This window comes from Neopelma chrysocephalum, unplaced genomic scaffold, assembly GCF_003984885.1.
Source record: "Neopelma chrysocephalum unplaced genomic scaffold, ASM398488v2 Primary Assembly neopelma1_65b, whole genome shotgun sequence".
In the NCBI taxonomy this organism is placed as follows: domain Eukaryota; kingdom Metazoa; phylum Chordata; class Aves; order Passeriformes; family Pipridae; genus Neopelma; species Neopelma chrysocephalum.
This window is the reverse complement of record NW_020897723.1, coordinates 226,437-298,525: the sequence shown is the minus strand read 5'-3', so window position 1 is coordinate 298,525 and position 72,089 is coordinate 226,437.

Sequence of the window (72,089 nt, the reverse complement as noted above, 5' to 3'; positions counted from 1 at the left end):
AACACACAAGATCTTTCTGAGCCAGCAGGTTCCCGTCTCTCAGCTTTGGGGCAGCAACACTGAGTGGTGGGGGAGAGGATAAAGCCTTGCTAGAGGTGCCAAGCAGCACTGGGAATTCTGATGTGTCTTCCTGTGGTGTTTAACAGAGCTGGGTGGTGGCTCCTGGGCTTGTGTGTGCCCTTGTTGTGGGCTTACATTGCTACTGAGAGGAGCCGGGATGTCCATGTGCCAGCTGTCACTGGGACAGCAATAAAAGTTGGGCCATGTGATCCTTGGGTTGTGGTTTCCCATATTTAGAGGCTTAATTTTGAAATTATTTAATTCTTTCCTAGTTTTCCAGATGTTTAATTGCTGTTAAAATTAGTCTTGTGGAAGGGTATGAGACAGCTCTGGGCTCAACACATCAGGACCAAAACACAAAAATACGTGACCGTTCTCTGACCCTCTAACCACCAGCTCTCTGGCCACTTGAGGAACAGCAGATGCTGAAAGAAATGCTACAGAAAATGCCATTTCTGAATTTTCAAGCAGTGGCAGGGACAACAAAAGAGGAGATCCAAATGGGTTACAGTCCCATAGGTATCTTGGCCAAAGAGGCACTACTTTCACAGATTTGTTCATAACCACCTTTGAGTTTATTTAATTTGCGCAGCTCAGAATTGAAGCTTCACCAAAACTTCTGAGCTTTCTTCACACATAAACCCTTGTGAAATCAGGGCTCATGTCACTTATGTCAGTCAATAGCAGGAAACTGAGCAATGGAGTATGGAATAAAAAACAACCGTTGTGTTTCAGCACTTTTTAAATGCTTGCAACTGGTACTTTTCTTTTTTGCATGGAAAATGTTTCTCTGAATTGCGACAGTAGAAGCAATCAACGGCTTCAGCACTAAAAATCAGGCAGCTAAAACAGCAAATTGGGTGCAATTTGTAATCTGCACAATGTGCTGAGTCTTCTGCCAGAATACATTTTCCAGAGAACATCTATTTGGGTCACATCCCCCAACTTGGGATTCCTCAGGAAGGCTCAGCAGCTTTTATCCAGCATGACAAAACTATTTCTGTATTTAGTCAGAGAGGTGCTGCAGAGAGGACCTCCCCAGCATCAGCGAGGCACTGTCAATCTTCACTTGTAATGAAGTGTTGAAAGACAAAAGATAGACTGTGGAGTGTTTCAGGAGAGAGACACCAAGACATCTGCACCCTCACAACACTGACAGAGCCCTCTGCAAGTCAAAAAGGGGTTGTTCATCCTGGGAGAAAAAGGCTTTTATCCAGTAATCCTGTTTCTAATCAGTCTTCTCTCCTTGCTGTCATGTTGTATTGACTCCTTGCCAGCAGCTGAAGCACCATGGACTCTGCCAGTAGCACCTCCCTGCACTGCTGCACCTTGGCCAGACTGTGACAAACTGTTTCCAGGGCAGGTTTATAGTGGCCACTTGCAGTAGGAGTTGTACAGCAGAGCTGAAAATAATGAGAAACAGAAACTCCTGGTTTTCCATTAGAATCCTCCCCCTCCAGAATCCTGGCAAATCTTTTTATTGACTGTGGTGCAGAAGACAAAGAACATAGGTTAGAGTCTGTAAAGAAATGGGGCAAGTACATTTCAGGGAAGAATGAAACCAGTCCAGTTTTTTTTTCCACTGCAAGGCAGGTGAGTGCTCAGTGGATTTCCACCAGGAGCCCTTGTGTGCTGTGCTGTTCAGGGTGAGCCAGGCACAGTACAGAGATGTAATCTAGCTCTGCTGAGCTGACAGAACACCTTGAAAAGCAACCCAAATACTTTTAGATTATTAAATTGGTGTTTAATCATGCATTTGTTAAATCATACCCCACATTTTTGTTAGAATTTGCAGCTGCATCTCCACAGTGAGCACATCTGCAGGGACCTCTCCTACAGCCAGACAGTCATGCTCATCCTACATTTCTAAAACACTCTCTGCTTTGGCCACCTCACTGAGCCTAACCTGGCACTGCTCTTAGTGACAGACCCCCTGGTTTATAGGGGGTTTATAGGTTTATATTTCCTTGCAGTTGCTGCTCTTTCCTCTGGAACACAAAGCTGAATTCCCAATTTCTGTTGTTAATATAGAGCAATTCCCGTGTGCACCTGCTCTGTGCTCAGGTGAAGCCACCTTCATAGAGAAATGAACGTTTCACAGTTATTTTAATGAGCACTGCAAGGTTAACTTGGCAGGTTTTAACAGGTAGTAATTGTCTGCTATTACATGGTGATAACAACGTGACCACAGTGCTATTATGGTAATAGCATCACAACATTATCTTAATTTGGTGGGGTCAAATAAGGTCTGTAGTACCTTACCTTATAGGTAATTTATTCATATGAATTGCTCTGGGAGGCAATGCTATGTGGATTTTGCAGCTAAGGCAATCCTGAGAGGAGTTTATGAGTGCTCACATGTGATTAACATTTGCAACAGCTGAAAGAAAACCTTAACTCCTTGGCATTAAGTGATTCCTAGGAAAAAATTGGTCTAATGTTGTATGTAATCCATGCACTTTTCTCTTGGTCCTATGAGGCCAAGGGGAGAATTGGACCTCAATGCAGATAAGACAGAAAAACTGCTTCAAAGTCATTAATAAAGTCGCAAGAAATTGGACCCTGATACTTTTTTTCAGTCCTGATCACATAATCCATCCTTAATTTGAGATGTCAGAACTGTCCTCTAAGTTTCCGTTGAAAATGCCCTCCCCTCCTTCCACCCTCAGTGGAGGCAGAAAGGACCATCTATCTCCTTGCAGCAGAAATGCCCCTGGTACAGCTCTCCAGGATCAAGGTCCAATTAGCTGCACATAAGCCAAAGAAAAAAAAGCTTTACAATATGTGCCAACATGGTGGTAACTAATTGTATGTGACAGTGAACTAATTGTGTTGTGCCTTTAAGCAAGTACAGCACTTGAATGGAAATGGTGACTCCGGTTTTGCTCTTCACACAGTCCGTGGAGTAGAGAATTTAGTTGGAGGAATATATCTGTGGTGGGGTGGCACCAGGATTTGGTGCCTTCAGAGCCTGGATCACTCCAGGAGCACAAGGCCAGCCCAGTTCAGCTGCAACAACCCTGTCTGTCAGGGGTAGGAGCAGATCAAATATATGTATTGCTATTTCTAGATTTTACTAGCATCAAAAGTAAGATTTTGTTTCCTTTGCCTAACATAAGGATTTTTTTGGTGCATTTATGCCATGAACGTTCTCCAAAAAAAGAACTTTCACAAGTAAACCTGTGAAAATGAGCTTTTCTGCTCACTCCCATGGGCAAAGCAGGATGTCGTGCTTCCCACCACAGGAGCTCTCTTTGATCTGGCTGATGTCCTACATGACAAATCCTGTTCCCCAATATATGACACTGTGGGTGTAAAAGTGTTCTGGGCCCATTAAGAATGAGCCCAGTGCACTCCAAGAGGGATGACCAATGGAGTGAAATAGGGGTTTGTGGGTGGCAGACTTTGTAACTTCTGGCAGCACTTCCGTAGCTGTTCTTGCCCTGAAGAAAGGGACCTCAGTGCAGGAGATTTTTCTGGTGAGTTAGGAAAAAAAATATTCATTAAAGTAAGTCAACAAAAGCCCATGGATCACACTGATTCACTCTACAGACACAAAGGATCTGGGAGCTTGGAAAGAACTTTGAAATTGTATACCATTGCTCATCAAGTCAGTGAACAGAGACAGCACCAAAATTCCAGGTTTGTGGTATTTCAGGGAAAGATTAAAAAAAAAGAGGCACGTGTAAGACCTAATAAGCTATATGCTACTGCAATGTCAAAGTAAGCATTCAGTATTAATGATATTTAAAAATGCACATATGCATTTATTTTTGTTACAAATGGTAAATCATGTAATGAAATAAAGCAGAATATTTTACCTGCAAGGTGTGAAATGTAATTGGAAAGGTATTTGCTATAGTGTAGCCTTTAGTAATAAATGGTAGAAGAAAGCACACCACTCATAAATATTCCTTTGTGAATAGAGTATTTTCCTATATGAAAAGATTGCTGTGGTCAAAATGATCTATTCTGCACAGCAAGACACAAACACTGCTCTGGAAAACATCAGTCTTTGTGGAGAAAAAAATATCATTTATTGTAAATGGGAAACTGTCCTCAGTCTGACAGAGATCTCACCTCTGTGGGTATTTCCTTACAAAAGACTGTAAAAAGTGATGTCTGCTTGTCATCATAGTTACTTGAGCGTCTCTTACTCTGCAAAATTCCCTAATCTGTAACAAAATCAACTATGTATTATATTATCATTTCCCCTTTCTTAAATTATATCCTAAGGATTTTCCCCAGCTTCATAAAGTTGATTCCAAACTACTAAAGACTCTTTCTTCTTTTTAATCCTTAAAGTTAGAGTTTATGCAAATGCACTTGGCAATTTTTACTTTCTGCTTCATTCCAACGCATTAATTCAGGAATTGTTGTAGCAATATTAAAATAAAGGTATAGAGAATTATGGTTTTCTCTATAAGAAGAGGATTCTTTAATAATTTTATTAAATAACGTTTGGTAGACAATAATCACATGTTCATGTGAGGCAAATAAATTATATGTTATCATTAGTTACAGAAAAATATAATGTAATGGAAATTCTTGTGATATGGCAGATGAAGGATAACTCTATTACAAGAACCGTATTTGTTAATTTGTAATCTAAAAAATCTTTTTCTCCTGAATCTGGGCAGAATTAGACTTCGCTTCTCTCCATATGAAAATACCATTTTATCAAGCATATTTTAGATAACAAGCCCAGGGTGCCCCCAGGCTGCTGCAGAGGCCAAGGGCTCCCCTGTCCTTCCCACAGTGCTCATCCTGCTCCACGGCCATGCAGGTGTGTGGGAAGCACCACTGCAAACACCTTTTTGCATAGAAATGAGAAGCTATTTTAAAATTAGATGAGTATCATAAAAAGCATTATTGCCGCTTCTCATCTGTTCTACCTTTCCACTTACATTCTTTTTATTGCTGCTAAGCTTCTTACCATGCCAACGTCTTTTAGGTTCGTGATTATAAGTATTTAAAAATATCCAAGCTGTGCTGACTGATATCAAGTCGAAAATAATAGACTCTAATTTGAAAAATGAAAAGCAGCTAATGCATTATTTAGAGAAATATGTTGTTTACTGAGAAAAAAAAAATGTTTTCCTTTATAGCAGAGTCTGGTCTTTTCCTGTTTTATTATCTAATATATTTTACCTCTGCATGGTACATTTTACCTCTATAAACACAGATTTTTTTTTCAACAATTTAAAGCATCAAAAGATGGGCCTTTCATTTAGAAAAACATGAAATTGAAATGAGGATAATACCTGCTGGTGCAGCTGGCTGGTACCAAATCACATCTCTCAGCCTGGCTGTTCTTGTACTCTGTGAAGACTCTGATTCTCTTTGCATTTGGGCAATTGCTTTTTTCTTAGAAAAAGCCTTGTAACATCCTGACAAGGCTTGGCACACTCTGGAGTGTGCAGGTACCCTACTGAGCTTGTTCTAGTGGGGAGGATAAGGCTGGATTTAAGGAGAGGTTTGGCACATCACTTACCAACCTCATTCTTGGGTGCTTATAAACCCTAAATAAACCCAGGGATGAAGCCAAGAGGAGCTGGTCAAAAGTCATAGTGGTGGTACAGGAACTTGTTGAAGTTGCAATAGTGTAAAATAAGTAGGAAGTGCAAGTTAAGGTAATGATTCTTTGTTTTTGTTTGGTTTAGTTTTAGTTTTTTTAAAGGATGTAGATATCAGGCTTTACATTCTTCTTTCACAGCTGTGCAAGGCAAAGCCAGAGCACCACTTTCCTTGTTTTCAGGCAGAACTGGGAGGAAAGATGTGGGAACTCTCCCCTCCACCAGTGTCAGCTTGACTTGCACATCAGGGCTGGCCCAGCACCAGTTTAGTCATCAGCATCAACAAAATGCCTGGTGCAGTTGTTATTCCCACAGCAAGGAGCAAGGGGGACAACGGGACTTCCCAGGAGTTTCGCTTCCAGTGCCTCTGTGATTGCTTTGCTCAGCATGTGTCAGATGCAAGCCTTGGGAAAAACAGAGGAATAACCCCCCTTCTGTAAATGCCACAGGCAGCTCAGACCCTGTGGTGTCCCTGTGTGCCCCCGAGCTGGACAGGGATCCAGTGCTCCCAGGAGCCTCTCCAGGGACTCGAGGGCTCCCCTGCAGACTCTGGGAGAAGCATCAGCCTCGGCTCTGAGCCCTCAGTTCTTTGGTGCATGTTCTCAGAGAAGATTAATGTAAAAAACAGGTGCAGCTGCCAATGATAAATAGTACAATATGTTCAGATACAAACCTCAATCTCAATTATACTATTTTTAAAAGGTCTATTAGCAGCGTAAGCACTCATGGAAATAGTCTTACATTTTCCATGTGTCCCTGAATAGATCCCAGTGACTTTGTGCTGACACATATCTTTGCACCCAATCGTGAAATTCAGTGCAGGATTTTTTTTTTTAAATCTTAAATTAAATTAAGCTCTTCTGTTTCAGAGCAGGTTTCTTTTATGACGTTAGTTCATTTAAATCCATATCACAAATCAAAAAGGGATTTTTTTAGTTTATTATTAGAAACCCAAAAGGAGACTCATAAGAAGATCCTCAGTGTTAAAATGTTGGAGCTTCAGAGTTCTGCAGAGAGGATCAATAGGCAGGCTACAGCATGACAAGTAACAAATAGTCACTGTATTTCATTTCAATTAAGTACTTGGACAAAATATATTTGATTTCTTTTCACACTGCAGACTAATTTTCCCCAAAGCATTGGCCTCGTTGAAATCATTGACTTCCATTTGGAAATTCTTTATTAATTAGCATGATCTGCTCAAACCTGAGGTGAAAAATACGATCTAATATAACAAATATTCCATAGCTGGGCTTGGGATTTGATCTTGCATCTGCTGTTGGATTTGTATTGAATTCGGAGGAAATGAAAGAAGACATTGTCCCTTAATGGGCACTTATGGGGAATGTGCACAATTAAACAGCAAGACATACTCACTCCTATGTGTGTAGATAATATTTAGCCTCTTCACATTACGCAAAAGCCTCGAAGGCTGCTGGGTGAAAGGTAAATGTGCAGCTCCAGCTCCTTCCCTGGAAATGCAGACTACTGCTGAGCAGGACAGGTATGCTAAAATATTTGATGCATTTATACTTCCTCAAGAATCCTATTATTTTCTGTAATTGAAACTGTATCTGAAATGGTTTGGGTGGCACAAAATAGTCAGAAAAGCAGTAATAGACGTAAAGAAGAGACTGTAATGCTAACACGAGATGAGGCTGGCCCTGGGTCGTGTAATAATACATCATTAGCTATCCTAACTGACATAAATGAGAGAATAAAAAATGCTATTTCTCTGTAACAGTTGAAAGAGAAGAAAATACCACATTTTTCAGGAGCTGCTGTACCTTAAGGCAAACCAGCTTTTTAATGTTCTTCCTTGGATTTGATATTTTTTTCCCCATTACATGGCTTAATAAAAACAAGGTGCATGTGCCACTGAGCAGCACTGTTCCAGAATGCCTTTGTGTCAAATAAATTAATAGCTTTTTAGGTTCCCATCGTGTGCCTTCATAAGCAGTGTCTTCCCTGCAAATTAAATGGAGGTGAACAAGCAAACTAGGAAATCCTGACTGAGTTGGGCAAGCACCTGAAAAATAGAAGTTCAGTTAAAGTTTATAAAAGGCCAAAGGCTCAGGGAAACTGGAAGGTGAAATGAATTCCCAAACTGCTGTGGCAGTTTAAAAACAATTAGTGAGAAGAGTCTCAAAAAGGCTTTTTGAAGTGCCTGTGTTAGCTGTGGCTCCACACGTGGGGCTGGGCAGGGCCAGCCAGAATTGTGTGGAAGTGACCTACACGACTGGGAAAATCAATGACCAGGAAAAAAATGGATGGCATTTCTCAGTAACACTAACAAAGATTGCAAGAGAGAGTTAGGTAATTTTCTGCATTTGGTTTTCAGTATTAGTCTCCAGATGACTCCCAGGAGAGAGTAAACTAATGTAATATACATATACAGGTAAGAATGGGTAGAGGAATTAATAGTAGAGGAACTGGTTTTGTCAGCGATTACAACAATTCAAAATGTTTTGATATAAAATATTTATTTTAATGCTGGGTTCCATCTAAACAAAGCAGATATTTCAATCTATTCCATTTCCTCTTATTTTGATATTTGGTTGGGTTTTTTTTTGCCAGATCATTTCCTATTCAGAACATCCCAAATCAGAGCAACTCAAACCATCTCACAGTACTATATCAAATCATTGAAACCTCTATGTTTGTGAAATACATTTCAGAAATAATGTATTTCAATAAGGTTCTTGATTCTGGATGTTAAGACTGAGAACAGTCAAAGTGATATAACTGAAACAAATGTTTTTCACCAAATATTCTGTAATGAGACCAGATTTTATAATCCTGCAGCTTTCATTAGAATGGATGTTCTCAGTTGTTCCCAGTTCTGCTGTTCCAATCATGTGCTTGCCGTTCAATATTTGCATTCAATTTAATGTTGCACTTCTGGCCCTATTAGTTTCAGATTTTAGTTTCTTCCAAACTTTTTCTGGTCCTTCAAAATACTCCTTTGGATATTTCATTCATCTCATGGCTCCTGAGTATCTGTGCTGTGGCGAGATGGCAATGCCACAAGATGAATAGGCAGTGAAATCCAGAACATCTTTATCCAGCAATTCAGCTCTTCCTATTTTCCTGCTTATGGCAGGGAAGATCCACTGAACAGAAAGTACCAAACCTAAGTCACTGGCAAGCTGTGGGCTGACCACAGTAAGTGGTGGTGGGTGCAAGTGAGGAATCACATCTTTAGAAGTCAATAAATGTCATTAAGTGTCTTTTGTTCTTATTTGTGTGACAGTTAAATGTATGATCCCCCTGAGTGTGTGGAAACAGGATCAATGATGAACTTCAATCCACACAATCACTTCTTATGTGAGACATAACCTTGGCTATTAGCTCCCAGATCAATCAATAACCTATTATCTCATGAGCTAAGAAATAAATACAGCCTCAGGCCACTATTAATTAGAGCAGCCAGGGAGGTATAGACCAGAAAATGTGTGTTGTTGTTGTTCCTGACCATTTGAAGCACAGAATGAAGCTGAACTGATAGGATTTGGTTTAGATTTTTTGGTAGTTTTTGTGGTTTTTTTCACTTGTTTGTTTGGGGTTTTTTTGAGGAGAAAAAAAATGGGTCTTTTTCTCATATGATCCATTACTACTTTTAAAAAGACCAAAATTTTGATAGTGTGGAACTTGTTACTTTCCTTGACTTGAAGCAGTTAGGTCTCTGATATGTTCTTTACAGAGAGGGTTATCAGGCATTGGAACAACCTACCCAGAGAGGTGGTGGATTCACCATCCCTGGAGGTTTTTAAAAAGAGATTGGACGTGGCCCTTAGTGCCATGATATAGTAATTGGAGTTGGATCAGGGGTTGGACTTGATGATCTTAGAGGTCTCTTCCAACCCTACCTATTCTATGATTCTATGATTCTATGATTACAAATGTAGAGGAAATACAGCTTTCTGATAATGATGTTTTAATGCATGGATTCGGGAGCTACATTATCAACAGAGAAAAGGACATTTTCATCCTTGAAAGATTAATGGGAATCATTGACAATTGAGGACAGGCCCTCATATAAGCACAAATATTAATGCTTATCAAGCCTTCTTCATATGGTCAGATCCTTGATTGTAACACGAAGACTTAGGAAAGGCTTGCTAAGAGCCAGGATTAAAAAGAAAGGTAATATGTTTGAAGGTAAGTTCATAATGAAATTTAACCCTTGTGCATATTTCCAAAAAGAAAATTACAACAGAACTGTGTAACTACAGAGAAAAACAAAGCAGAGCAAGATGTGTCACAGGTTATTTCAAAACCCTCTTGTCATGGTTTAACCCCAGCTGGGAACTAAAGACCACTCACTCACTCCCTCCCCACCAGTGGGACGGAGAGAATAGGTAAAAAAAACTCAAAACTCGTGGGTTGAGATAGGAACAGTTTAATAACTGAAACAAAATAAAATATAATACTAACAGTAATAATAATTGTAATAAAAATGAGAGGAAGAGAGATAAAACCCAAGAGAAATGATGCAAATACAGTTGCTCACCACCTGCTGACTGATGCCCAGCCCGTCCCTGAGCAGTGATCGGCCCCTTCTGGGTGACTCCTCCCAATTTGTGTGCTGGGCATGATGTTGCACAGCATGGAATATCCCTTTGGCCTGTTCAGGTCAGCTGTCCTGGCTGTGCTCCCTCCCAGCTTCTTGTGCCCCAGCTCACTGGCAGAGCATGAAACACTGAAGGCCCCTTGAGTGGGTGAGCACTGCTGAGCTGCCACCAAAGCATCAGTGTGCTATCAGTGTCATCCTCACACTGAATCCAAACACAACACTGCACCAGCTACTAAGGAGTAGATTAACTCCATCCCAGCCAAAACCAGGACACCACTCCAGACAAGCACAACGAAAACATGAACAGCAGTACAGTCAGCCCACTCTTCCAATAATAAAAAGATAGCTCAGTGGTAGCAAAAAGACATTCCTGGTAATTAATGGGAGTCAATATGTCCTATTGCTATTCCTGTTTTCATATCAATAAAATCAGAGCAGTCATGTTGTTCCAATATAAATATCCTTGTTTGTTGTCACTGATCCTCAAGCCATTCAGTTTCTCCAGAGCAAGAATTTGTTGACTCCTGCTCTGTGTTTTACTGCTTTCCTCTGTTACATTGACTGCTGTGAATTCATCATATATTTATTGACAAATGCATGAGCAGTTGCAGCAGGATGTGATCTGATGCAAACAAAGTCAAAAAATGTTGTCTAATTCACCTTTGCCTGCAGTGTTTACCAAAACTGGTGACCACCCCCAGACAATTAATAAATTGAAGATACAGCATTTCTATATGTGCTGCACATTTACAGATCTTTGTCAATGGTTAGGAAAAGGCTGAAGTGGCACAGCTTTTGGTTGCTTTTCTAAACATTTTCTCTTGAACATGATTTATGGGGCAGCTCTTGCAAGATGAAGCCTGGAGAAAACGCATTACTCACAGAAATCAGGAGCAATTCCTTGAGCAAACCCTCCCCATCCATGACAAAACCGAGAGCTGACTGCCCTGCCACTAATCATAGAGGCCTGGGCTGACAACGTGACTGGTGCTGGGATAAGGTATTTACATCCCTCTTTTACAGGCTTCCCTCCCAGCAGTGTGCACAGTGGGGCTTCCTGCAAATTTTCTACAAATTTACAATTTGCCAATTTCAAAGATGGGTCATGAAAACCAGTGGTTTTGAGCTGCTCTTGTGATAGATGTTGAGTTTATATATTTAAGTCCTTTTTGGCATCAGCTACAGACCTAAGAACATCTGAGAACACATCTGGATGTTCCTGACCTTTGCACACCTTTCCCTGAAGTCGGATTTTAGGTTTCATAAACAGTACTAAATTCTTTATATGTAGATTCTTCCTATTTCTTTATGCCCTGCATCAAGGGCAAATGTAAAGTGATTTTATTCTTTTTTTAATCTATAGAGTCAAGGTACAATTACTGCAAACTTTGCTCGATGTGCACCAGCTAATAAAGATTAAGTTTATTACAGCACTGCCCATTTTCTGAATCAAAGCCTTCCCTCTTGCTCTTGAAGGTCAATTTTTTTCAGGATCAGGCTGGGAAGGGAACAGCATTGATGAGGATGATCCACACCAAGAGTCACCAGGACATCTGTTCCTGGCCTGTCTGGGTACACAATTCCCACAGTGCCAAAAAAGGTAGGAGGCTCTGGCTGATACTGTTGGTACACGAGTGTTTGCAGAGTTGTTGTGAAATAGGTATCAATTTATCTAAATATTGACAGTCCTGCTAATGACAATATTTGGACTTAGGGTTGAAATAAATTCCACCAAGGCCCCAGAGCTTAAACTGTCTGTGCTTTACAGATTTAGAGCTGGGCAATGAGCAGCTCTGGACATGGTGACTTGGTGCATTTTAGGCTGCCTGAATATGAGTCCCTTTATTATTCTTTTGTTGCTTTAAATCTCTGACTCTTATCCTTTTGAAAAAATCCAGCTTGGATTTTCCAGTGCATGTGTTCTGGGGAATTAAATTCTTCTGAGACCAAACATAGAATTAATTTAAAGGAGGAAGAGCTGGCCTGACAACTGGCACCGGTGAATTCAAGAGAGCCAGAGCTGCTGCACTGTCATCCTTGATGTTTTCTCTTTCTTCTGAATCCTTTCATTCTGTTTACCAGGCTTGTGGCAAATGAAGTCTGTTGTTTTGCTGTCAAAAAGTTTTCTTAAAAAAGCTGGTAGCATGAAAGCAATACAAATAGTAACTGCAGCCTTTTGAATCACCTATTAATTCAGTATTGGTTGGAGCTATGAAACATTTTCTTTGACATATGTGGTTTTTTACTGTGTAATCATGTGTGGGGCTTGCTCTCCAAGACAGAAAAGTCAAATTTATGAAATTTATCCACAAAGCATAAGGGAAATGTGTTTATTTATTTACAGTTACACAATTACAACAATAAACCGATCGTGCCAACCAGCAAGGAAATCAAATTCAATTTGATATGTGTAATCTGCATGATGTGGAAATCCTTTGTGAGTATCCCTGGCTTTGAACTCAGGCTCAGCCTTCAATATTTCTTCCATTAGCCTCAGCATTCCCAGAGGCAGGGCTGGCCTAGGCAGGAGTCCAGAGAAATCAGAAGAGGGTTAATTTAGTTTTTCAAGCCTGTTTCTGTGAAAGGCACAAGGCTGCTCTACAGAAGCCCTGCTTTTATCTCCTGAGGCTGCATCCATCCATGCTGTGTCTAAGAGCACCACAGGCAGAGGCTCAGGAGGAAGCAGGACCAGCTCCATGAAGCTCAGCACAAAGCATGGAACAGGGGCATCCCCTGTCCATGGAACAGGGATATCCCCTGTAGATCAGTGCAGCATTTCCACTAGTGAGGGGCTGACATTTGGGCAAAAATAGGAAAGGATTTGATTTGGCAGGCAGTGGGACGGGGCTGTGTCTCCTGAGCCACCACGTTCTCCTCTGAAAAGAGGCTATTGGTGCTGATGACAAAAGGTTTGTCACAGCTCTGTGTTTTCTGTTCCTTTTCATTATGTATTATGAAGTTGCTGCGCTTATACCTCCATATTTTGCATATCACACTTCTTAGATCCCCAAAGATCTATTGCCCAAAGCAATACTATCAATATGAGTAGCAAACAATCACATTCTTGTCTGTTGAGGGCAGGAAGTTCCTCCATGATTTTTTAGGGATTGCTGAGCACTAATTAGCTTTTATGTAATACCAGTTAAATGTTTCTGATTCCATTGTAAAGGGTGGCTGTTGCACAGGGAATAGCACTGCAAACTTCTGGCCAGAGATAAGCAAGGTGAACTCCCACTCAATGAAAAGTGCTACACGATGTACAGTAACATTTCAGTTGGAAGCCCTCAAACAGTAAATTACATAGCACACATATCTCTTCAACAAAATGCACTTTTCAGTACTCAGGAATTTCACAGTGGATACATAAATTTAAGCAACCTTTAAATTCCTTCTTCCTGTACTCATGTGGGTGTGAAAAGTCAGAATGGGAATTTCTTTTGCAATCATGTCAAGTGAGGAAGGGAAGTTGATACATATTTATATGCACACACATGCATAAACACCGTTTAGCTGTTTCAATTTGCACTTCAGTAAAAATTCTCTGACTATGAAAATTTTTTTTGCGCTGCCTCAGGATGAAATCCTTCCAAGGAAATCAGCAATCTATAGGAAATCACCTATCTGCCATTTATCTTTGAAGGCTCCTCAGTGCCATTACAGACCTGATCTCTTAGTGATCCTTTTTCTCTAAGCACCCAAACCCACCACTCAGAACTATTGCTACTTGTAAAGTAGTTGATGCTTTTCTTGCCACCTTCAGCACCCATCCTTCCCACTTAACACCTCATTTCTTTTATCATCCTAATAAAAGGGTGCAGATTTTCTACTGAGGACTCTACAAAGTCCTCAGTGCTTCTCTTCTACCTATTCCTGTATCTGTATCTGTAGTTTACGCAAAGGCACTGGGTGACCTGCCATTGATCATGACACTGTAATTGGCTTTTCTGGTCTGCTTGGCATCATTTGCCTTCCTGCTTAGCAATGACAGAAAACCCCCAGGGCCTGCAGCTCCTCACCCAGGCATAAAGCACATCAGGTGCATGGACTCTGAAGACTGGGCCACCTGGGGATGCTCCACTTGAGAGCCATAATTCTGAATGCAAAATGTCCTCAGGCAAGTCTGAAACACCTTCTGTCCCTGAGGTTGGGAAGATTATAGAGATGGCTTGAATTAAAAGTTTGAATTGACTCCACTTGAGGTCAAGCAACCAAGGGAGTGAAAGAGAAGAATTGTTTTTATCATGAGTCACAGGTGCTACACATCTGATGATTAGACATAAGGAACTGGAGCTGGTAGTTTATGAATATATATTTGACCTTTCTGCTGAAATCCAAAAGGTTCATGTGGCTCAAACACACAGAGTGGTTCTGATGACCTGGGGAGCACCAGCTGGGTAAAAACAAGAGAGCAGCACATGCTTGGGCAAATGTTGCATTACCCAGATGTGAGTCAGACAACACTGAAGCACAAGGCTCATGGGCCTAAGGAATAACACACAAGATCAGGTGTTACCTGGTGCCTGCTAAGGACAGGCAAATCTCACAAGAAACTGAGAACAGCAGCTCCTTCTCCACCTGTCTGTAGCAGGGAGTTCTCAGGCAGGCTGCCAAGTGAGTGACAGCTCCTGGAGGACTTACATCATCATACATAAATGTCAGAACTTTTTGAAATTATAAATGACATTTTGTAGCTCCAAAGGTGTTGCTCCCATTGTTCTGGGAGTGCTACATTGGCAGCTAAAGGATTGACCACAGGGTTGGATGTTAAAAAACACTTAGGTTCAAGACAGCATGGCTGCATTACATCTATTTTATACCATGAAAAAAAAATCCCAGCCAGCCTCTGAAGCCCAGTTTCTGTGCCTCTGAAACACCAGTGTCACCAGCCTGAAAGCTGTTATGAATCAAATCATCTGGGAGAAGGAACCGAAATCGAGGGAAATGTGATTGAGAACTGAAAACTGTTTAGAGACATTTTATTTGATATCCAAAAAGCTAAAAATTCACAGTAAGGATGAAAAAGTGTGTAACTTCAACAAAAGCAAGCTGAGATCATAGAGGAAGTTAGAAAAAAAGCAGCAGTGAAGCTGTAACAGATGGAAAGCAGGCGACTGTGAAAATTGTTAGTATATATTAGCAGCTAGGAGCTATCTATGAGACGAGAGGGGCTAAATGACACTAGCAGGAAGTTTTGAGCATCTGAGCTATAGGAACTGATAAAAATGACAGATATCCTGGCAATGGTACGTTGTTGCATGAAGTGGGGAGAGGTGTCAGTGGTGATGCAGTGAAGATGAAGCTGAGCTGGCAAGGGAGGCTTCAGGTCCTGCCTCTCATCCCAGGTTGGTTTCTGGGTTTTACCTGTCAGCTCATTAATGTGAAGTGTGTGAACAGGTTGTGAACAGGGTGCAATAAGTGTGTCCAGCCCCGAGTGCACTTTTCCCTGAGTAATGCACTGACTGCTAAGCCACCCAGCTGTGCCTCCTCAAAAATCTCCCCTGGGAATCTCTTCTCCCTTTGGGTCTGTGACTTTCTCTTCATGTCCTAAGGACGTTCATTTCCTTTGGCCCATGGCAGCAAAGTGTTGCCTGCTTCCAGAGAGCTTTCTGTCTGGTTTGGGAGGTTGGGTTTGGGTTGAAGCTGGGGGAGGAGGAGCTGTGAACAAGCTGTGCCACTTCCCCTGCCATCTGAGTCACAAAGGATGGATGCTGATGCCATCTCCTCCTCTTGCAGCTATGCTTTAAAATAAAGCAAATGCTGTTGTTGCACCTCGGGCATGATTTGAGCTGGGGTTAGGTTGCAGCCAGGGGTTCTGTTGTATCCAGCTACTGGGATATAAGTCCTGAGCAGTCAGCTCGGTCTTGGCTGGAGTCACTCATATTTACTGTCAAGGCTGCAGTACTTTAAGTCCTGTCAGTGGTTCTAACAAGTGAGATAAATCTCATTTTGGTGCACACAGATATATGTATGCATTTACATATATATGTACGTGCATGTGGGTGTAGCTGTAGAAAAGCATGAACATATGAAGAGAACAAGCATGTGTGTATATATATATATATATACACACACACTCTTTTCTGATCAGTAAAGAAAGCACGCACATACAAAGACCGAGAATTTAAGCAAATTAAGTCTTTAGGCAGTATGCAATAAAAGCAAGAAGAGGAGAAACCAGAATCTGGAAGGAAAAACACGAAATAATTAAACACCCATTATAAAGTCATGGAAGCTGGCTCTATTCATTAAATACATATGGCTGGCACTAATTCAGCAGCACTGGCATAGGCAGAGGAGATGCACAGTTGGTTTAAGTAGAGACAGTAAACACAGAAAACCACTGTCCAAGAGGCACCCAAGTCCTATCAGCAGTCCCAGGATTAGTGACATTTTCTGTTTTAAACACTGAGGGAATCTCACAGGACAGGCCATTATCAGATGAAAGTGTAAACCCTCCAGACAATAAACAAGGTAAATATATAAATCTGGCCCTGCTGTCCTGCTGGGGCAGAGCTCTCTTTGGAAATCTTTTTCTTCCAGTTTACGTTGGTCTAAGTGGAGAAGCATTGATAAAGAATTACCACGGAGAAAAAATTATGGCCAATCTGAAAGAATACATCATTTGTTCAACAGAGAGAGCTACCTCAATTTCTGCTTGGCTTCAAAATCCTCCTTGTAGGTCTGGCTGCCCGAGAGTGCAACACCTCACTCTGCTGCAGCCGTGTCTGAGGGCACAGCTGGTGATTCTCAGTCATCCTTTCCTTACAGAACAGCTGCATTCAGACTCCTAAGAGAGGTTTAGCTCATTAATTAAGTGTTTATTTTCTGAATATTTAACAGTGGTCTCCACTATAGCCACCCTAAGGACATCCTTAGGATTCCAAGTGATCTGGAAGTCTCTGTCTCTCTTCCCTTGCTGGATACCTGTAGCAGCACCAGAGGTTGCTATTTACCATTCAGAAGACCTGTCCATGCAAATAGTGCATAAAATGATAAAAGATTCAGTAAGCTTTCAGAAACAGAACATTATTCATCTGCTCAGAAACATCTGGACATTTCAGGAGTCCTCCTAAATTTATGGAGTCTACTCAACAAACCTAAGTTTTTACTCAGGGGTAAATAAGCCATTCTGGGGGCTTTGCCAGGCATCTTCTCTCCCTCTCTTGTCTCTGTACACTATGAATAATGCATCCCCACAGAGCACAAGTCAGCAGCATTAGCCCCTTGTTTGCTTTCGGGTATTTTTAGGAGCTCCCGCTCTCTGCTCCCGGTTACAGAGGGGGCCCGTGGCAATGCAGCACTTCCAGCCCAGTGTGCCCAGCAGCCCAGCTCTGCTCTGCACTGGTGAAGGGACCCCAGTCCTGCGGGCAAGAACCCTGGGCTGCCAAAAATAGCATTTCTGTGCTGCTTGCTGAGGAGCTGCTGCTGGCTACACGAGGTTAGCCATGGAGAGACAGTGCTGGAGTCTGAAATGTAGGACACTGGCCAGGAAGGAAGTTTTTCTTATTTAAAACTAGTGTTGTCAAGAGAGAAACTGAAATCACAGTCCATCTGAGAGGAGGTCAAGAGCTGAGTCAAACCTCCTGTAACAGGAGGAGGTTGGAAATATAGGCCAGGATCTCATGCAGCTCCATAAACACTTCACCACAGGAAAGGGAGAGGGAGAAAGAAAAAGAAAAGGGAAAGGATTGTTTGAATCCCTTTTCCTACATAGTCTCTCCAAGAAAGAATCCACAAAAACTTCAGGCAGTCGACACCTCTCAGGGCTCAGAGCTCAGCCCACACAAGCCTTGCCCTTCTGGCTTTCACACTGTCTCCATCCACCTCAGATCCCTTTCTGGATTTAACACTAATGGACCAGGGATACTTTGGGTTTGTCTTTCCTCTTGAGCAATGTTTTATGAAGCTATTTCTCAGACTATCTTCACTTTATGGCATTTTTTCCTTCAGCTATGTTCTTCATCATCTTTTCATGGGGGAAAACAAATAGTAAAACCCTTTGGGGTTTTAAGAAGTGCTCAGAATTGGCTTCATTTTGTTACTATTGGTAGGATTAGATTTGCTTTAAAGCCCACTGCTTCTGAAAAATCTCCCTCTGCTTTGTGCATCATACAAGTGACCCAAGCCTTACTCTGCACTCTTAGAAAAGCAGAGCCTGGGAAGAGTAAAGCAGGTGGGATTTGACAGAGGAGAAATTTTCTTATCATTTGTGTTGCAATGATGGGACACAGGATACAGACAGGTTAATATACTTCTTCCTAAATTGTTATTTGCAATGGGGGACAAAACCACAATCTTCTTCTGTCATATTACCTTTGCTTTGCTGTGAATACCATCTAAACCCACACAGTGATTAACAGACTATGAATGCATGGGTTTAACTGGTAATTATACATGTTATTTGCATAGCATTCTTCAGCCCATGTTTATCATTCTTGCCTTTAATATTTACTTCCAGTAGAGACAGTAGGTAATTAGTCTCATAAAACTTGTGTCTGAGCAGATTCAATTATAATGGATCAAGAAATACTGAATTCAGATTTGAGTTTAAGTATTTTTAAAGCAAAATGCTAACATGTCTTTCAAGAGACATTGAGTTTTCATTGAGGACTAACACATCCTCCTGAGCTCTGCTCGCTCAGAGTTTCAGGTCCGATTCCTGCCCATCACAAGTGATGCGTGAGGCTGTGAGAGCCTGGCACAGGAAGCAGCACTGAAGCATCAGCCCTCATGCCATTCCTGATAGCCTGTGCCTTGCTCTGTGCAGTTACAGAGAGGATTTATTTTCCAAGAACATGGTTTTTCTGAAATGCCGTGAGGGTTCGGTCAGTCCCATCTTCGAGCGAGAGCACACAGACCCCCGTGGGGCTGGGAAGGGTGTCTGCTTCCATTTAGGGGCGTTGGCAGTGAGCCATCAGTGGGTTTAACAAACCCTTTTGCTGCAGCACAAGTGATCTCATTGTGTTAGAGCAGCAAGATTTGAGAGGTGTCAGGGGTTCAGAGGCTCAGGACCCCTTTCAGTGCTCTGGGCTGCTCAGAGCCAGACACAGCCGGCTCAGGTTGGCATGGGCCACTTTACTGCTGCCATTAGTGCTGCCTTGTGGTGTCTTTCCATGCTGGATCCCTCAGTTTAATAGGTTTTACCTTTCTGATGATCTGAGAGTTGTGCTGGATGACAACACACCCTCCCTTTGAATGAAAATCTGTCATTTTTACAAGTAAGGAATGTGGATTTCAGTGCTTCCATAAAAAAATGGCCATGCCCGCTCCCTTACCTGTCCTTGACAGGTAGAAAAAAAAGACAGATAGATAGATGATATTCAGCAGTTCTTTGCCATTTGGGACCATAAGTATTTCCCTCTGGGAAGCTAGAAGATGTTGCAGCAGCTGTGAAGAAGGATAGAAATTCTCTGGGGAGAGCAACTTTCAGGTGTTCACTGGCTGTTACTAAACATCTAAACTAAACTAAAATCTCTCCCACAGCTGCCACTGATGCTCAGGCAGCTCTTGCTGTGGGTTCAGGTTAAATCACTTTTGAGGGGCTGTATTCTCGCTGGCATACATGGAAATGCTGCAGCATCTCAGTGTCACCGGCACTTTTGAATCATATGCCTCACATCAATCACAGCATTTTGCTGGTCTTCCCCCAGCAAACAGTCTTATGAGAAGAATTTTTCATCATATAGATTCAAACCAGCACAACTTCTTCCATTGCAGTGCAAGTATCTTATTTAGAAACACTGTGGGTTTATTTTCAGGCTACATGGCCGGGGGGTGGAGGAACAAACTAATGTTCCACTGCCCATACAGGACTCCTCTGTTTTCCTGCCTGATTGGGTTTGGTTTTGCTTCATTGGTATTTTGTTTTTTTGAGGTGTGATTTTCGGGGTAGCAGAGATGTAGGTGCACTGATGCATCAGTGTTTCACTAGTACAAGCCAGCAGATGCTTTTGAATCCCAGAAGAAGGAAGGCACTGTGGCAAATTCAGCTGTAAAACATCCTTACTAAGCAACAGTTAGAAAAAAAAAAAGTGGTGTTCAGACTGGAAGCTAAAGAAAGTTTTCTAATCGCCTTGTCCTTTTAGGCAGGTTTATATAATATCAGTCCAGGCTACAGGAAAGTTATAATAAGTTTAAAAAAGAAAAAAATAGAGAGAGAAGGAATTAAGTGGATTCTCAGAGATGCCATGCCTGAGTAGGTAATAAACTTTCTGAAGTTGTGTTTCTCCATTAAGACCAGTGGAAAGATGTCATCAAAAGCAAAGGCAGTAAATTCCTGTAACTAGCAAGCCTGTTTCAGAAGATAAGGATAAGCTTATTTCACAAACATTTGCCCTAGGAAGAAGGTGCTGCAGAGTGAAATCCTGAAATGATAAGGGGCCACTGATTTTATACATGCCTGTCATCAAAATTGAAAATAGTTTATAGGTCTTGCTGTTCAAAAAAGAATTCGATGCTCACAAATACGAGGGTTATCAGGCTTTATTGAAAAATCTTTCTGTACCCAAGAGGGGATTTATTTTCCTGCTCATTATATCACCAATGCAAAAGATACTGTGAAAGTAAAAGTCCTGAGAAATTGCTTTCAGGGGTAAGTAAATAACTGGGCCCTTCTAGAGTTTGCTGTGAGCAGGACAAAGTTGCTGTTCAGAGGAGGAGTGGGAAGTGAACTTAAGTGTCCAGGTGAGAGGCTTCCTTCTGAGAGAGGAGAAGGCAAGTAGGACAAAGATAAAAATCCACATATGACCTGCTAAGGCAGGCATTGCTCTCGTCTCATTTAGGAAACATGATGGAAACCCTCTTCATCCAAAGGGGCAGAAATCCCTTCCTCTCATATTTCAGAGACACTGAAATCTGCCTGGAAGTCCATGACCCCAGAGAGAGGCCTGTGTCTGGGGGAGGGAGAGCAGTGGCAGAGCCGCTGCCCCCTTCTCCTGCCCTCAGTGGGTTGGTTCTGTCCTGCCTTTGTCCCAGGCACAGTGTCCCCCTCAGGGTCACAAGAGACAGTTCTGCCCTGAGAGCAGCACTGGGAAAACCTCTATGCCAAATGCAATTAAAAGCAATTACTCTTCCCCAAAGCTCTGAATCAGTAACTGCCAACCCTAACTGGCCATCGCCGGGTGTCACAGCAGCAGTGCCTTCATCCTCCTTGGTGTGGGGTTTTGCTCTCTGGTCCAGCAGTGCTGTTACCAGCTTGATACTGGGCAAGATCTAAACCAAGAAAGTATCTCTGACCAAACAGGGCTTCTACCCAACCCACTGCCTGTCTGACATCTGACAGGCTGACGTGACCTGCCCGTGGTGTCCCTGACCCAGCACTGCTCTGCTGCAGAGCTGCTGCTGGATGCAGCACACAGGCACTTGCAGAATGCTTTAGGTGCAGGCAGGTGAGCTGTACAGGTCCATCTTCATATTTTTCAGCCTCATATAAATTCAGGTCTTTGTGCTTTTCATAGAACAGAATACAGCGAGGGACTGGTGCCTTTTTCTTTGTTTAAAATTTTTCTTCTGAAAAGTCCAAGACTCCTTTTTTCTTCTCTTAAGGGACTTTTGAATGTTTTCAAACCTTGAAAGTAATATGATTAAGTGTTGAGACAAGAGTACATGCACAGTGATGGTTTTTCCTTTTTTTTTTTATTTAAAAAGCCCCACGTCTGGTAAGTTGTAGACTTACAGAGTTCTGTGTGGACTGTCCTCACTGCTCCAGCATTTCTAACCTTCTTTGCACTCTGCTGGCCTCTTGCATCCATTGTTACTTGGTCACAGGCAATATCAGAGCTAAAAGATTATGGTGAAAGGGAGTATTCCTGAATACCTGGTTTTAATATGGTATTTCTGTGATTCCTTAATAAATAAAAATTTTCAATTTATCTTCCCTACAGTAGTCCCTTCTGTCATTCCCCATCTTTCTCCAGTAAGCACTGTATCTGAAGGTATTTCCTGAGAAGCTCAGATTTCTGTTGTGCCTCTTGGCAGGAGGAAGGTGGAGAGGACCAGTGTTCCATGTTTGGGTGGGTCATTATCTGACATTTATTTAAGCTATTTACCACCTAACATTTTACATGACTTTTTTGGCATGCCAGAGCAAAGCTTTTCAGTGATCAAGAAAAAACCATGCTGGGGGAGAATGTTAATACTACTCTGCCCTTGATAGGATGGTGACTGGCAGCATATAAATACCCCTGACAGGATGACAGAAATCGCTCTTCTATATTTACCAGGAGCCTTGGGCCAACATGCACAGTGGTGGGAACCCATCTGCTCTGTTCAGTCATTTTATCAACACGCTACTACTTAACAGCTGAGGCTTTTGTAATGTTTTTTTTTTTTGAGCCTGGTGTGTGCAGGGAACAGGAGTGACTTTAATAGCAGCGTGACAAAACCAAAATAAATCAGGAAGGTCAATTGTAAATTGAAAGGTCTAGTGATTCGTCTGATGAATCATATAAAGGAACAAATTAATTTTGGTATTGCTCGATCACTCAGATTTCCTGCTACCAGCCCGTCGTCATTAGCTGTGTGTTAATGAGGCCCCCTCCCAGTGCCTGCAGTGAACACCAGCGAGGAGAGGGGCAGGGGGCCTGGGCAGCTCGTGGTTTGGGGGCCTCAGGCCTCTCAATGGGGCATGGAGAGGGTTTTGACCAGCAAGACACCACGCAGATCCAGCCCCTCTGGATCCAGTTGCTCTGGATGCACGCTGGCCCCGGGGGGTGGCAGCGGTCAGAGGGATCTGCCCTGGTGACACTTCGACTCACTGCCTTTCAGTCTGGTTTTAAAAGTTTAATTCCTACTTACCAGAAGTTATTGCACACTGTAGTGCTGAGCAGCTGCCTCTCCCAGCCTTTTGGCTTTGCTTCCCATGACACAGTTTCGTTTTTCTTTTGGATATTCGCTCACATAAACATTTCTCTCCCACTTCTAGAAGCATGACTTCTTAATGCTCAGAATCAGCCACCAGAGCACTGGAGCCAATGGATGAGTCCATATTTCCCTGGATTCCGGGACAGCCTGAATTCACATAATTCACCTGGCACCTGAGTTTGAAACACAGGTCAAATGTCAAAGTTTATTTCTGTCAAAAACTTTACCCAAGGGCAGTGCCAGCGTGTGTCTGAGAAAATACAGACTTTCCTTTCATTTTCAAACCAAGCTTCTCACACATCCCAGTGCTCCAGACACTTCTGCCTGCCAACACCTCAATGCAAAAAGGCCCTAAATAATTACTTAACTTCAAATATATGTTTACATTCAATGGTGTCTATTGAAGAATTTAAGGTTTGTTCTATTAACAGATGAGGGAGTTATTAAAAAAATGTGAGTTGCACTCAAGGCACCAATGTTTTACACTTTCTGTAGCTGTGTGAGAGCCTGGAAGTGTTTTTCTGCAGAGAATCAGAATGGACCAACAGCAGAAATGAAAGCTCTTTTGTCCTTGCCATAAGGGCAGTAGTATCTCCCCCTTCCAAATGTTTTGTATTAAATCCAAATACAGGAGGCATAAACACATTGTAAAAAGGCAGCTGCTTTAAAAGCCTGTTTCCCCGAAGACACTCTGTGAAATATATTGGTGTGAATTCATAATGTCTGAGCAGTCTCAGCTGAATTAAAGACTGAAAAGAGGACTATAGAAGCAAAATATAATTTCAGAATTCAAGTTAGGCAAACAAGGCAATTCAAAGTTTAAGTGGTGCTTTCTGTTCTTAACATTTTCCTCAACAACTTTCAAAAACACTAAGGTAAAATAATCACTGTTGCAGAACTATGGATTTCTCCCAGGGAAACTGTTTCATTCAGTGCAAACTTCAAGTCTATCCAGGTATTTGTGTGCAGCTGAGGCTTTTTCTCCCCCTTTGCAAGACTACTGCAAAATAAAGTACTGCTGGATGAGTCTGTAAAAAATAGCAATTTTATTATTTTTATATTACCAATAGCAATCTATTTTAAAAATGAAAAATGTGATAAGCATGTGATTATCTTAAATTAATAGTCACTTTTAAAATTCAAAAAAATCCAAACAACAAGCACTATTAGTGAGGTGTTATCACCAGTCCATATTTGTGTGCTTCCTGGAAATTAAGTTACTGGAATTAGCTGGGTTTGAGTTTGACAGATAAGCTGGAAAATACTTTGATTTCTATCAACATGTCTACAGAAATTATGCAAAAATAATTAATTTGTGGTTCAATTGTCTAACATGTGTGAAGTTTTTGATGGTAAAAATGGGTAGAGGTAGAAAGAGAGTCTAATTAACTAGTTTTCCAAGCTGGCCCTGCTAAATTCATGCACCAAAACCAGAGAGTCAGTGTATAAACTGTGATATGGTTTTAAGTCAACTGCCAACCCAGCACAGCAGTCCTGTTCCAGGGTATGTGTCTGATTTTAATTAGCTGACACAAACTGTTCCCCCAATTCATCACACTCAGGTTCCACATGCCCTCAGCTTTCAGTGGATTTCTTAAAGATGAGTCTGATTATCCCTGAAGAGAGGTTTCATTTGTCTCTCAGGCTGGTCCCTTTGAAGGAGCCTGCAGCAGGGCACTGCTCACCCTGGGCTTGTGCAAACACCGGCCCAGGGGGCGAGGGCAGCGATGGAGTCTAGTTAAAGGCACTCCTTGGTAGTTTTGTCCTTGATAAAACTTCTCCTTCTAAGAGTAAAAAAAAAGTCCATTAAACACAAGGTAAGAGACACCTTGGGAAGAAACCCATGAGCGTGAAGGTCATTTTCTGTGTGTTAGGTGAGACCCAGGTGAGTGGAGCAGCAGGGGGAGGGTCCTCTGGAGCTGCAGTGGAGGTGACACTGGGTTGCCAGGATGGGGGTGCTGGGGCACCTGATCCCCAGTCCACCTGCCTTCCCAAGGAAAGCAACAGCACTCTCCTGGTGACCGACAGGGCCAGAGCACTTCAGAGAAGATTCTTAACCTTGTAATTTTTTATTCTTCTCTTTTTCAGAAGAGTCAGCATTATTTCCTTCATGGTCACTGCTGAGCACTACATAAATCCATATCCACACTGTGATTAATGGCTCCTTAGTACCAAAGGAAGAGGTTAGATAAAACTTTTAATCACTGTCAAATTTCATAATTTTCCCACTTTCTTTTCCTGTCTCCTGTGAAGCTTCTTCATGGCAAAACCTAATGAAAGCTGCCACTACATGTTGGATGGACTTGCAATGAACTTCAGATGATACATATCACACCTTCAGCCCACCCTTCCCATGTAGCTGCTGAAAACCAAGTGTCATAGGTCTGTGATTCTTTTTAAAAGCATGAGGAATCAGGTTCTGCCTGTTTCTGTTCCTTGGCTGTGTGAAAAATAGCACAGAAATAGAAAGTCAATAGTGGCCTAATGGCACGGGCAATGAAGGTCATATTCTTCCACCACTGACTGCACTAACTTGGTTTCTGGCTCACACAGCACTTGATGTCTCCTGCAGCTTGGATCTTCACTCGCTCATATGTGGCAATTGCCTCAGGATGGAGTTTAGGTTTCATAAAGCATGAAAATGCAAGAAAGTGTAGCGAGTCCCAGGGCTGAGTTTTCACAGACTGGCTGATCCCCCATCTCCTGAGGTCAATGAGAAGCAGCCCCAGACACAGCCGTGGGCACAGTCCTGCCATGCCAGGCTGGAGAGAGCCCCATGTGCCCCGGGGCACCCTGACAGGGCCACCCAGCTCAGAGGGCAGAGCCACCCCAGGGCCGGCACAGCCTCGCGTGAGATGCCGCTGCAGATCAGGCACTGGACCCGCACCCTCAAACACGGCCAGGCATGGATTTATCCTGCCTGACTTTAGTCTTCCTTTTGGCTGGAGTGCCAAAATTGCTTTCTAGCCCCGCAGCAGGGAGAGCTGTGTCTGCAGTGAGCAGCTCAGAGCAATTTATTTTGCTGTTTTGTCCAATGATGTGCACGGGGCCAGGATGCCAAAGGAAGGCGGGTCTCAGGACAGCTCCCTGAGCACTCACAGGGGTATGTGCCTTTGAACCTCAGTCCCTCTGGCTTTCAGCTCTCCACTCAGATGCTCAGAGGTACAGGATGGGGCTGTTATTCCCTTAGCCTTTCCCTTGGCATCCGATGCTCTGCTCATGGAAGCCAAGGATGCTGCAGAGCAATTATTTAATTTGGAGCTTGGCCAGGCCGAGCCAGGTGATGGGAAGACTGTCACCATAACTCTGTTATATGACACATATTGAACTTACTCCTTCCTAAATAATTCCCTTTTGATGAAATGGCAATGGCAGAATATTTGCAGAGTCTTATGAAGCTTCTTGTTTTTTTTTAAAATATAGATAAAGACATGATTCCTATCACTGAGAAAATATTTGCTGAAACGCAAATTTCAACTCAAGTTTCCCACCCTCACCCAATTCTTCATTTTCCAAAGCATATCTGATTGACTGGAAGTGGAAAGCCATTCTTCTAAAAATTTTTAACGACCCTAATTGCATTTTAATATTTGATATGCTTTCTAATTGCAGAGAAAGTATTGACACCAATGCTGAGCCTCATATAACTCTGCCATCCTTCACAATGCACGAACTGCCCTACAAGAGCATTTGTATGGCGACAATGATAGCTGTAATTACCCGTGATCTGAGATGGACAGTAGTGACATGTTTTATTCAAAAGACATGAATCATTAGTGCCTTTGCAACAGCCCGTAGAGAATGAGGATATTTATTAACTGTAAAAGACTAATGTCTGCTCACATTGGTGAGCAGGCTTTCATTGGTGCCGGTTCAGGTCAAACCTGTGTATGGACTGTAAGGAGACACAACCAGTCAGGGGAAAATGCAGAGAAAGCTACAATAAAGCCTGGAACAGTGTATCAATAAACCATGCACACTTTAAATTTAGCCTCGTTGTCTTGGAGCTCTTAACGATGTTCGCTGAGCGCTCTCGGGCTGTGTGTACGTATAGACGCTGAATACAAATGTTCTGAGCGCTTTCTGCAGTCAGTTTTTAACCTTCACATGTCCCCATCTAGTTAACGAAGATATTTGATATTCTGTCGTTAAACAGCACTGAGAGTTGATGTTTTCTGGCTAGGGTAGTGTGAGGAGGGTTGCTTCCATTCCGTGAGGGATGCAGAGGCTGCTGCCCAGGTTGGTACCAGGGTAAGTTCGCAGTGAAGGGGCTGCAGGTAGGTGGCTAAATGCAGTTCTGCTCTGAAAACCCAAGGAGTGAAATAAATACCTTCTGAGGCAGAGTCTATGAGGCTCCCTGGTGCAGACATCCATTCCAGCTGGCTGGGTGCCAGGCTGGCTCCTGGCACAGCCCGGCAGGACGCGGCAGTCGCCCTCGCCCATGGCCCACCGCGGGAGCATCAGACCCCTGCACGGTGAACACGAGCACATCAGCTCCCTCAGGACTGCTGATCATGCAAAGGCAGACAGTTCAGCACGTTCCCTACAGCTCCCCTTGGAGGTTTCTGCATTTATGTTTGTGTTGAGAAGGCAGCAGTGGTGAAGGGCCGTGAGTGCCCCCATCCCGCGCTGCAGAGCCGCTGGCTGGCGAATGGGCCTCGCAGAAACCATCAGTGCTTTTTACAGTGTGATAGTTTTGTCTGTAACGCCCTGAGATCTCTTATTGGAGACTATTTTGTGAGGCTGAGAGACAACATTTTTCCAGCATGACTGAGGTGGAGGAAGTGCACTCACATCCATACTATTAGCTCCTGTAACTGTGAGCTCCTCGTGCTGCCGGTGACAGAAACACCGTGGTACTGAATCCCAGAGCTATTCAAGCACTGTAACCTTTTTTTCTTGAAAACTTCATTGCATTAAGGTGGTACCTCTAAAAATTGTAACATTTCAAAATGCCTTGAAAAGAAGTTAAGGGAATATATTTAGGCTGTCCTCTGTCATTTCTGGTGGAGCTCTTAGAACCAGGCAATGCTGAAGTACCTGCAGCAGTTAAATACCATGCAGCTGCTCCCTAAAAAGAAAATTAACCCTATCCCAGCCAAAACCACACAGTGTGTCTAGGAGGAGCATGTTCCCAGGACATCTGGGAACACAGCACTGCTGTGGGACTGGTCCAGGGATGACACAAGGGAATGTCCCCCAGGTGCTGCTGACCCCAGCTGCTGCAAGTTGGGTCAGCTTGGCATTGACTTCTACCACCTTGACCTGAATCACTGACAAGGGTGGCATGTGGAAATTGGGGCAGCCCCAATAATCTCCTTCCAGACCTTCTGTGCAATTCCGTGGGCTTAGGACCAAATTCATCACCTGTATGGCTTTGGATATGTGTTTTTAGCAAAAAAAAAATAATTTAAAAAAATCAACCTTGATCTTGAAAGTGGGCTGGGGGCTGCAAGGGACTCCTAAATGGGAAGTTGGACCCCTTCCTCTGCCCGTCCCACATCTTCTCTTCCTCATCCCAGAGCCCCAGAAATGCCCACACATGCTGGGCAATGCTCTGCATGGCCTTGCAGAAGAGAAGGAGGCTCATGGGGTGTCTTTGAAGGCAGAATCAAAGAAACCAGGAGCTGTACACTCTTTTGATTGCTTAATGGGCATTTTTTTGTGCTGGCTCCCCTCTTGCCTGGCTGTCACACCATGGAGCACTCACGCTGCAAAAGCATTCCCAGCTTCAAAGCTCAGTCCTTGGCAGTCACTTGCTTTTTCTCCCACTGAGCTGTTCCTCCTGCTAATGGAGGGACCATTACAGCTGCTCCCCAGAGCCAATCCCAGGCAGCACCACACCTCACTCTGGGTGACCCAAGGTACAACAGGCAGGGCTGGGATGGGGAGGACAGAGGGGACCCTTCCCATCCCAATGGTCTAGAGAGCACGAATGGTCTTTTTGAGGTTAGAAACCTCTTCTTGTAACATGTAGAGGAACCACTCCTGCCTCTGTGACAGCTCTTGAATGTGGGAAGGAAAAACACAAGAGAGTTGATATCCAGTGGTCAGCACCTCTTTTCTTTTGGGTGCCTTGGGGGTAGGGGGCTACCTGCTGTTTAAGGTCTTTTTTACAGGGATCATTTCCTTGGCTTACCAGTGAGTGGGGAATTTCTCTAGGGAAAAAATGGCTTTAAAGGCAAACAAACAAATAAACCATCTGATATTATATACTGAAAATTCAGATCAGCTGAGTATTTTCATTGAAAGAATTTTCTACTGGCAGTTGCTGTTTTAATTATATTTTTCTTTTATTTGTTTTGGAATGTGCAGTGGAAAAAGTCCTACAAAGCCAAAGGCATTGAGATGAAAGTTTCTGCACGTAGTATACTCAGAATATTCAGATTTTTAATGCACGAGTTGCCTGTTTAAAGTATTGTAATTTTATTTTCAAATTTATTTAATTTCTTATGTCTGATAATCTCATATTGTTTATCTACTTGTCAGTAAGGATATACTACAAACTCATACTGGATATTAATAAAGAAATACATAAAAAAAACCCAGTGATGTTTGAAAGTTAGGGAAAAAATCTGGTTTAAAGCATACTTTTGAAACAAATTTTGAAATGCAAAGTCAGTTTGAATGACTAACTCCATCCAACATTTTCACAGCACAGCTTTCTTCCTTTCAGCAGGGGGAACAGGCACCACAGCTGACATGAGAGGGAAGTAGAAAATTCTCCAAAGAATAACATTGTAATTCTTGAAATAAATATTGAGGATCTGTGACTGATTCCTGTAATGGTATTTCAAAAAATAACATATAGAAGATGAACAGAAGCATTTGAAGCAACCTATTGGAATGTATCATGATGTTGTTATATTGATATCTGCCAACCAGCAAGTAAAAATTCCTGCTATGCCAAATTGCAAATGCCACAAATATCACTGTATTTTCTGCTTTGTGTGGAGAGGAAAAAAATCATAAACTTTGAAATGACAAAAAAAGGATAAACTTTGAAATGGTAAAAGAAAATTCTTATAAACTGAGGATTTGTATAAAATTCTGGTTAGCTGCAAATGTGAAATGAAGCTGATGATACCCAGTGGACATGAGATGTGCCCAGGATCAGCTCCTTGCTGGGAATCCCTCTTGGAGAGGACATGGAAGAGCTGCTCAGCTCAAGCAAAAAGAAACCTGTGATACCTGGAGAAAGCATCACCTCTTACTGTCCTCTGTGCAATAATGTCCGTGGAGACACCTGGAACTGTTCTCCTCAGGTGTGTTTTGTACAGTGAACACTCTCTGTGTGGTAAGAGAGGGCTCCTCTCCCCTGTAAAAACACTTTGAGTGCTTCTTCCAGAGAGGGCAACCAGAGCAGAGCCCACTGAGATTTTCTGGCTCTGCTCTGTGGTTGGGACACCTTCCCTGCAGGATGGGAGGGGAGCAGAGGTGCCCCATTTCTCTGGGGTCAGCCATAAGGGTTGCCTGGCTGATCAGTGTTGGTTTTGACAGAACAAGTGATTCTGATGTACTGATAACTCATCTCTTGGGTCTAATGCTTTATGATGGCCTGGAACACCGTGGGTGCATTATTTTGCTAAAAAATACACTTCTAATCAGTCCAATTTATTAAGAGGATTTACATATCCTGATGGGAGAACTACACATCAGCTTTGGAAAAATTGTACGGAAACTCAGCCTTTCCTGTCTCACTTATCACCTACTCCTCTAGCTATGGTAGGTGGAAGGTGCTGAAATACAGTGATAGAGCTCGTGGCTCTAACTTGCTTAGTGACTGCTTTTGAAACTCTGTGTCAAAGCCTTAATGTAGTTTGAACACGATTTTCTGAATTTAATTGACACAAACACAATATAGGAGAGTTCAAACATGCACGAGGAGACAGGAGGGATGGTGGGTAGCCCCTGATGGGCCACAAGTGCATCAAGGCTTTGTGCTGAGTGGCAAGAATATCAGTCAGGAGCAGGTCATTGCCAGATGCCCCCTTCAGAGGTGCTTTCCCTTGGCATCCTGCTTTGCGTGGAGGTGGAGAATAGTGACAACAACAGTGATATAAAATAAATAGCTTTGTAAGTGCAGTGGAGATGGAGGATGACATGATAGGGATGTGCAGTCCTAAAATGATTTCTTTCTCAGGAAAGACAATGTCTTGGGGTTCAGCTGCTTGCTGAGCTTATGGTTAATCACATGCTCAAGAACATGAATAAGGCTGCCTTTTTTTTCCAGGAGACTGGATACACGTGCCCTCAAAACCAATCCATTCCAGGTGTGCATCACCCAGTGTAGGTACATCAGTTTGATGAAACCATTCTCACAGAAGAAACAGATCCAGGGATGCACAGCCAACACCTTTCTCGAAATTAAAGTCAGAAAAGCTTAAAACGTTCTTTAAAAAATGCAAGTCTCCATCTTCCCTGGTTTGTGTGGAAACCTTGTTACAGACAGAGGAACAGGGAGCAGGGGAAACCAGGATCCTGTTCTGACTCAGCCATTCTCACTCACTGCCTTCTCTGCTGTTCCCATCTGCCTGCTGCTGGGAGCACCCTCCACCCAGACGTCTTCTCATTGCATAACACTTTCCCCCAGAAAGTTTGACAACATCCCTCAGCTTCTAAAAACAGCACCATCTCACAGTCCTCACAAAAAAGTGGATGGTACATGGATGTGGCAGGAGCTCCACCTGTGCTCTCTGCCCTGTGCTGCTGCACTGCAGCTCCTGTCACTGCATCAAACCCACCCCTTGGGCCATCCCAGCTCCTGCAGCCTGCAAACAGTTAGTGGGGGCAGAGCTGAGGCTCCCCAGGGAGGGCTAAAAACCTATTGAAATATGTATGCTAAAGCCATCAGCAGGAAAGGGATGTAAGTGTAATCTTTAAGAGAGACCCTTGACCTAATAATTTAAATACTCTGTAGAAAAGTAAAAAAAAAAAAAAAAACAACAAAACCACAAAACAAATCAAATTGGTAGATGTGATATTAATTTTACTAGATGGCATCTTCCACTGAAATGGTGTAAATAATGGATTTTGTTCCAGTCAACCACACATGTTTCCAAACCAGTTTTGGGCTTACCTAATATTTGCCTTCAACCTGAACAGAACATTTTAGTCCACTAGTAGTCATAGTATTTGCAGATTCACAGAACGCAGATTGTCTAGTCCAACCAGCAACACAGCACCACCATAATCACCCCTAAACCACGGCCCCAAGTGCTACATGAAGATGCCTCCTGAACACTTACAGAGACAGTGACCCCATCACCTCCTGGGCAACTTATTCCAATGCCTGACCACTCTTTCAGTGAAAGTTTTTTTCTAATATCTATTCTTAACCTCTCCTGGTGCAACTTAAGGCCATTTCTGCTCATCCTTTCACTTGAGACATGGCAGAAGAGACCAGCCCCCATCTCACTACAGCCTCCTTTCAGGCACTTGTAGAGATCTATGAGGTCCCCCCTGAGCCTCCTCTTCTCCAGACTAAACAACCCCAGTTCTTTTTAGTTCTTTTTAACCGTTATTTTTTAACATTTAGATAAATGATATTTTATGCTCTATAACTTCAAGAATTGAAATTACTCACTTTGAAAATACAGAAATGAAGCCCTTAGACAGTTCCAAAAGTATGAATTACTATTATTCCGCTGAACCTATTCACTGAATACTTCCTCACCTGGAAAGCTAGTTCAGTTCCCTTTCCTCATCTACCTTTTTTTTTTTTTTTAAGGAAAGAAATTGGAGTCCTCAAATCCATCGAAATACATTCACTTCCCAGCTTCTGTATGTATAATTCATTTTGTCCGGAGATAACTTTTTTTTTTTCTCTCTTCGCTTTACCTAAAAACCCAAATACAGAGCAGAGAGCATTCAGAGGATCTTTTGATAATCCTGTCTGCGAGTGCTGCTGTCTGATGGACCTCTAAGCCCCTGCCCTGGCAAAGCTCCTCTGAATGCGCTTTCCCGGGGCCAGCCCGATTGTCGATACGCTTATCACCGAGCGCGTGCTTAAGTGCCTCTCTGAGCTGCTGCCAAACGTCTGCCGCGCTCTTATCGCTGAGCATCGTCCAAGTTCGGGATGTAAAAGAACAGTTTAATGGTCGGCGCATCCCCGGGCTGTGAGGGCTGCACAGATCGCTGTCAGCCCGCGGTGGTTCCCAGCCAGCCAGGCCATTTCCAGCCCTGCTGTGAGATCAGGCTCTGCCAGGAGAGGTGCGTGTGAGGGAGCTCTGCCGGGGCAGGCACCGGGCACCCCACTGCCGTGGGCAGCAGCTGATGCTCTTGTCCCTCTCCAGAACGGGGCCGAGGGCAGGGCACTGCGATGCCCCCATGGCCCGGCCTCCCTCCTCACTCCCCATCCTTTCCAGCTCGGTGGGATCTGCCACGCATGTCAGAAAAATAAATTACTTCCTTATAAGTTAGCAGAAGGCCCTCTTTCTGCAGCCCAAAAGAGCAGAACACAGCTGTGGTCGTGCCCACCCCGTGTGTCACTCCTGCTGCTGTGTCACAAACTGGGGAGGGAGCTGCCCAGGGAGCAGCCAGCTCAACCAGTGCCTTCTCCAGACTTACCCACCACTGTTTCATGGCAGGTCATTCCATATCAGGCTCCTTCCTGAAAAAGTCTTTATTTCAACTTTTGACTTGTTTTTAAAAGAATTGCTAGCTTGACAGAAAAGGGGGGGGGGGAAGCAATTAAAACCCAGGATCTGTCTTATTCATATCCTCTTGCAAATAACAAGCACTGTGGAAACACTACCCAAGCAGAACAGAGATTTATTTTCGAGCGTGTGAGCAGTTTAAGGTCATTTACTTAAAATTACATTCAAGAAACAACAGTGGTGCTTCTGCATTACTCTCTCCCTTTAATGCCATTCTGCATTTAATCCGTCTTACTGTTCAATAGAAATAGCTTACTCCTACATCTGAGTAAGGGGTTGGGCTGGAGCCTGCATCTCAAACACCCTCCTGTCACCGGCAGGGAATGCCATTTTTAGATCTCCCATTCCAAAGAAAGGTCACTCACTATTATAAACAATAGAAGGAGAAAATAATCAGTCCAATGTTCACTTTATCCTTTCTCCAGCTTTTAAAGGAAAAAAAACCAAACAACCAGTCATGAGCGTGCCAGGATAATTTCCAATATTTTAATATAGTTACACAGAATCAAAAGACTCTGGCAATCAGTTTTCCTCAAAGTGTCATCACGCATTTCTGACAACAGCACAGCAGTGTTGTGAAAGGACATCAGATAAGAAATACAGCTGGTTGAAATCTGCATTTCAAGTTCCTTACAGCACTTTTCGGAAGAAAAAACCCAACTTTCTCCAGAAAATAAGAATGATAAAATACCCAAAAACTGAGCATTAACACAAAGCATTTGCTCAGCTTTGACTTTATGTGCATTCATCTGGGTTGTGGGGAAGTGCCCTTCGGGGTCTGCCGGTTGGAAAAGACAAGCTCCTCAGAAGCTGCATTCCCAAGATCAGGACCAGTATTTTTGGTTCCTCACCTCTCCCCTCTGGCTCTGTAGAAAGCCTATGGACGCCAGTCCTTCAGCCCAGCCAGTGAAGGTTGGGCCAGAGGGGTTCAGTGGGTATTGGTGGGAATTCCTGGTGAAGATTCACAGGCAATTTTTACTTTAAGGTGCCCAAGGTTTCCAGGCAGCTGCAGCTGAGGTCATGACTTGGCCAATGGGAGATCTCCAGCACCTCCAAAACCACTTGTCATCCCCCTGCAGTCAACCTTCCCAGTCAGGCTTTCAAACTAACTTACTTTTCATTTGAGGTCTTCTACATTTACTTTCTTTTTTTTTTTCTAAAGAACCCCAACTTTCTACCAGCATCCTCTAAGGTTTTGGTGCAGATGATCATGATATTACCCAGCACTTATGTCCTTACAGAAGAGGCACAATGTGGTTCCACAGCCACTGGCAATGAAAAGTCAGTCTGAATTACCATCAGAAGAGATTTTTGAGTGGAAGGGTGGGAGAAGGATGTGGTGGAAATGCTCTGTCATTATGGTTTGGGCTGAGAGCATATGGACACAAGCCTTGCCAGACACAGAACTGAGCTCATTATTCAACATATAAAATATTCCATATGAGAAATAAGAACAGAAGAAATAAATCCTTCATAGGTGTGTTTATGGTGGTATTCAACACTTTTTGTATACTCAAAAAGGAACTTAATAAACCTGAAGACAAAGAAAGAAAAGTTCCATTTTGGGTAACTTAGAAATAATCTGTCAGGTTTAGAGCCAAAGAAAGAGGAAAAATAAAAAGTAAAGACTGCTCTGCCTGAAGTTTTGTATAAGATGATTTTGGTTTTGCGCGATGAAATCAAATAAACACGTCACATCATTATCACTTGGGGCTTGAAATGCAGCAAATGTCCCTGGAGCTTCTTTGGTGCCACCTGGCAGCGAAGAAACATCTCTCTCATGTATCCAGGCCAGGTGAGGTAAACTAGCAGTAAAAGATTCCTTTCTGATGGTATGAATATATAAATAAATGAACCAGCCTGAATGCTGTTGAACACAGTGGCTGAGGACACCTCTATGGGAAACATCAGCTTTGCTGGACAGTGAGTGACCTTCCCTGGGAAAACAGCTCACCTCATCACTTCAGTGACTTCTTAATTAGATGCTTTTCCCCCTTTAGTTCTTATACAGAGCTCAGCCAGTGCAGATGCAGCTTCCTTCATGTGCCTATTAAAATAAACTACTCCTCAGAATGAAAGCAGGGCTGTCGCAGGGAAATTTTGTATTTGGAAGGATATTTAAATTCTGGTCAGATCTGGTTCTTCTTAAGTATTTATCCTGTTTTCTCTACATCATGTTCAGACTATTGTCTTTATCCTTTCCCTTACATTCTTTTCAAATATCTGTTTGGGGTTTTCCCCGCTTATTTAGGCATAAATAACCACTCAAGATATTAGACACGTTAATGTGCAGTGAGTTGTGGTTCTGGCTTTATATGCAATATTGGTATATTCAGTATGAAAAATTTATAGTTTCAGTTGTTGTTTTGTAAATAATGAGTATTAAGCAGGAAAGAAATAAACAGGATCCATTTCTACTTAAAATTGCCTTTAGTCTGGAGTCCAGGCCAGCAAGTCACCCTGGGTGCAGTGTGTAGGGGTGACACCTCCCACTCTGCCCCAGGAAAATCTCACCTGCTAATGCTGAGCAGTCTGGGCAGTGCCTCGGTGGTAAATTACAGCAGAATTTAGCTCTTGGAAGACTCCACAAAGCAAATTTATTCAAACCATTTCATACTGAAAAGCCTGATTACCATTTACCATATGATGCCTTTCTATCACTTCAGCAGTATCAAAAGGCTTTATTGTAGATGAGATCAAATAAATATAGCAAAACCATGAAAAAAGAACAGAGTCATATCCTGACTGATAGCGTGCTCCTACAGACTATTGCCACCAGTTGAGAGTACGTGCCAATATTTTTATGAGCCATCATTCCCAAACATAACTGAAGCAGGCTGGAAGAAAACAGCAACCTAGAAGTGGCGTTTAAGAAAGCCCTGGGAAAGGAAAAGAACAGAAGAGGAGAACTGCTGAGCTGAATCAGCATGTGGGCTGTAGCTGGAACAAAAGGATTCTTCAGTTCATGCCAAAAATACTCATCAGTGCTGCTGCTTTTTTAAGCTTAACGTTCATAGGTGACTTTTCTTGTTTCTGAACAGTCTTGTGGGAACTGCATGGGCTCAGGTATGGGTGACTGTCAGAGCCCTCACCCTCTGCTCACTTCAAGGGTTTCCCTGGGAGGGGAGCTGGCTCCTCAGTGAGCAGGGCAAGTGGTGCCCTGTGAGTCTGTGACCCTCAGCACCACCTCAGGGCTCTTCTCCAAGGGACTCCTTGCTTCTAAATATGGTCCAGCCCTTTTTCTTCCTCTCCCTTCCTGATGTTGGCAAGTCCTCAAAGGCAGCTCAGCAAAGATCAGCATCTGCTGAAGATCCCAGTTGCAGAGGTATCTTTCATTTCGGTCTTATGTCCACAGTCTTGTGTTTCTGGGGACTCATTACACAACATTAAATATGATTAAAATGACCAAAAAAGCCAAAAGTGACCAAAAGAATATTTGCCTTGTTGCACAGTTAGGCTGAAGGATTCATTATAGAATCATAGAATATCCTGAGCTGGAAGGGACCCACAAGGGTCATTGAGTCCTCCTGGCCCTGCACTGGACACCCCCAAGAATCCCAACAGGGGACTGAAAGCATTGTCCAAATGCTTCTTGAACTCTGTCAGGCTTGGTGCTGTGACCACTGCCCTGGGTAACCTGTTTCTGTGCTCAAATACCCTCTGGGTGAAAAACCTTTACCTAATATTCAACCTAAACCTCCCCTGACCTGTAGGGAGTCACTGAGTCCTGAAATATAAAAAGCTTCAGAAAAGACTGGGTATATGTATCAGTAAAAAAGGGAAAAATAAGTCTTCAAACTGAAGAAATGGAAGGAGTCTTCTGTATCAGGTTCAAATGAACATTTAAGAATCAGGGACCTTCAAAAAGGGGTTAGCCAGGGAGACACTTACCTGCCTCAGCAGGATGGGGGACTGCAGAGCTGAAGAAATGGGTCTGACACCCAAACTGTGCTGCTGCCCTCTGTAAGCTCTGTGTGGCATCCAGTAGATAAGCTGATAAACCAAGGACAAAATGAACATGAATATTCACCCAACTCCCATGAAAAACTGGCTGTGAACAACAGTCAGCTTCCTGGAGAACATCACTGGGGAGAAACCATCCTCCTCTCAGATAATACACCACATGTGTTTGTGTTTAGCTTAGCTGTGGTAAGCAGGCCTTAGTTATAAAGCTGGGGCTAAGTTTGCCTTTTTCAGCACTTCAAAGAGCATCACCAAAACAATCTCTTAGAACCTGAACATGTTTGTTATCTTGATAATCCTAAAGCAAAGAGATCTAAGGAACAAGCAAGCTGAACCATGCAAAAAACCACAGTGTATGCGCTTGAAAAAAATCAAGGTGTCCTTTTATTCTTCAGCTAGAAAACCAGTGTTTGCATCTGAGCAAAGTAATAACTATAAAATGAAAATTTTGACCTCAAAATGTATTTGCTTTTAAGAAATGAAACCAGCTTTTTAGTTAGATAACACTGTTCCCTGGGAACAGGCAAAATCTTTGGTGTTAAAATGACATTTACATAAAGCATTTCCTCATTTAAGGGCATTTAATTACCTCAGGAGTATGAAACATAAAAATTAATATATCCATACAGAAAAGTTGTGAGAAAATAATGCCCTTTACTTCATGGCTTTGCTGATTACGGGTCAGTAGCGAATTAGATTGGGCTTTAATTCTTCCCCAAAGTGAAAGGGATTCAGTCAGTTACACCATGAACTGATATTATTAATGCAATCATGGCTTAAAAGAAACCAGCCCTAAAGGGAGATGCCAAAATGAATTCTTCACGTAGTAACAAAGGAAGCCAGAAGACTCCTTCACAGAAACTCACGTCTGCACTGAATACAAGCCTGACGTTTCATAAGCTCCCAAATCAGTATTCTGTGAATATTGCCATTTCCATTTGTATATCCAACACTTGCTGACGGCTCCAGAGGCATTCAGAGCATCACAAAAGGAAGGTATTAGATCCTGTATGACACCAAGTTGCAAACTTCAATGGGGAAAATATAAAATACAAATTATTCATAATATAGACACCACTCAGACGTTTAGGTACTTTTCCATCTTAATTAAAAGGCAAGAAACTGTAAAAGGCTTCAAGGAAACATCTAAGTTTTCCTAATCAAGGCATTAAATTAATCTGTGGAACACATTACTGCATAGTGAAGGAGTGATCTTTTCAGAAGAAAACACTGAAAGGCTCTGAAAAAAACCACAAGTTGGGTTTTCTGTCCCTCCCTCTCCCCTCAAAAATGTTGTTTTTTTTTTAAACCCAGTCCCACATGTGATGTACAAACGGGCAGCACATCCCCAGCAGCACCAGCTCTCAGGCTGGCACACATCCTGCCAGAGTCCCCTTTTCCCACTGCAGCACTTTCCAAATCTAATCAATTCACAGAGGTTGTAATGAAGCGATTACAGCAATAATGGGCAGCTGTGGAAAAGAGGCCTGTGAGGGTTGTGGAGAGGAGGACTGTCCATCCTCCTGTTCCCCAGGCAGATTGGGGCCAGGCAGCCTTGGGAATGGCAGGGACTTGTGCTTGCATAGCCCATGTGTACAGTCCCAAACCAGGTTTTGAAACTGCAAGATGGTGATTTATGGGCAAGGTGGTTTAGGTCAGAGCACAGGTTTCTAAAGTGTATTTGTAGTCATTTATTTTCCTCCTCCCGCCTCAGTTCTGTTGAGCTGGACTCAGAGCATTAATGAAGCAGGACTTTCACCATCGAAAGATATGAAAATTCATATCAATAGAACTGTCTGACCAGCATTTGCTCTTCAAATATGAGTAATAATGCATTATTGCATAATAATAGAGCAGTAGCAATTGCCCAGGTGCATAAGCATTTTCCAGGCATTCCTTTAGGATTCCATGCACGACTTGTCAGCAGCTGCTCAATAATGATCTCATGAGCCCAGGAGTGCAGGGCCTCCTGCTCCCAGTCAGTATTTCAGAATAAGGAAGGTATTTGCTGCTTATCCGTATTTATATTATGGACTCGCTTATGACTAGATTACAAAATTAATGAATTGGTTATAATCTGAGTCCTGGAGCCTTTGAAAGCAATGGCCAGGCTTCTGCTGACCTTAACTGGAAAAACTTCGTGTTTTGAGGCACCACTGCATGACCTGCAGAGTGCAGGATAAAAATATGTATGAAAGGATTACAAAGTATTTGTGTGCAATTTTAAAATGTGTGGAAAATCAGGTTAATGCAGAGTCAGCTAAATGTATGTGTGCCACCTGACTGTTCAAAAATCAAGGTTAACTCACAATTAGGAGATTTTTACAAGCTCCATACAGGCACACATTTCTCCACTGTGCAAAGGTTAGGGCTCCTCAGTTGATTCCTTCTTTTGTTGATTCAGGATTTGAAACAGATATCCAAGAATATTTTTTCCCACTTGTGACTCTAGTCTTGTTCATACATAAGACATAAAGACATGGTTTTTAAAATTTATTTATTAGCTATATTTAACAAACATCAGCTAATCTACATATTTTGAACAGAGTCTGATCTGTTGCCTCTGAAATACATGGGAAGCTTCCTCTTTGGCTTCCATCCATTCCAGACACCCATCATTTTGTATCCATTACTAATTCTTCTGTAATAGGATGGGCTCTCATTTGGGGTAGCTAAATGTAATAGATATTTGTTAAGTACTTCTTTGAAATAAAACATGATTTATTTTCCCTCTTTAATTTATAAAATGTAAAATGGCAAAGCTCCTAACTTGCCTTGCCTGCTGAGCCACTGAAAGAGATGAGAGCATAAATATCTGTGACATCCACATTATTACCAAATACATTCATTAACAGCAATGCTATCACAGCGAATACCGAATGAATTAACAGTGACAGGGCAATAAATTAAAGTGTTTATACCTTTTTCACAGCTTACAAATTCCAGACTTATTCCTGACCTTTGATGTAAACCCTGGTGATCACTGGTAAATCAAATAGGATACTCTCAGTATTCAGTGCCACAACTGAGACCTTTCCGCCCTGGAGATGTAACAGATAATTTTCTAAGAATTTCTTTGTGGATTAACATCCATACTTCATGAAGGATTAATATCAGCAGGGAATAAGCTTGTTTCATTCAAAACCTTCCAGTTTATTCTGGCAGTCTCTGTGATGATGAGTTTACCTGATGTAAGTTGTCTGTTTAGAAACTCCCCACTGTCCCCTCGTTCTTGGGCAGTCCTAGCAGGGGTCTGCCATCAAACATCTCTGGGCTGTTGGGTTCTCAGGTGGGTTCCAATGGGCTGAAAACCCCTGAAGGAGGGGTTTAGAAGCAAAACAGGGACCAGTTTCCAGGTTTTATACATTTTGTGCATTTAACCTTGCAGAGGAAAACAAATTGTGTATACCAGTCAGGTTGCAGGCTTCATCCTTTCCATTTTGTTTGTTGAATTTACTGTCTTGCTCTGGGTCAGTAAGGAATTACTTTTCCAAAGGAGCAGATCTCAGCCTTTCTCTGATAGAAAATCTTGAAACAGAGGTGCTAACCCCTATTGAAGAGTTTTGATATTCTGAAAACAGGCTTTCTTCCCTTCATTAGCTGCTGTGCACCTTAAAAGATGCCCATAGGCAGAGCAAAAAGCAGAGCTTGGACTGATGAAGGTTTCCTGTTTTCGGACAAAAACAAGCAACCAACCTTGGCTAACAATAACCATGAGACCAACAGTGAAATGTGTAGGTGTGGGAGTCATTTCAGGTCAATGAGAGGGGAGAAAATTGGCTATTTCTTCCATGGTGGGCCAAGGTGATGGTTCTATACCAAAGAATTGCTGCAAAACCATCACAATACTGTGGAATTTATCCTGTATAAGAACAAAAAGCATCTTCAGAATAAAATCCAGCTGCTTAACTGGGAATGAGAAACTGATCCCAAATTGTGCATACAGGCCTGGCAATCCTATTTACACATAAGCCCTACATGCAAAGCACCAGCAACACCTCCAGCAGCTGCAGCTGCTTGAGTGCAGGAATGCTCTGGGAGAGGGATGACCCAGCTCACCTACCTCAGTCACTCAGTTCTTCTGTCTCTAGTATAAGGTGACTATTCAGAGAAACCATTATTTTTCCCATCTTCTGAATTTTGAGTTTGTTATGATCAGACCAAATCATAAATCCTTCTCTCTAATCCCAAACTGCCTGCAACTAGTACTGACCATGGAAGGAAAGCCTGATGGTGGTCAAGGACGTTCCTGGTGACATTGATTCTTGTCTCTATATTTATATTTAGTGTTGTTGAGCAGTCACACCTCAATGTGTGTCCAGGAGAGGGGCACAGGGGAGGGAACTGCAGTACAACCCAGCCGTTACAACTGGCCTGCAGGGGTGAACTCTGCTGCTTGACAAGTGACCAGCAGGATGACAGGAGCTTTCAGTGCTGCCCTCGAGGTCTGAGCTAAGCAGCAGAACAAGGTCACCCCAAAGCTTGTCTCAAGCTGCTTCAGTTGGCAGCAGGTGGAGGGGCTGTGGGAGACCCTCCTCTGCTCTGCTCTCCCATGCTCTTGCTCTCGTGCCATCCCAGTGTGCTGCAGGGGAATCAGACACCCCCTGTGTGGGGAGTGCATGGGACAGGTAATTTGCCTCCTTTTGTTGGGTCCCTTGCCTCCCCTTGGCTATTTGGGCACTTGGACTGTCTCTGTAATAGCAGGATTACAGAATGATCTGTGATCTGTGTGCCAACACTGCAGTGCTCAATGAACAGCATGAGGAAAACACGCTGCCACTGCACTGCCTAAAAGCAGCAGCAGCCCCTGAGTGCTGTGCTCCAAGCCTTTGTCACAAATAACTCCTACAAACCAGTGTGCATGAGGAGCACTGGGATTGAATGGCAGTGAGGTTTTATAGCTGCATCATACCCAAGACACTGGAGCCCTGGATTCTCCATAGGCATGAGCTAGGAAAAACCCATCTATTAAATATGTAGAAAATATGAACTTTGCCATGATTAACTTATTTTTATGTTTCTTTACATACATGTTTTTAACTGCATAAATCCTTCAGACTGTGTGTGCTGAGCTGAGTCTCTGTGCTGCTACAGGTACATTTCTTGGTCAGCCCAACATCTTAACTAAGCTTCTGGGCAGGACAGCTTTGTCTCTTCAACACGTTTTTGGGGTGGAAGGGAAGTACGGACAACAGGACTTTTAAGTGAGGGCACCTCTCTCCTCAGAGGAGAGAACTTTTTAAGCTCTAAAGGATTGCTGCAGGTTCAGTTCATGCTTTGTGAACAGTTTTGGTTCAGCTTTATCTCTTTCCCTAGGTAGCTTGCTTGGCCCAGGAAATAAAATGATATGTGTTCAGTGACCTTGATTATCCAACCTGTGTTTTAATTCCTGCACTGGGAGGACTGTAGATCTAAGCAGTAGCTGATCTGCAGAAGTCTCCTGTAAATATTTAGAAGTGTTTGCCAAGGCCAGCTCAAACTTCCCTGGGTGATTTTTCTCTAATGCTTTTCTTTATCTCTCTTGCCTTCAGATAAAATGTCAGCTCATGAACTGCAATAATAGCCTTTCCCTTCAGATTTATTTTTTCCCTCAGTTTTGATTAAAAAAAATAAAAAAATTCCAGGACTCTGTAGGAAATTTCTCACAGTGAAACTTTCTGTGATAGCTACAAATTCTTACAGTATCTCCGTGGCACGGTGCCCGCAGCGAGGAGCCGCTGTGCCTCTCCGGGCCGTTCAGAGCTCCTGCGATGTCTCCCCGACTTTGTGCTGCTGATCCGAGCCTGATGATGGCACAGTTGCTCAGCTCCAGGCTGCCTGGCTGTAAGGCATCACTTACAGACGAACTGATAACACTGATAACATTTGAGCCCCTCTCCTTTACAGCAGAGACTCTCTAATCCACAGCAGTCCGAAATACGCGACAAAAAATAAGGGAGGGGGGCAGGGAGGGAAAGGGAATAAAGAAAAGGGGAGGGGAAAAAGAGAGAGAAAATTAAAAAGTCCTTCAGTCCAATGTCATTTCAGCAGACCAAGGTCACGGTGGGGCCAGATGCTGGTTTGCAGCTCAGCTCCGGGGAGCGGAGGTCTCCGGAGGGCTGATTGCAGCAGTCGGGCTGCTCTAATCCCCTCAGGCTGCTCACAAAAGGCAAAGCCATTCTCGGGACACGGCGAGTGCTGGGCCAGCCACCCCACGTTCCTCCCCAGCAGCCTTTATCCTCTCGGCACGGGGAGCTCCCTCCTGCACCGCGTCTGCCCCGGGCCTCGGGGAAGGTGTTTTTCAAATGCAACAGTATTGAAATAACAGAAAATGTAACTAGGAAATAGAAATGCGGGCACAAAAGATGATACTTTTTTGAAAAGGATATAATGGTAAGGAAGTGCAGAGAATCTTCCCTGTAAGGGTAAGGGCTATGAGAGCTGGGTACTGCAAGAGGGACCATAAACATCATTTATGCCCATTCTGCTCACCAGCACTGAAGGTCTCTTGCTAGACTTCACTGCAACTTTGCCCTCTTCCCTAATAATTGATTTTTTTTTTACATTGTTTTGAGTTTTGTTTAATTTTCCTGTTAAATGCAGAGCCTAGATGAAGGGGATCACGGAATTTCTAATAATGATTTCACAGGCCTGCCACCACTTGAACAGAAGAGGCAGGTGTAGACACTGATATAAATTCCACTGAATTGCCATTGCAGTCGTCAGTCTGCACCGGAATCCTTTAAGCACTGTACGAGGAGTACCAAAAAAAGCTTTGTGTGGGGAGCCTCCCAGAAGTATTTTTTTTACAGCTAACAATCTTACTTAGTTCTACTGAGAAACCACAAGATTTGCTGATAACATTTCTCTCTTATCATGTCCATTTTCAAAATAACACAAGTAAATGTTTTGGCAGAAACGATACCATAAGAATAAGTGATAATCAGAAACTGTAAGAGATTAAGGAAAGTCTTTGAGGGTTTTTGTTATATATACAGACCTAAACTGCGGTCAGAAAATAATAAAAAGGCATAAAAAAGAACTGAAATGGGGGAACACACTTGCTAGCCATGATGCCTGACCCCCAAGGGCACCACTTACACAAACCTTTTCTCCCGAGTTAAGAGGGAGCAGCTGTGTTGGGGGTTATTTCACCGTGTCAGTGAGAAAGCTCCTGCAAATTTTTAATGTCTCCCCACTCCAGAAAGGGCAAAGGGTTTAGTAGGCAAGTTAAAAATACTCTTGTGAGCTCCTGGTCGTGCTGTGGGGGAGCCCTGCCAGGACCACCCAGATGCAGGGATCCCACAGCCGACCTGGGAGCAGCTCACGGAGCGGTGCAGCCAGTGCTGGCAGCTGGGTTTGAGTGAGTGCCCTCTGCATCCTGCACAGGCTTTGAGTGTGGTGCCCTCTGCATCCTGCACAGCCCAGGCACAGTAGGGCCCCTCTGGCTGCAGGCAGCTGTGAAGCCAAAGGAGAAGGAGAGACTTTTCCAGCCAAGAAGCCTGGCTGGAGGTTGGTCTCCTGTCTAGTTCCAGTCAGGCAGTTCTCTGCTTAATCCTTGTGGCTTCAGGCACTTTCTAGGTGAGTCCATAGGATGAGCAGCTGGAGACAAGGTAGACATTAAAGCAGGTTTAGGAATGAATATGCTAAGCCTATCCATATGGTACTTTATATCCAGCTTAATGTGCCCTTGAGCTGTTCCCTGTAGCTCTATACAGAAACCCCTGGCTCTCCCTGGAGGGTACACAGAGCATGAACTGCATTGAAGATTTGGGGTGCTGGTTTCAGATGCCTTCAGGCATTGCCTGATGTCCAAAAAGACAAGGATGAGGAAGGTGGATGGACACTACTTTAAGACCAGTGCTGAGCTGCAGTATCAGACCTTTGCTGGCAATGGAGCTCACTCTTCTCCCCAAGGTCTGGGCTATCACTCACCAGTTTGTGAGCTACAACTTGCAGTCTGTTGCCTCCCGAGAGATGAGCTAATTTTTTCTTGAGCAAGAGGCATCTTCAGCAGCACTTGAAAGCTCACAAACACGAGCTCGATGCCAAAAGAGAGATGATGCTGGAGAAAGAGTGGTTTCTGCAGCTAGGATTCATTGGGATTTGGGCAGCTAGCATTTCTGGGTCTGCATTGCAACACGTTCCTTAAAGTCTGGGATCTCTATCCACTGAAAATGAATAAGTATATAAAACTATCTGTGACCCCAGCTTTAATTCTGGGTGGAGTTACTGCCATAGAAATACAGTGTTTGCTTGAAACACACCTGAATCCCCACCTGTGCTCCTTTGCTGGGCTGTGTACTTTGCTTCCCAACTTCCACAGATGCTAAAGAGAGAGAATGAGTAGATCTTCTTAAATCTCAATTTAAAATGGCACCCTCCCTCCTTCCCACCACCCCCCATTCACCCACCCACCTCCCCTCCATGGCTTCAGAGTATGTTCCTGATTACTTATGTTTAGCTTCCAGGTTGGGAACTCCCCCCATATTCCCAACACTGGGTCGCCAACACTGGAAATTACATAAATCTTGTATTTTTTCTTTTAAAAGGCATTTAACTCCAACAATATGCAGTTGCAGCTGTGAATGACTGAACTCATTTTATACAATATGTTTCCCAGTCAGAAATGAAATTGGCAGTGCAAGCCCTCCACCCCCCCAGAATTACTTGGCTAAAGTAGTAGCCAGATGAGCAAGCAAAAAATCACAAGAGGATTAAACCAAATATGCAGCTCAAACAGAAGAGCAGCTGAACCCTCCAGCATTTCAATACACAGCTGATTCAGCAAAACAGATACACATTCAAATGAAGGATGTCACTGAAAGAGAAAACCAGGCAGCTTAATCAATAAAGTGTGCAGCCTGTCCTGGTACAGGGAAAGCAGCAGGCTGAAAAGCTACACAGAAAAATGAATTGGGAAGAAGAATCACTCCCTACAGCTTTCACTGGGCCCTTGAAGCCCCAGTGGGAGCCACATCCAGGAAAGGTAACTCATGGAGATAGGCCACTGCCCATTTTATCCATCCATTATCCCTTCTTGGGACTAATCCCTGCAGTGTGGGGTTAGAGGAGGTCAGAAAACAGCTGCACGTTTTTTCGCAGTCACACAGTTTATAGGAAGTGGGATATTATTTAATTCAAGATTGCAAGTCTATAATTTTCACCTAGCTACAAGTTTTTTTATTATAGTACACAGAGGTTTTATTCTCTGTGAACTATTCAGAAGTGGACTTGATTAGCAACAATGTTTTCATTTCACTTAATACCTTGAAAAATTATATGCCAGCACAGTGCAGCAGAGAAACAGTTGAAGAAATTCACATTCTCATACTCACGTCCTCCTCAAAAGAGATTCTGTGCTCCTTTGTTGCTACAGACCTGGGGTTGTCTCAGCCACAGAATCTTGTCCTCTGTGCTGGCCTGGGTATGGACACTTTGTAAGGGTTGATTTGGGAGGTGCAATATTTGCCAGTCCCCATGTCCTTGAGGTCTGAACACAGGTAGAGGCTGCTATTCCATCACCTTCCTGCCAACAGAGAAATCTGCTCAGAGAAACCTTCTCACAAGAGCAAACCTTCTCCACAGAAAAGTAAACAGGAAAAGGCTGGGAGAACAGCTGATTAAAGGACATGCCAGTGCACATTAAAATATTTGCTAATTGCAAATATATTGTCCCACTGTGCTGCCAGCTCCAGCTCTGACTCACGTGAAATGCCAGTGGGCTCCAGACTGGATTTTGCGGTTAATAAAAGCTCATCCCTCACCTACCAAATCTGCCCAGAGGATGGGAAACTGCAGCAACACTGAACCCTGATGCTGCTTTCTTGCTCTTGTTTTTCCCTCCTCCATTCCCACATTATACTGGGGTAGTTATGCTCAGCATAAAGCAGGCTACAGTGCTGAGTGTGACCTGAAAAACCTAAAAAGTGAACTAATATTTAGATTTAATTTGCAAAGTTAGAGAAGAGCCATGTTGAAGTTGATTAGACAAAGACTTTGTGTGCAAGATTTTTCCATTTGTTGCAAGTTTTTTAATCAGCACAACGTTGCCATGAAGGACGAGGCTGGACATCTCCCAGCAGCCTGTGAGCAATGGGCAGATAAATCCTCCCAAGCAAAGGTAAAGCAAAGTTAATAACTTCAACGCGACAGAAGAACTCCTTCCATGAGAAAAATGTTCACTTACATGAGTTAAATGTTTAGGGCTGGTTAAAAATCACAGTGTGAAAAAAAAAGGAAAAAATAGCTCTGGCTGCTGATGCTTGGGTTTGGGTTGCAGTGTTTAGAAGGATAAAGGACCACAAATTCTCATCTGCTGATGGAAACTCTCTTCCTTACTGTTTTTGGGTTGTTCCTGGTTGAAGTACTTGGGAGATGTTAAAAGAAAAATGTTCATAAAAAAGAGGAAAAAAATGCTGGAAGCAAACCAGCAGAAAAAACAAGGCTGTGGTTCCAATAAGAAGGAACTTGCAATTATTGTTCAAATCAGGTTCATATTTGGAATTGTGTCTCTAATCCAATAAAGTGTGTAATTTCAGGCCCATAAATAATCCCTGTTTTTAAAAGGATTCAAATTTCACTGCTTTCATATTATAGCAGGGAAATGGTAGCACTAAATGGCTGCTATCATTTAGCAGTATGTATTTATTTGACTAGAGTTTAAAAGGCTGTGTTTTTCATAGTACTTATCTAACTACTCACTTATTTTCTCTGTTTTTCTGAATCTAAGGAGGGTGTTTACCTTCAGAAGGGCAAGAATGTAGTTTCAAAGGAGCTGATCAATATTAACCTTGCACAGTACTACATATTATCTCTATTTTGCATAAACTATATTAGAGAGCCAGCTAATGTATAATTTATTCATAAGAAGATATCTGCATATTTTCTGAATATGGGTTTACAAATCTTCTGCTGTTTTTAATCTTCAAACTCTTAAAACTGTTCATTAAATATATTGTCTATACATCTTTTTAAACAGTTTTGTCAGTGCATGTGATTTATGCATAAACCCCACAGTGAGGCAGATGCATAAAACTGCAGTTTAGCTAGGTAGGCATAACCATTCAGCAAAGTTTGTTTAATTAGTCACTAAATCAGTCTTTATGACTTTGTTGACTGACTGATGTTTTTGAAGTATTACTGACTCTTCTTAAAATGTCTGCCCTTGTTATTTGTTATTTTAACAAATATTGGGTGCCATAATCTGGTGCTTAAATATCCTCTGTTGTAATTCAGTGCTAATGACAATGCTGAGATGACAGAACTATTAAACTGGATACAGAGCTGTCAAATTTTAAGACAGCAAAATACTCATCTGTGACGTGTAGCATATGGCAGAAACCTGGGAAAATCAGCAGCAGAGTTAAGAATAAACAGAAGCCGTGTTCCCTAAAAAATATAATCCGACAGCCAAACATGGATAATCTTGAAACGTACTTGACAGTCCATGAGTTCAGTCAACAGATTATAAAATCAGAGGCAGGCAGCACTGCATTTCCAGAGAACAAATCACAGCACAGCTCTTAATGCTGAACTCAATGTGTAAACAAGCTGCTTTTTCTACATTCTCTGTAAAGAGATCATTAAAATACTACAGCTAATTATGCTTCAAATGTCTATGGAGTCACATGTGTTTATCCAATTTTCATTTTTTGCTGCCCGTCTCCTACTTAAGCAATTTTGACGTGCAGTGCTTAAAATGCCAGCGTTTATTAGGTGAGCTCCTGGAGCAGCACAGGAACAGTTGCTCTGCCTGTGCAAATAAATCACCTGGAGCCACAGCATATCTCCCAACCCATGAGTGTGCACCTGAGTTATCTACTCTGGTGATCTCATGGGGCTAGAAAGGTGCCTCAGGGCGACAGCAAACAACTAAGCACCTTCAAGCATTTCACTCCTCCTAACTTGCATTCATTCCCAATACGCTGAATAAAAACCATCAGTGTGATCCTCTGGGAAAGACCATGACTGCCATCTAACCTGCTGCTCCTTTTGAGGCTCCTCCTCATGGAGACAAGGAACTGTTTCAGCCCTTCATTCAGACATTTTTAGGTGGCAGGATTTATGGTTTCCTTATCTGACGGTTTATTTTGCCATTAAACTTCAAGACTCATCATAGCAGCACATGTTATCCAAAGTTAGGTAGTTTTATACACAGAATCAGAGAAGGATTTGGAAGACTTTAAAAGAAACCTGATTATATAGCTTCTTGCCAAGAAAAATCACAGGACTGACTTTTGAGCAGCTGAGACTCCCGGTGCTCCAGCAAGACCCTCTCCCCTGCTCTGCCTTTTGTTCTCATCAGGCCCTGAGCAGACCCGGGGCACAGCAAACCTTGTTGTCTAACAGCTCATGGATGCCTCCATTTGATGAATGCAGTAAATGTGGTTTAGTACCCTGATTCTGTGCTTTAGATTCACTCCAGTCCCACTCTGTCCCTCCTGCCATGCACTGAACGATGCAAGGTGGACACTGCTCCCTGGTCCAGAAGAGAGGAAGCATTTCACTGTTTGAACACCATGTTAAGCCCAGTCTGTGGTACAGGTGCTTGGTCTGAGGCAGGAAGGGAGCAGTGGAGTCGGGAGGGCTGTCGTGTCTTCCTGCATTCCTCCCACATTCCTCTCAACACTTCACCTCTGTTAACAGGGGAGTCAATTCACACTTACAATAAAGCCTTCACCACTCCTCAGAAAGCACAAAGGCTTCTTACATTGAGTGGATATCACTGTTCCACCAATTTAAAACCACTTTTGACTGTCAGAGGTATAAAGGAGTTTTAGTATAAATAAGAGTGTGGTAGTAATCTGATCTCATATCCACAGGGGGGCTGATTCTCTTCTCATTTACATCAGTTTTATTTTCATATAACTCCATTAGTTTCAGTATTTATTTTTGCATGAGTGACAGCTGAATTATGCCCAGCATAATCACACATGAAGTGTAAAAATCCAACTTGACTAATTTCCTAGTATTAGCCACAAATGCTAGAAGCCAAAATAGAATCTCAATGAAGTAGTCTCCCAGTCTGCCCTTGTTCTTTATTTCCTTTCCATATCCAAGTTGGACACATCTCTGAGTTAGAGAAAGAAGTATGAGGATGGAGGCAAGGAAAAGTAGTTCAGATAATCTGGGTTCTACTGAGATTTAGTGTTCAAATAAAACTAGACTTGAAGAGACCTCTTGGGAATTTGTGTATTCTCTGCAGAATTCTTCCATGTTCAAAATGAGAAGGAATAATGACAGCAAAGTCTAAGAGCAGCTTGGTAAGGCAAAGAGTTGGAGAGAGTTGTTCCACCTTTCAAGTGATGAACCACTCACAGTCAACATTTTGCCCATCTCTGGTTGCTGTGGGTTGGGTTGAGTTTTTATAACTCCATACATGAGGAAGAAAGCTCAGAAAAGGACAAATTTTTGGAGGATTCCCCTCCAAGGTCTGTTATCACCCATGACAGCAGGTGATGGAGCCAGTGTTAGGAATAAGGGTGGTGGCCACAGCCACATTTTGGTACTGCTCCTGGGAATTAGAGGGGGCCAGGAACCATGGTGTACCATCCAAGGCAGGGTTCTGACCCTCCTCATGAGACCACATCTTTGTAAGGGCCAGTCCCAGTCTAAACTAGCACGAGCAGCAATTTCTTATGAGTTATTTAGTTACTGTTCTCCTTACCTAAAGTTTCAGGAAGCAGATAAATCTGGATAAATTTGACTTATGCCATAGAAATAACCCTGCACTACTGACTTGAATGTCATTAATGAAGATTTTTTAACCTTTCTTCCTTCAGTTTTTAAAGGAAAAGCAATGAGCCCCTTCCACAACCTGCAGTTCCTGTGGATCACAGAGCACAGACCCAGGGCAGAGTTCATGCAGTTTACACTTTCCATAAGCTGCTTTTCTCTCTTCCACTTATGATGTGGCTGTTCTGCCATTGCAGTGTTCCTGAGCTGGCACGTGTCTGAGCTGTGCTGTCTTGTGAGCTATCCAGTCTTTATGTCTAGCAGTGATCATTGCTTTCAAAAGCCTTCCTGATAAATAATAGATAAAAGAGATGAACCATGGCGTGGTTTCAGGTTTGAGTGCTTGATACACTGGAGTAACAAGCATTACATTTTCAAGGGTGTCAGGAAGAAGCAGGAAACACAAAACAGAAATGGAGGAGAGAGGCAAGAAGAGTTAAAAAAGAAGAAAGGGAAGAGACAGGCCAAGCAGAAGGCATGGAATGGAAACTGTGGGAAGTATTACATTATGTTGGTACACGGTGGTGTCCTGCAGAGCTACAGGTGTTTCTGCCATGAGTGCAGAATCCCAGTGACTCACCTGATGGGAATGACTGAATCCTCATCCTCTCCACCTGTCTCAGCACTTCATTCCAGCTCCAATGGATATTACTTCTTAGTACAACTACTGGACATTTGCATTGTTACAAATTACACAGCGTTTCTCAAATTAGAACATCAACATTTTGCCTGCCAAGCAGTAACGAGCAGCACTGAGCTCTCTTGGTGGAATCTGCCCTGTAACAGCCATGTAGCACTTATTAATACACAGCTATTTGACAGTTTGTTATAATCTTTTTATAACAAAAACCCAGCTATTTCTCTAAAATCAGGGGTTTAATTAAACATTAATTTTCTCGATAGCTCAGTGGGGGGTTCAATCCAGAACATTCCATTTTGTTTTTCATAATTTTCATTCTATGTTCACTTTTTCTGTTTTAACCATAATCAGAACTCGTCAGGATTTCTAAAATCAAAAATAATGAAAATTAAGTACTGAAAACCATGTTTGATTACAAACTTGAAAAAATCCCATAGCTGTTTTACGGATTTCTTAATAATTCAAAGGGAATCCATTTTTAAAAATAATGTAAATTGAAATTTAAAAAAACGAAAGAATTTTTAATTATATTTTTTCCTTTTCTCTCTCAGACTCAAAATCTTTATAGAGATATAGATGGTAGGAAATAAGTATTTATTTCAAAAAGATTAGAAAAGCACATCTATGTTTTGAGAGGCCTTCAAACATCTTGGCATTTATTAGTCTGGTTTGCCTCTTCTTTCCAATATCTTCTTTTTTAATTTTTGAGAACAGTAACAAAAATAGAATTACTCTTTTTAAAAACATCCAGCTATTTTTAATGTTTATTAATATTTACCAACTCTGGTCCTGTCTTTCTGCCATCTGATGTGTCAAGACCGCTCCGTGTGCCTCTGATGGCAGACAACCCTTTTGCCAATACACTGTTGGGTTGGGTTACCAGCAAAGACAAGCCTTTCTCAAGTGAAAGATTCAGAATGGCAAATTTCATCAGTCTTTGAAACCAAATATATGCAAAGTGCTGCAATAGGCAGGGGAACAAAGACTCATTTCGTGTTCAGATAAAAGATTTCAATTTTTGCTTTTACAAAACATTGCATGAAGTAACTAGGTCAGAGCTATGCTAAACCCACACTTCATTTATCTGATATGTGTGCTGCATAACAGTGCTGTTTAGTAGTTTAGATTTGACCTGAATTAAATATGAAGCTCAAAAAAATATGATAAAACAGTAATAAGAGATCCTGACTTACCAGAAAGCCAAAACTTCCACGCTAAATACATGGCCATCTTCTCACTGCTCAGTTCAACACAGCTCGTGGTGCTCCTGCCGCAGGTGCTGCAGCCCTGAGTCCTTCCCTGGGTGCAGAGACCTGTGGCTGGGACAAACACCTCATGGTGCTGAACAGGAAGAGTGTTTTCCCCTCTCCAGGGGGACAACCACAAAACTTAAATCCAAAAGCATACAGAAAAGAAAGCAGCAAGCCTCAGTATTAGCTTTATTTCTGTAAGACTCCCATCTATTATTATCTCTCTCCGTGCCTGAGGAACACAGGGGCTCAGAGCCTGGCAGCAGACAAACAGCTACGAGCTCAGGTGTGCTGGTGGCATTGCCAGGAGTGCTTGTTTGAAGTCACAGAAGATAAAAAGGAACCACATGGAGACATGCCATCCCATTTGGAGAGCTGGAAGACACCTGAGCAAGCAAATGCAGGAATGACCTGAGGGTGACCAGCATGCAAAAGGTGTCCAGCTCCCAGGAGGTCACTGCTCCCCTCCCCTGGGAAAGGATTCCCAAATTTGGTCACTATAATGAGCCATTGTCAGTGCAGTTACCCAGAGCCCACTCTCCTGCTGGAGAAATAACACTTGGACTTGTAATTTCCAAAGGAATCCTAGGGCACTTGGTGAAGAACTACAGCCCTTTCTTTGGATCAAGATGCAAATAGGGACTCATGGGAGGTACACAGCTCCTGGAAAAAGTACTTGAGGCAGGCTCACACCGAAGGTCAGAAGTAAATTACAATTGAAAGTCTCCTAGTGAGGATCATTTCTGAATGTGTACTTGTACTTACAACACCCAGGGAAGCTGCAAATTCTTTCCTTTCTGCAGTATCATGAGAGGCAAACAACCCTGAGGCATCAAAAAATAAAATAAAAAATGGAAAAAAAATATTTTCTTTGGAGAGTGATTTGGAAAATATATTGCAAGATGTCTTGGAAGTGGTCTGAAAAAATCTGTGTAAATAGTCAATCACACTATTAAAATACCTGGTATGCAAGGATATCATATGTTTCCTAATTTTGGCAGCTGCAATAAAACTTTTCTGCACCTTGTGGGTGGTCCATTTCCATGACCACCTCCTTACAAGGTGGTTCCTTCCCAGCATCTCTGATTATCCTACTGCTTCAGGTTCCAGACTGTGAGGGACTCTGCAAATACAACTCACCAGACCTTTGTGTGACAGCATGGGTTGGCTTTCAGCTGTCAAAGCAGACCTTCCATGACACCAATTTTTTATTTCCCCTGCACTTTAAGGATATCTCAGAGATATGTAAACCAAGAGTAGGGTGGATGTGTGCCCTGCCTGCCTGCACTAACACACCTCTGCTGTGCAAAAGGCAGATGAGGGAGAGCAGTTTTGCCTTCTTACCAGAAGTGATTCAGCATTGAATAAAGGACCTGTGCAATTGGCCTCCACTTTGTTCCAGCCAAGGCACCTGAAAGAAACTGTGACTGGAGCCCACCAGGCTCCCTTTGTGCCACCTTTTCCTGCTTGGCCACCCTGCCCAAGAACTTTTTGCAATGGCCTTCAAGGGAAAGCAAAGAAATTTACTTGTGGGTGAGGAGGATTTGCTGCTCCAGTGCACCAGACCTGAGCATGGGCACTGTGGACACAAATCTGCTTTATGTAAGAAGAAAACTGCAGTAGTGGCATTTTCCCTTTTAGTGCATCACCTCCAAAATAAGGAAATAAGGGAAGTTACTAATGTCCCTTTAAATGATATATGCTTATGTGTTATATAATGTATAAGCATTAAAAATACTTCCTTTCCCGTTTTTGGGGGCAGCATACAGTTTTGCTTGTAGTTCAGACAAGTTTACAGTTTCTTCCCTAACACCTAAAGTAGGAATCTGCAGCTGAGAGGAAGGGGGGAAAGTGTTCTTCATATTCTGTGATGAGGCGTTTCTGAATTAATCAATCTCCACTGTGGGTTTCAGGGATTGCTTTCCTGCTTTCTTGCTTACAATTAGCTGAAGGTCTGCCAATTAATTCTCTGACTCCTAATCTACCAGTCTCCCCAAAGAAGACTAATCAAATACCTGGGAACTGAAACTCAGCACTCTCCCAGGCAGTAAAACCCGTGGAGCCAGCAGAGGCAGTGGTTTGGTGGTGCAGCTTTCCCACCTGCCCTTTACCAACAGCTCTCCCCAGACTTCTCCTTCCCTCTCCTGGGCCTGCAGGGCTCATTAGCTAATGACCTATTTTGGCATCCCCAGATGCTCCTCTATGCCTAAGGAGTTAACCTTTTTTTCTGCCTAATTGTCCAGGTGATTATCATAAGTTAAACACTAGAGTAATTTGCTCACAGGTTAGTCTAAACTTGAAGTTTATAGTTTGCCAGCTCTGCAGAAATACTCACGCATTTGAAAGCATATCCATTTTTTCCAAGCTCTATTAGCTGCTTGCATAAAAGAAATTTGCTGCTTCTTCAAATCTGGCCTTACTGTTTTCTTTTCTCCGACAATTCAGGCTACATCCAGTGCTCTGAGTGTCAGATTTTGCCCACTGGTTCCTCATTCTTGCCCTAAGGTGGCTTTCTGCTCACTGGCTGCTATTCTGAGACCTTCAGAAGTTTCTCCACTGGTTAATAAAACCTGGACTGAAGGTGGACCTTCTGAATATGCCCTCTGAAGCCCACACATAGATTAAAACTTAATTATCTTGTATGACTGAGCAGATTATGATAGAAGCATTGAAGCTTGCTCTGTTGCCATGCCATGATTTCTTCTTTCCAGTTAATAGTGACTCTTCAAAAGTCAAGCTGGATAATTCATTGGGATAGTACGTGCAGTTAAAGCACTTGCTTCTTTACTGAATAAACACCATCTTAATTAGATCAAATCCCTAAGGCCTTACCTCAACAACTTTCTTAATTAAATAATTATGGGCATCTTCTTTCAGCAACAGGAACCAAGGAGTTGTAAGACTGAAGGGTTGTTAGACTTTTGACTCAACCACACACTTGACCCCTAACTTCCCCCTCCCAAAAAAAAAGAAAAAAGAAAACCTCCACAGTAATTTAACTTTTTTCCTGCAAAAAGAAAAAAACACCAGGAAACAAGAATTTTGAGATAAGTCAGCAGGTGATTAACCACTGGTACAAAGGACCAACAGAACAGGAAGATATAATGTTTCCCTGGAAAACCTACCATAACCGTATATAGAATGCTTCCCTAAATGCAGGAATGCTGGACTGAAGCAGGTAAAATCATATGATCTATAGTTCCTTCTAGATATAAATGCAATTCATTTTCTTATATAAGATTTGAAGCATTATCCTAGAAAAATGTGTCATTGTCAAATTAGCCAGGTTCAGCACTGGAATTTAATATTCTCGTCCTTAAGATAAGTGTGATTCTCAACATGTGGGAGTACTCCAGAAATTCCTAAATCAGTGCCTGAGTGACAAAAATGATTAACACTTATAACATATATAGGAGTTTTCATCAGAAAATACCAAATGGTATTCATGAAGGAAATGTGCATAGTTAACTCCATCTTACGGATGGGAAAAAAAGAGATCCAGGCAAGTGCAGTAACTTTTTAAAGGCTATCTCCCATCCCACCAGAGCTACCAACAGATCCATTTCCTGTCCACCACTTATTTTAGTCTGAGAAGATCTTTCTTTGAATTCACAAAAAATTAAGAACAGTTGTTGCCCAGTGATGGCAAAAGACACCAGTGAATTACAGTGAAGTGAAGATGTGTGAAGACAAACAGCAAGTGCTAAGGAAAGGTCAGAACAGGCTTTCCCATAATATTGTTGCCAAGAAAGAAAATCAGCTGTCTACTCCCCCAGTCCTTAAATCTGATACTACTTGTTCCCAATTCAAACCCCTTCCAGGGTATTTGATTCAGTCACAGTCAGCACAATCCTGCACTGCCTGAAGCACATCCCCTGTCCAGCTCCCATTCCTCAGATTCCTCCATTGCAAATGAAAGTCATTAACAATGGACATTCCAGTTTATCACTTTTTTCTGCACAGCCATTTCACTCCAGCACAACAGCTGGCATCTTGCACACTTCCCAGATGAGAAGCTCTCCGTTGTAGGGGTTCCCAGCTCTGCTCATGCACCATCACCGGGGCTGGGGCAATGTCCAGGTATCCAAGAGAACCTCGGTTATAAACTCTCTCTTCTGAGATGTGACACAACAGGAACCATTTGTGTGTCTCTGTGACTGTAAGGATGTCTGCAACAAAGACACCCTGCCCTGCCACTTTGGTTTCACTGGAGGAAGCTGATTTCCAAGGGTTTCTCTGGCTCACACTGTAAACCCAACTGCATAGAAAACAGACTTCTGGTGGCCTTGAACCTGATACTGTCACAAAACCTAAAGCTGGGTAATCAACTGAAGTTCAAACTAGAACTTTTCCTTCTGGAGAAGCCAGCAACTTCCTACCTCTGCTCATGTCCTGCTTTGTGCTGCTGTTACTGAGACTATTTCACAAGCATGAGTGAGAGAAGTTTCCAAAGGAGGGAAGAATATACTAAAATAAAGCAGAACAGGGCCTCCAGCTGGGAAGCCACGCATATGAGAGACAGGGAAAGAGATATATAGCTATTTATGCACAATAAATATACTTTAAAAACATCAATTAGAGCTTGTCATTACATGACTTCTGCATCAGATGCTTTTCAAGCAACTAATAATTATTAAAAACCTGCTTATTGAGTGAAGTTACTTTCCATTAAAATGTTCTCACCTATGGGGTATTTAATTAGCACACAATAAATTATCCATTTAAATAGCAATTACTTTCTTCAGTCCAATGCATTAGAAGCAGTTATTTATGGACTCTTGATAATAATAGATCCAAGAAACTCATGAAACTACAGTGTGTGCACATGTGTGTGTATGTCATCACTGCTAAAGTGACTGCAATTAGAGGAGGCCAGTCAGCACAAAGCAAAATCTGGGCTGAAGTTCTGTGAAAGAATAACAGCTACAAGATCTTTCTTGACAGCACATGGCTGGCCTGGTTTGCTGGAGGAATGAGAACTGAGGGACCAGCCACTGAGGTGCTGGGGAGGGATAAGGTGAATATTCTGGATCATATAAAGAGGAGCTTTTTGGGGAGCTGACTGGAAAAACATGATGAAAGCTGCAGGAGGAGATTTCGAAGTAGTGCCAGTGAGGACTCCTGATGTGTCATTCCTAGAGCACGGAGTCAGGCAGAAAGCCTTAACAGCTCATGTTAGGAACAGTTTAAGGTATAGCAGAGATGGCAGCAAAAAGTCCCCTTAGCTCACAGAGACCCTCTTTTCTTTTATCTCTTGTCCAAGTTTCAAAAGCTGGTCATGATGCCGAGAAGACAAAATCAGATTATTTAAACCAGTGTAACATCCACCACTGACAGTAAAGTTAAACTGGTTTATACCTCCGTATCTTGTCCCTATCTCCATCCTCCACACTCCAAAAGCTAAACTAAGCTCAGTCCATACTCTATTGCACATTCAGGGACAGCATGGGTCCTACATCTCCTCCTTTACCCTGTCACCCACTGAGCCAGTGCTGAGCCATCAGCCCCCAAGGGCTGATATCACACAGGGAGTAGGGCGCAAACAGCAGCTGGAACCAGCTGTGTCCACAACATCCTTTTACCTGCAGGTGGGAAGACACTGTGGTGTTAGTTGTCTGCCCATATGCAGTTGATGAAGCTGTAAAATCTGATCAGACTAAAACACCCCCCGGAACAAACGCAGAGTACAAAGGAGCACATTTGCCAAGCGCCGTATAAACACTGAGCAAACAGATTCCCATGTAAGCATTTTGGTAAAGAAGAGGATTTGGAGATCTATAAAAATAATCAGGCCCAGAACAAGCCACAGACATAATTAAATCAGTGAAATGAAATATCAAATGCTGGCAGCCCACAAAGAATTTGATGATGATAATAATAATAAAGACTCAGTGGATGAAAAGCAAGAGAGAAAATTGGTCCATTAAAAATAATGGTGAACAAAATGAGGACCATGTGATGGAGAAAAGGGCATGTTACACAATAATTTTAAAATTTTATCTTTTTGTGAAAAGGAGAGAGACCTTCTAAGGCAGTTATTTCTTCTGCATCACTGAAGGGTACAGTGCCAGCCTTGGAAAATTCAACATCTCTAGAAAATAAGCCAGGCTCTGAATTTGGCACATCTCCTTCACTCACTTTCAAAGAGGTACATTAATCTGAAGTAACTGGGGAGCTGCTTCAGTATATAACTATGAAGAATATGGACCATGCACTGCAATACCCATTTATCCCCTGAACAAGTTCATGGGCATTTTCCCATCTGGGAATAAGTATGGACTGAAGTATAAACTTTATTCCCATTATAAATATACTGGAAATAAGTATAAATATGTACAACATAAATTAGGGCTAGGAACAATGTATGCTTCCTAGCAGGGCCAATTAAAATTCTGTGAGTCCAAAAATATCAACATTGCATGAAATCTATCCTGATGAAGCACATAACTAAATGAAAATATTTGTATGAGGAAGTACAGACCTTTGGAAATCAGAGTTTGATTGAAGACTGATGATTGGGTCAGGCCATCTTCCTTGGTTGACACATGCACATCTTTGGAACATCCTGGCTATCACTTCCCAATATTTATAATATTCCTCTTTCCATTCACAGGCTTTTAGCAGGTGCTTGACACACAGCCCTGGGAAGCAGCCTCAGTGTCAGCCACAAGACACCACAAGCAGGGCAGGGCAGGGCAGGAGGGCTTTATCTGCAGGGATGCACCTGCTTGCTGTGCTCTGTGCACACACATGCCTCTCTTAAATCAAGCATCGTGATAATAAAGAGCACAAACCCGTGGTCCATGAATATCTTTCCAGGCTGGTGAGAAATATTCATCACTTAACCTGATACTTTGTTTTATTTGCTCATCTACCGTTTGGGATTTGCTTGGTGTTTCTGGTAACGCAGAAGGTGAATACAGGAGAGGTCTGGTTTGGTTTCCCTGCTGGCACACCCACATGCCATGAGCTCCCACACCCAAGGCACTGGGCGACTGCTGGTGAGGGCTCAGGATGCAGTTGAGCAGCTCAGGTTGCCACTGTCAGCCGCAGGAGAGAGGCAGAAGGCAAGCTCCCACTTCTGCATCCCTCTCCACTTCTGCTCCTCCTGGAGCTTTATTCTCCCACTCGCAGCTATTGGTATGTAAATGATGGCATCGTGTCTGACATCTGCAACTGAAATGTCAGCCAGGCGAGCTGCTGTGGCTCCTCCGGGCCCGGTGGAGACGCGGTGACTGACACTCATTTAGGATGTGGGGGTAGGATGGGAAAGGATCCCTCCTCTGTGCTAATTGCCTGTGCAGAGCCTCCGACAGTGGAGCGTGGGGCTTTGATCCTCGGTTAGGAAGGTACCGATGTATTAAAACTGTGAGTAATGTTAATGTATATTAAGTGTTATCATGGAATACTTGAAATCAGCAGAAAAATGAAACAACATCTGCTTCATTGAGGAATGAAGGAGCTCTGTGCAAAGCAGCTGTTTAATTATCCAGCACCGTGTCATGTAACGATTTACACACCATACTCATAATCCCAAATCGGCTCAGCAGAGGAGCTGCTTTTAGGAACTAAGAAATAGAACTTGCACAGACGTGTCATGAATTGTCAGCTTTAACATCACAAAATAAATAAATAAAAAATCTAAATAACACCTCCATTTCCTTCCTGCCGTCCAAGCAAGATAATCATCCTCAAAATTCCAACACACACCATTTTTACTCAAGTTGGTCAAACCAAAGCAACACTGTCTTTGGGATACAAAGTTGAAGTGAAATTATTTATCAAAACTTATTGAAAGCTATAGCATTAAACTACCCTTTTCAAAGTTCATAGCAGCAATTGCACTAGCTCTAGGTACAAGCTTCTGAACTGATGATGATAAGTTTTGATGAAGCCTGACTCCAGAACACCCTCATAGGTTATTAAATAGTCTTTGATACAGGGAAGTAACAATAAATGATTAATGATCCAAGGAATTTCCAAGAAAAGGTAAGTATGAAGAATCAAAATATTTTTTACATTTTTCAAAATATTTTCTTAAATTTCAGTAACAATGAACAGGAAAATAAATCCATACAGCAGTGTTTATGTGGCTGATACAAATGCAAAATGGGTCTTTTTTAAGTTCTGAAATGTTGCATATGGTCAGTTAAGAATGATCAGAAATTTAACTGACAAAATATTTTTGTTGAAAAACATGGTCAGTGAGTCCAATATACTTCATGTGGAAGATTTCTAGATAGACAGACTGGGATGCAAAGACAGACAGTTGTGGGATCCAAACTAGCCAAGAGGGGGTTCTGCATATCTCTGGCAAACCAGTCAAAAGGACCACCCTGGCAATGCAGCAACACAGCTCAGTCTGGTGCCTGGGAATGTTCCTTGGCACCATTTAATTTATTGGTAGGAAAACAGCCTGTCAGTCCAAGAACAGTATCACACAGGGCTTTGATTTCCCAAGTTATTCATACACCCTTAGAGGCTGCCATTCATCCTGTACTTGACCCAAGTACGTGAGAATTGGTCTGGGTGATAAATCATGTAGTAATTTGAAATGCAGCTGCTTTTGGCTTCTGTGAAGTCGAATGAGCTCACTGAATTGAAGTTTAACCAGGAGCACGCAGAGCAGTGACCCACAAGAAAACCTAATGTGTTTCATCTCTCCTTGCAGACTTCCCAGCCTGCCCACACCAAGACATCAGATGCAGAACCAGGTTTACAAAGCTAATGCAGGCTGCAAAGTCAAGACTCCCAGCATCACATTTACCATATGGCCTTTAAAAATACCTGCCTGGCTTTGTGTAGTCATGCAGAATTTTGCAGTTTCTACAAATTTCTAGACTATTTTTCCCTTCAGGGTGCTGCTGTTGTTGCCCAAACATATTCACCCTCCAGAGCTTACAGTTTTCCCATTTCAGCCCCTCTGCAATTACTCTTATTTCACTTACTGCAATTTGCAACCCTCTTACCTAAATCCATGTGAAAATAGCATGGAACTAATATGTTTGCCCAAAAATATTTGCTACAAATATACCAAAAGGATCATATTCTCTGTTCTGTCTGTTCCCTTGAGGAAATATACTCATTAATTTGATTTCCAGCTTTCAATTTTTTAAAGGGAACAAATGACAATTATTGTTTACTTTGAAGTGTGATCTTTAGCATGAATAATTCCCCAAAAGAAACATCTGCTTTGCAGATGAGTTGTGACAGCAGACAATATGCTTCCATATTTTGCATTCATATCTGAGTGGCAAGATTTGGGACTGACTGTCCAGCACCACAGTGCAGTCCCAAGAGGCCAAGATCACTTACAGGAGTGTCTTTTAGCCATTTGGGGTATTTTGTAGCATTTCAGGTGTTTTTAAGTGTGTCTGGCTCTGACACAATATCTCTGTGCCTCAAGGAGTGCATGTGCCTGTGTCAGCTACCAAATGTCACTTGGCCTTCTGGGGGGTGTCTAGCCCCAAAAGGACCTGTTTGTATGTCCAGGGACCCTGGATACCAATGTTTTCATGCATTTTGTCTTTAGCTTCATCATGCACTTTCTATTCAGCACGTGAAACAGGTTTCTGCCTGTGCCCAGCAAAGCTTGGCTGGCAGCCCATCGCTCCAGCTTGTTAAAGCTACTGTCTGTGCAGCAGAGTGGTTTTTAGCAACAGCTGGACCTGGGCCAAAGCTTATCATCTAGATTCAAGTCCAAACTTCTCCAAACTTTCAGGCCTTTTAGCATCCTTGGCTGACACTTTCTGAGCTGGCTGGTAGATTCAGGTTGTTTTTATATCCTTAGCAGAACACACAATGCACTGCAAAATAAACATCAAACGGAGAAAAAGGTGGGATGTGCTTAACTGTGAGCTCTTTATGAAAGAAAGGAATGAACAAACCTTTTCTTTTGTGTATCAAACAGGTCTAGTAGCAGTACACAGAACATTCAAAATACATATCAAGAAAAATTATCTCACAGAAAGGATATGGAAGAAATAGACTGCCTGGAGGCAGAGTGGTCTCCATCACCAGAGATCTCTGAACACAGATTAGACAGACAGCTGTCAGGACTGGTGCAGCTTCCCGTTTGGAGGAGGAGGACTAGGTGGCCTCTTGAGCCTGGGATTCTATGATTTTATCTTTTTTAGCAGCAGCTCACCCTATGCTGGCACTGGAGGGAGAAGCTTGTACTGGAAACATCCTCCTGCAAAGAAATGCCACATCTTTCCTCCTTTTTGCTTTACCATAAATCCACTGCTGACCCTTGGAATTATAGAATACCTTTAGTTGGAAGGGACCCACAAGGATCATCAAAATCCAACTCCTGGCTCTGCAGAGCACAGTTGTTGCTATCTCATGACTGAACAGATAAGGAAGATTTGTCATCTAGTGCAGAAGTGAGATTTGATCTCTGGCACCTTCAGCAGCCCACCAACCCCCAAGCCATACAACCTTCTCATCCCACCCTGTTCCCTGAAAGGGGCCTGGCAGGAAAATACAGTTACAGACTTCAGTTTGAGAGAGAATAGATGGCATCTATCCTATGCTCTTTCCTTTTCATTCATGCTCTTTTTCCAAAAGACAGCTATGGATATTTACCTTAAATACTGAACCAAACTCTGTGCCCATAAGTGCACTTCCTTACACCACCTCTGTGCAAAGTGCTGTAGCTGCAGTTAGGAGTTTAGATTCCTCATAAATCTATTTTCCTTGACATTTCCCAGCACTCCATATATAACTGTCAGCAGCCACAGCACATCTCCAGGACAGTGCAGTGCAGGAGCCTCAGAGCCCCACAGGCTTTGCTGAGAACAGGGCAGAGCTGGAAAGCCCCAGCTTCCATGGAATTTGAAAGGGAGTTTACAACACAATCTATTTCCCCAGCAAATACTCAATATTTTAATACTTGTTATTTTTCTCCTCACTGTTACTGAGAAATGGCTATATTTATGTCCTATTACATATGAAAAATAACAACATTTAAAGGTAGAAAAGAATTAAAATGAGAGGCATACAATATAGACATGGACACTCTTACCCTGTATTAACAAGATGGAAATTGCAATAGGAAATATTCCTTATGGCCCATAACAGGGTGCAAATCTTCCAAATTTGTTTGGCTGCATTTCATTTCATTGTTTTGTTTTGTTTTGTTTAAGTGACTAGGAAGAAAATCTAAATCTTGGTGGTTTGTAAAATGCTCTACCAACACAGGGAATTGCAATGCTATTTGAAACACAGAAGAGAAATTAGAAAGCTATTGAACATGCAGATAAGAAAATGTCTCCATTTTAATGCTCCCTATGATCCACAAAAGCCCATTTTCAATACAAAGCTGCCATTAACCAGGTATTTCAGTGTACTGAAATGGCATTGCTGGAAGGTGTGTCATGGATGTTCTTTACTAAACTATGAAAATGATCCTCTCAGAAAACACAAGCAGCACAAGAAAAAACACAAACCATGTTTACAACCTGACAGCAGAGCACTTAATGAGATTTATCTTTATGAGATTTTGAAATTCAAATGGCTAAACTGTTGAGCTGTCTGAGTATTTGATGTTACAAGGCAGCTGCTTCAGGAATAGATCCTCATCTTATGTAGCTGGTGTAACTCTCCAGACTCTAACATAACTATTTACTACCTGAATTGTTTGCTTACAATTAGCTGCAGATCTCAGAAACTGGTGTAGAAGGTGACTAACACCATTCACATGAAAACACAGTGAGTTTCCTGTTGATTCCCCTGTGCACCAAATCAGAAACAACAGGCAAACTTCTCTGCCCGTATCACCATCTCTCTATGAATCCATTGTAAGGTTGTTCTTTTCTTTTGCTTAGCTTATTTTGCATAGATTCATTTATTTATTCAGTCATTTAGTGGAAGTACATATTCAAAATGGAAACGAAATTACGTAGAAAATATTTTGTATCTTTAACTGTTTACAAGGAGTTTACACAGAGACAACGTGAGTCTGAATTGTTCACTGACATGCACCCAACAACGAAGACCTGATCCAAGGCTCAGTGAGATCACTGGAAATCTTTCTAATGCCTTTTGCAAGGTTCACATCTGGCTGGGTAGGTTCACACTGTTGTCTGTGTCTTATCACATTTTGACCATGAGAGAAAGAAAAGGATAATCTCAGCTGATCAGAATATGTTTGTATAAATATATACATTTTGTGTCCATATGTCCATTTTAAAAACCATATGTCACTCATTTTATCTGCAAGAGTAACTTAACTTCATCTTTGCTATACATTTTGATAAAATCTAAGATGGAAAACTGCGGAGAATTAAATTTTCTTCAAGGACATTTGCAGTTTACAAGAAGTAGAAAAACCGTTTTTGAAATGCGACTAAAACCAAGTTTTTGAGAGCATTTTAGATACAGTGAGACAGAATGGCCTCCCACAACCTGATGGCATCAAAAACATCTATGACAAAATTCCACCGGGTCCTGGGGGGGGGGAGGAAATATCATTTATAACTCTAATAGAAAGTACTGGGACATTTTGTGCCTTTAAGCAAAGTAATTGTTTAAAAACCAGAAGGAATCTGCAGTGAGATCAGCAATCACATCTTTACCAATGATAAATCTAGTCAGGATTAGACCATCTTTCAGTGTGAACTAAACTCAGGGCATGGCTGCCAAGTAATTGTTATGAGGAGCTGCACTTCAGTACTTATACACTCGCTTTATTGTTCTATCTACCCACTATGCAAATGTAACAAGGCTCTGTCACAGAATGGATTGCCTGTGATTAAAGATATGCTCCACAAAAAAGGACGGAAAAGCTTCGGAGCCAACTGGATAAAGAACCAGTGTGGACCAGTCCCAGCTTTATAAATGACAGTACCATGGGAAAAACAGACCTGGGGTAATTCATTTTACCTTTTTGTGTTTCAGTTTTCTGATCTGTAAAATTGAAGACAGTGATACTCTTCTCTGCATTGCAGATCCATGGCTCCTGGATGAGAGCTGCCTTGGGACTGGCCAGCTCAGTCTGCTAAAGGAGCAAATGTGAAGGTGTGTGTCTGCCTCCTGCCTCTGCTAGGGAAACAAGACACTTTTCATATTCCTACCACTGATATAGCTCACTCTTTGTAGTTTGAGAGCAATAGATACAATAGCAAGCAACACAGTGATTTTATTTTTTTTATCTATGCTACATAACCATTTAGCTACTTCTTCAGTCATGACGCTGAGCTTTGCAGCTCTTTTAGGGTTTATTTGTTCACTCTTTCTCTGGAGTGAAGAACATGACCAATAGCTTTCAGGTATCTTCTAGGGACTGCAGTAGTGCCACAATGGATTTTAGACAATCATGAGCCAATTTTTTAACAGCCAGCTCTAGTACCTATTACAGGCTGAAGAGGCACAGGGAGCTCAGCAAGTTCATACCAGTTGCCTTTTGACCAACTTTTGTCCCCCACATTGAACTGCATGAAACCATGGCTTCAATTACCCAACCTAGCTAATTAATAGCACACTGCTGTAATACAGAGTTATCTTATGGGAGCTGCAGACTACAGACCATTAAAAATCTCTCACTTGTGTTTTAAACAGAAATGACAACTCTTTTCCCTCTCCCAGTCTTTCTAATTCTCTAAGGCAGTGGTTGAAAAATATTTAAGTAAAAGTGGTCACTTGATAAATGGGGCATTCTCAAATTTATGTGCAGAACCTCAGATAAAACTGTCCAAGTAGTTTGTTGCTGGTTTTGAATAATTTCCCACAAACAAAGTAAGTTGTTAGTAGAAGTGAAATTAGGAAATGCGGTCAGAGCTGACTTAAAAAAAGGGTTATAAAAGTCTTTGCTAATGATTATGAGCCACAACTGCTTTTGGCTCTTGTTCCCATAGCACATTTCCAGCAAAATCAAATGTAGACTGTTATGAGCATAGGTTGGAATCATCCTGCCTCAGTGAGCCTGAACCTCTCTCAAGTAGGACAGGGCTCTGCTGAGACCTCGTGCCTGGAAATGACTGTGGGCAATACTTGCAAAGAACCTTCAGAGATTTACTTGTATAGTTGGTGTCTCTTAAGAGAGATGAAGTTAATTGCTACAATTGCTTTTTTCATTTTAGAATTAATCCAGGCTTTTAAGCAGCGTTCAAGGCATTTCATTTTATGGTTCCAGGTCTTGAACCCTGGGGAAAAGGATCTATTTTTAACCCCTGCCATTTCAGTCATGTTACAATAGGAATAATACAATTTAAACAGGCAATTGGTGGAAGTAATAGTTAAGTCACAAAAAATCCCAGCAGCGCTTACTGAAAAACAAGTGATGTAACAAGCAAAGACAAGGTTATTTGGGTAAATAAAGATGGCTTGAAATTAACTCTGTTGGAAAGAAAAAGTGTTTCAGTGAAGTGAAATTGCAGTGCTTTGTAAGAATTAAAGTGCAGTCTATCATAAAAGAGTGAACTGATTTACTATATTGCTGGTAGTGAATAGTAGTACAACTTCATGAGGGACCAGATTCTGTCCTCTAGCACTAAAGCTGCAACAAAAAGTTTTAATGGCCATTCACTGGAATTTACACTATTTTTTACTACAATTAAACCTGAAAGAACCAAAAAGGTGAAGACCAAAAATGTCTGAAAGGATGAAATTTTTTGTAATTCTGAAAATACAGGTCCATGGGGCCTCCTTTCCTGAAACATCATATGCCTGTTTTCCATGCAATAGCTGGGCATGAACCATCCTGAGTCAGCTGAAGTTCAGATCAATACTTGACCTTTGCAGCTGGATTTGCATGCGGAGCTCTTGCAAAGAATATTGACCTCATCATTTAAGAAGGTAATTCTTTGTGAAATCCATTGTTCTAGAGGTTTTAAATTGCACAATAAATTCAAATTAAAATATGATAAAGAACAATGAGATGAGTAAGAGGAATCAGGACAGACAATTATTTGGGAAAGTGATAACAAAGGTGGCAATGGACCACCAACAAGGTCATTGGTGGGACTGAGGATGGGGAATGCTGCAGACAAGGGAAGAAGAGCAGCAGCCCTGTGGTCAGACAAGGGAGAAGGATGAAGGAAGGTGCTGCAGGGCAAGGGAATTTGTCAGTGTCGAGTGGGATTAGGAGGCTGCCTCTATGTGAGGTAAATCCCTGTAAAGGGGAAGCACTGGGTGGCATTTTTAAGGTGAGAGCAAGGAATGTGAAACAGGTGACAAGATAGGAAGCCATAGAGGACTGCGAATATGTACGTGGAAGATATGATCAGAGCAGCAAGGAAGATAATTTGAGCTGGGGGAGATGAAAAGCACAGAGCTGACAACCAGCTCTCACTTCACTCTGTGCTTAAAATTAAATACAGGGTTAAGTGCCTCCATGAACTGAGGCTTCTGGAATGGTAATCTTCTCAGTTGCCAGTCAGGAGCACTGAACTCCATTTTATTGTCTATACACATAATCCCAGAAGGATAAAGAAACTAACATTTCTTTCCAAGACTGATTTTATTCTGCTCTTGGACATTTCAGTGAAGTTGTTACAGCTGTCCTGTCCAAGACACAGAAAAATGACCAACAAAGGGCCAGGGCATTAATGTACAAAGGGTTTTAGCAGATACAGAAATAAGTCCTGACTGTCAAAGAAATGGCAACTTTTGATCATGCCTATGCTCACCTTTAGGTAAGCCTCAGAGGCCAAGGATCATGTAAGAAGATGAGATACTCTTTCACTGCAACTAAATCTTTTAAACCTTTTCTCCTTTTATTTCACATTTTCCAGACATTATTCATTGTGTTTGGATAGCCTCAGATGTTGTTTTGAGCAAATCACATCCTGTTCATGTCCCAGCAAGAATGAAAAGAAAGTCACACATGGAAGTGGTGCTATATAAAAAGTCAAAAGTGATTCCCAGTCAGTTAAATGGTATCCAATTAAGACCTGGATGCAAACTCTTGCTCTGCTGCAACCTTCCAGTGAAAATACAGCTTAAGTAGAAGCAAGACTTTACCCAAGGCAAATAAGTACCTCTTCAGCATAGGGTGAGGATACATTACATGTGGCACAGGACCAGGATCACACAGGGAGCCTGCAGACACCCTGCACTGGCCATGCCACTCACACAGACCAGAGGGCTGGTCCCCTTGGGCTCACAAGCCTTCTCTTAGAGTAGTGAAGTATTGTATTTAGACATAGTTTCTTCACTGGAAATCTTACAGCACAATCTCCTGTAGCATCTCAGGACAGGCTCTTTAGCTGCTGTCAGAGGCAGGCAAGAGCAATATTTCCATTTTCTCTCAGCCACAACGTGACCGAGAAGCACCTCCTTTGCACTGAGCCTGCAAGGCAGCTGTCACCAGCTTTGCCAACATGGGTGACCCAGTGCCAAGCCTGTGAACGTGCTGATTGTTGAGGACTTGTCCTCATTGTGCTCTGTGAGCAGGTGACACTGCTTGGAGCGCACCTGTCCAAACACTCACTGTGGTATTTTTGTATTGTTTTGAAAGAGTTCTGTTAATTCTTCCCCCAGAGATATCACTCCAATAACCTACTTTCTGCCTCTTTCTGCCTGACCTCCAGTCTTAAGCAATTCAATTCTAATCCTTTTACATCCTCACAGAGGGCACTTACAAATTAACCCAGCATCATGTTTGGAGTCTTTGGGTTGATTTATAAAGATGCCTATAAAATAAATGTCCCTGTAGATGGACCATTTTTTTTAACACATTTTCATATATTAAAGAAATGAATTGTGGTGCTTTGGAAAATAGAGTAGTAAAACTCCAATCAAAAGAAATAATAGAGGATAAAATAAGAGACCATTCACCAGACAGTCAGATGTGCAAAAGATTTACTTTTGTAGATTAAAAATATAGATGAAGCTTTGAGTTCTAAGCTTTCTGACCTGTAAGACCTTGTGATGTTAGCACAGAAAGGACTTTAAAAAACCTTTCAAGATCTGAGACAATCAGAGAGAGAGAGCTTATTTGTGCACTTAATGGAAGCTTTCACTCAAGTTAGACAGGTTGATTCTCACAGAGCCTGTTTTCTGCAAAGACGAAAAAATAGAGAAATGCCAAAACAAGTGTGATTTTAGGGAATTGACTATCATAACATAACTGAGTTCTCATGAATGACAGCACCATAGGACTGACATTTCATGTGCTTCTGCAATGTATGCTACATTTCTATTTACAGCCCCTATAGAAGTTAGTGATGGAGGAAATGATCCAGAAGCTATTCCCAGTCCAACACCCCTCCCTTCAGATAGAATATACCAGAGCACAGAATCTAGTTTGAGAAATGAGCTGAAGTGAATAGGATTGCATGGGCAGAATGTCAAAATGTTTCTAATGATTCACTCACGTTGCATGTAGAAAAAGGTTCAAACTGCACCACTCAGATCCACACTCAAATTTCCCCAAAGTTTGAGAATTGTTTTCTCTCAACTCCAACGTGCAATGTGCACTCTCTTCCCTTTAATAGCCTGTAATATATTAACAGGTAAATAGCATAATGACCAAAAGCCCCTTCCCTCTTGCTGCATATGACCTCCACCTCCAAGCCCCCACTTTCTTAATTCATACACATCCATTGATGATTTCTCTACATACTGAGGGTAGAATCAGTCCCAGATGTAGCCTTTGAATCATCTGAATGTATTCCCTTATACATATAAGTGAGGGCCATTACTCACTCCAACACCAGCTGAAACACTAGAAAAGGAAGAGTATAAGGAGAACTCAGACCCCCCCCTGTTATTTTTCGCTGGTGCCCTCTATTCTAGCAGGCAGAATTGCAAGGAATTTGAAGCCAGGGCAGCCCTATCTGGGCTATCCATGGGCCAATCCTATTCTGGACTTAAAAAAACCTGAAGCACACGGATAGCAGTGTGGTTAGTACCCAACATATTGAAATACATCTGTTCTTGTGTGGTGAATCCATAGTAACCGTTTCCTCCTCTCAGTAGGAGACGGGAGGGTTGAGCATTTTTGGAAGTCAAGCAGCTGCTTTAAGGAATCTGCTCTACATTTGGAGTGAGGGGTGAGAGAGGGAGAGAAATGAGCAGAGATCAAAGCAGCCATGCCTCAGGTTTGCCCTTGCAGTAACCCCCTGCAACAAACCTCCACAACCCACCTTGCAGGGGCTGGTCCTTCTGAAAGCAATGGTCTCTGGCAGTGCCTACTCACAGCATCCCCCTCCCAAAGAGAGAGAAATGCTCACTCCCAACCAGAAAAGCCCTCATGCTGTACACTGGGGCACACTGAGGGGTTCTGCATGGGCAAGGGCTCAGCTGGGGCTCCCTCCTCAGCCAGGGGTTTCACACGAGACATCAATGGCATTCAAGCTGTAGGTCCCTGGAGGGTTTTTTTCTGAGGTTGTCCCAGCCTGACTCATTTAACAGATTTTGTCTTCCAAGACTGCTCTGCAGAAAACTTGAGATAGGAGGTTTCTATTAAAAGCAACTCTCTTCAGTTCAGTTTATAGCTCTATTGCCATTTATTTTGCTAAGAACTCATGTTCAGAACAATCAGGAAGTCTGCTGTGGCTCGATTAAGAAGATACTTTTAAAAATAAAGTCCCTATGATAGATAAGATTGAAATATCAAAATATTCAAATATTTATGTGTTTTAGTAATGAGCAATATAACATGTCTTACATTCTTCTATATCAGCTGAACCAGTGGAAGAGATTAAACAGAAACCAGAGAGATTAAACCAGCATTTAAATCTTTCATCAAAAATAGATATCAAACAGACACTCATTAAGGTTTTTATATTGGTGGACCACAAGTTAATTACTGACCCAAAACAATGCTTGGTGGATAAAAACTGT